This window comes from Enhydra lutris, unplaced genomic scaffold (assembly GCF_002288905.1).
Source record: "Enhydra lutris kenyoni isolate GAN:26980312 unplaced genomic scaffold, ASM228890v2 scaffoldscaffold25, whole genome shotgun sequence".
In the NCBI taxonomy this organism is placed as follows: Eukaryota; Metazoa; Chordata; class Mammalia; order Carnivora; family Mustelidae; genus Enhydra; species Enhydra lutris.
The window spans coordinates 8457830-8527017 of NW_019154109.1; the positions used below are offsets into that span (position 1 = coordinate 8457830).

At 50.7% G+C, this 69188-nt stretch overlaps 2 protein-coding genes across 2 annotated transcripts; one reads left to right on the plus strand and one right to left on the minus strand.

Annotated features, from left to right (window-relative positions):
- Positions 1–10789: 10789 nt before the first annotated feature.
- LOC111151110 (major facilitator superfamily domain containing 4A) lies at positions 10790–38613 on the plus strand. The gene is made up of 10 exons (XM_022508893.1): positions 10790–11019; positions 20784–20982; positions 21671–21931; positions 25000–25168; positions 25607–25722; positions 27005–27178; positions 31983–32130; positions 35086–35156; positions 36389–36509; positions 37641–38613. Exons 1-10 carry the CDS (start codon positions 10790–10792, stop codon positions 37694–37696), a joined length of 1545 nt encoding a protein of 514 aa, XP_022364601.1. The 3' UTR covers positions 37697–38613.
- Positions 38614–51885: 13272 nt separating this feature from the next.
- On the minus strand, positions 51886–61965 carry LOC111151167 (ELK4, ETS transcription factor). The gene is made up of 5 exons (XM_022508963.1): positions 61791–61965; positions 56372–56587; positions 54408–55280; positions 52834–52950; positions 51886–52189 (listed from the first exon to the last, which is right to left on the minus strand). Exons 2-5 carry the CDS (start codon positions 56576–56578, stop codon positions 52091–52093), a joined length of 1296 nt encoding a protein of 431 aa, XP_022364671.1. The 5' UTR covers positions 56579–56587; positions 61791–61965; the 3' UTR covers positions 51886–52090.
- Positions 61966–69188: the final 7223 nt, after the last annotated feature.

Sequence of the window (69188 nt, forward strand, 5' to 3'; positions counted from 1 at the left end):
TAGGAGTGATGGTAGGCTCAGCCTACAAGATGGCGAGTCCAGACTAGCTAGAGCTGATGAGATGAGAAATAAGATATAAATATGTTACCTGAAACAGCAAAGGTCATCAACAGGATTATTTTCATTTTATTGAGAGGAACTGAATAAAAACAGCTCTCTAACCATGTTGGGAAGAGGATGGGAAGAGGGCTGTACGGATGATGTGTGTGAACTCCATCCCTGTGCTCCCCAGTTAACAAATCAATAGAGGCTGTCTAGAAAGCAGAAATCCAGAAACAGCAGCATAAGCACATTATTTAGAGATGCGGAAGTCACTCCCAGAACAACGGAGGTAGAAGTGTTTGCCTCTGAGGAGTGAGACTGGGGAGAGAATGAGGTAGGGCTGTTCACCGTAGGCGCCTCCGTTCAGCCGTCGTTTTAACCAAGTGCAGGATGTTTTTGGATATAAACATTTATTTGTATCCCAAGGAAGACAAGAAGGCAGGCTCATGCACCTGCACATGAGGGCTGGAGGCCAGATTCCAAGGAATCAGACACCCGCGTCATGAAATCCCTTGCAGGTGAGATTGAAAAGCAACCAGGACAAACGAAGAGTCCGTTGGCGACGAGAGAATGTTCTGATTTTCGCAAAGAGACAGACGGTATTTCTGGAAAAAACGGACCAAACCACTCAATATAGAATCCTGGCAAAATTCTAGCACAGATTACTAAACAGATGGCTTGGGAGTGTTTGGGGATTTATTTATTTATTTATACTCTGCCTTGTTCCAGAAAGAAGGATTTGTAGAGGCTTACAGAGAGGCGAACAGTACAACAAGATAAAAAAAAATAATAATTTTCCGTGAGGAAAGAGTCTCAGAAAGTTAACCACGGCGTTGCTATGTGACCCAGCAAACCCGCTGTGGGTAAGCACCCGAAAGACCTGAACCTCGTTCTCGTGAAAACTCGTATGTGAGTGCTCCCAGCAGCGTTATTCGTGACGGCAGAAAAGTGGAAACCCATGTCCATCGATGGATGAATGGAAAAGCAAATTGTGGCACAGCCCTGTGATGGAATTTCTTATTCAGCCACGAAAAGGGTACTAGATGCGTGTCACAACACGGAGGAACCTCGGAAACATGCTAAATGAGGGAAGCCAGACCCAAATGCCACATATGATATGAGTCCCTTTCTATGAATTGTCCAGAGTAAGTAAATCTATAAGGAAAGATGGTAGACAGTGGTTGCCAAAGGCTGAGAAGACGGGTGAAGGGGATGTGACTGCTAATGGGGATAGAGTTTCCTTTAGGGGTGATGAAAATGTTCTGGAATTAGGTAGTGGCGATGATCACACAATCTTGCGGGTGTACTAAAAACCGCAGACTTGTACACTTTGCTTTTTTAAATTAAATTATTTGAGGAATCTTCTACACCCGACATGGGGCTCAAACTCACAACCCTGAGATCAAGAGTCGCTTGCTCTTATATCTGAGCCAGCCAGGCACCCCTGAGTCATTCACTTGAAAAGAGTGAATTTTATGGTATGCAGATTATATGTCAACTAAAAAAAAAAAGGAGGGGAATGAGGAAAGGGGAATAAAAGGACAGAAAATAAAAAAAGGAACCGAGTCAGCACACGATACATATACTATACGATTCTGTACAGGTGGTGAAGGTGGGCCATGACTTCCAGCCATGAGATTTCCAGCAGCTTCTATCAGCTTGGAAAGGGTGTTAATTAAATGATTCCCAGCATCCACAAGATAAAAAAGAACTGGATATTCAGGAGAATCGCAGTTTTTCTTGGTACGGATGCCTGGCAGGAACCTCTCCTGTGCATCTTCCTACAGGGATCCGTAGGCAGGAACATTCCCACCGTAACTGCAGTAATACATCGTAGGCTCGCTCCAGCCGGGCAGAAAGCCCCGGTAGAATTCAACAAGGACACTTTAACGCAGGCCCTAAATGGTCTGCCAGGGTATGTGAGCAATTTTCCAAGGGCGAAATGTCCATTCTCTGGAGCAGTGGTTTCCAACCTTGGCTGCACATAAGAAAACCCCCAGGAGCTTCAGCAAAATACCAGTACAGGACCCCATCAACCAGAGAAGCTGACTGTCTTTAGCTTCCAGGTGATTCTGACCCATAGCCAGGTCTGAGAATGACTAATAGATGAAATGTTCAGCCCTCACCAAACCCTCCACGAATATTATTTCTTGCCTCAGAGTTTATTCGTAAGTTCAAGCTTCTAGTAATGAAACTTGAAATTCAAGGACTCCTATTTCCTGGATGTCTGCTGGGCACCAGGCAGGTGCTGGGCCATGCACCTGAGACAGAAGGATTAATGTGTGACCCAATCTCCATCCTCGGGGCACAGACATCCGATCTGCGTTAAGGACACCCCAGCTGGTGATCACAAGGAAGGGTGGTAAGTGGAGATGGAGGGAACACGGGCAGACCCCTTGGATAACAGTAGGGGGGTGGGGAGCTCCCCACAAGATGACTAGCTCACCTGAGCTCCGAATGAACGTTTAATTAGAGGGTGGAGAACGGGGCATTGTATTCAATATTTTTCTCAATGAGTTGGATGACGGTTAGTAACCATCCATTATCACTGTGAGGGGCCATCCTTACTCTGGGACAGCTGGAGGAATGGCCCTTCTGTGGCACCGCTGAACTGGGATCCACAGTGTGCTGGCAGGGAAGAGAAACCCAAATGGAAATTACATGAGGCTCAGGGTAGGGGAAGACAACTAAAAATGTAGGCGGCACCGAACTCCGTGTTCTACCAGAGGCTCAAGTGTGCTCTCATTTCTTCCCACCGCAACACTGTAAGGATGTGCTATTTTGCAGTTTAAGAGAATTGGGCTGACAACGTTGAGGGTGGAGATGACAGTTGAGTGCGGGACCAGAACCTAGTGCTGGTCTGTCCTGCTCCCACGCCCAGATTCTTCCCATTATTCCACGTAGACCAAGTGCTATACTGCATAGGACTTCCATAAGTCAACTGCATTTCGACAACTGCAGTTCTGGGGGCGTGGGGCTCCTGGGTGGCTCAGTTGGCCTTCCACTCAGATCATGATCCCAGGGTCCTGGGATCGAGCCCCGCTTCCAGACACCTTGCTCAGTAGTGAGCCTGCTTCTCCCTATGCCTGCCGTTCCCCCCTGCTTGTACTCTCTCTCTCTGACAAATAAATAAATAAAATCTTAAAAAAAAAAAAAATAGCAGTTCCTGGGGGAAAATGTCACCAGCTCTAAGCCTGCGCACCAGTCTTGGGTGTGTAAGTGGGAGTCGAATGTGAGAGGCAGATGGCGTCATGGGGAGGGTCCAGACTTTGGAGTGGGCTCAAAATTCAGCTGCGATACTTTCTAGCTGTGTGGTTCTGGGCAAGTTACTCTGCCTTCTTCAGCCTCAGTTTCCTCATCCATAAGAAAGAGATAATAATGCCTGCCTCATAGGATCATTGTGAAGATTAAAGATAATGTAGCTATAGACGCGGAGAAGATATTTATAATATATGTAAGTGAGAGAGGACTTCTATCTAGAATATAAACAGAACTCCTCAATAATATTTCCAAGGACAGACAACTCAATGTTGAAAGTAGGCAGAAGACTTGGGGCCACGGATGGCTCAGTCGGTTAAGTGACCAACTCTTGATTTCAGCTCATGTCATGATCTCAGGGCCGTGGGATCAAGCCCCATGTGGGGCTCTGTGCTGGGCATGGAGCCTGCATAAGATTCTCTCTCTTGCCCTCTCTCTTTGCCCCACTCCCCACCCTCCTTTCTCTCTCTCTCTCTCTAAAATGAAAACATAAATCTTAAAAAAAAAAAAAGTAGGCAGAAGACTTGAAGGGGCATTTCACAAGAGAAGATGTGTAAGTGACCAAAATGTATATAAGATATTGAACGGTAACTCTTATTAGAGAAATGCAGATGAAAACCCCTAAGAGGGGCGCCTGGGTGGCTCAGTGAGTTGAGCCTCTGCCTTCAGCTCAGGTCATGATCCCAGGGTCCTGGAATCAAGCCCCACATCGGGCTCTCTGCTCAGTGGTGAGCCTGCTTCCCCTCTCTCTCTGCCTGCCTCTCTGCCTACTTGTGATCTCTCTCTCTCTCTGTGTCAAATAAATAAATAAAATCTTAAAAAAAAAAAACCTAAGAAACTAATGTCTCCCAACATGAGGGTTAAAGTGAAGGTGACTGGTGACAAGGACGTGGAGAGAAAGGAACCGCAAAGGAGTGTCTGCTGGTACAACCTCTTGGATAACTGCTTGGCCGCATCACCTACGCTATACCAAGCCCATGACCTCGCACCTCCACTTCTGAGCAAATCCTCAACAGACCGAGTGTTTCCATTCCCCAAAAGACAAGTCATGAATGTTCACAGCAGCCCTATTTATAGTAGCTCCAAACTGGAAAAACATGAATGTCCATCAATAGCAGATGGGATAAATAAATTCATGTACATAACTTTGTATGCCATCAAACTGTATGCAAATAAATTGTGTGTATGTATACGGCGGAATATGGCACAGCAACGAAGAATAACAAACTTACGCTCTCACAGACATAATACTGAGCAAGGCCATTACCGTTTCTGGGGTGGGTGCTGGAAATATTCTGTATCTTGATCTGGGTAAGTACACATATAAAAATTCAGTTTGTTTATTTAAGCCTTGCACATTTTAATCTACATAAGTTTGACCTCTATTAAAAAAAAAAAAAGTAAAGGGTTTGCCTGGCTGACTCAGTAGGCAGAACATGTGATGCTTGATCTCAGGGTTATGAGTTTGAGCCCCATGCTGGGCACAGAGCCTACTTTGAAAAATGTAAACAAAAAGTCACTGTATGTTGTATGCTTAGCACAGAGTGGCCACTCGATAAAGCCATCAAAGTTGCCAGAAAAGAGGAGGCAGCAAGTCCATTGTCCTCAGTACCCCTTAGACCACTCGGAGCAGAGTATGGTGCTGGGAGACCCCATTTTTATGAAGGTCACTAAAAATCAGAGCATGACATGATCGCAGAAAAGCATCTCAAGGGGTCTAGAATACACGGCCAGTGAGGGTTGGCTGAAGGAAGTAGAGAGGATGTTGCTGGGGACAATGAAACTTGTCAAGGGAAAACATGAAGAATGTCTTCAAATAGTGAATGGCTCTCTGTAGAGTGGGAATTTGAATTCTCCTTTGTGGCTCTAAAGCAGTCATTCGCACACTGGAGCTGCCACCAAGTCCCCTGGAGGGTTTTACTGAAACAGATTATTTCTAACTAACTGGTCTGGGGCAGGACTGAGAATCTGTTTCTTTCTCTCTCTCTTTTTATTTTTCTAAAGATTATATTTATTTATTTATTTATTTATTTATTTGACGGGAGAGACCCAGTGAAAGAGGGAACACAAGCAGGGAGAGTGGGAGGAGAGGCAGGCTTCCTGCTGAGCAGGGAGCCCGATGTGGAGCTCCATCCCAGGACCCAGGACCTGGCAGACACTTAATGACTGAGCTGCCCAGGTGTCCCTTAAGATATTGTTTTTAAATAATCTCTGCCCAACATGGGCACAAACTGACAACCTCAAGACCAAGAGTCATATGCTCTACTGACTGAGCCAACCAGGCACCCCTAGAGAATCTTCACCTCCTTCTCACTTTTTTTTTTTTTTTTTTTTTAAGAGAGAGGGTAAGTGGCTGTTGGGGGAGCAGAGCAGAGGAAGAGAGACAGAGAAAATCTTAAAGCAGTCTCCACGCCCAGTGCAAAGCCCTGATGCAGGGCTCGGTCTCACAACTCTGAGATTATGACCTGAGCCAAAATCAAGAGTTGGAGGCTTAACCACCTGAGCCAACCAGCCGCCCCAAGGATCTTCATTTCTAAGGAGTTCCCAGGACATCCTGATGCTGCTGGTCCGGGGACATACTTCACTAGCCCCTGTGCTAGCGTATAGACCAGGAGAGCGATTTGTGCTGTTGTTGGGAAGGAGGACGAGGAGGAGGAGGAGAATTCATTGAGCCTGGTACACCAGCTCCTGTATCACACCCTGTCTACACTTTCTCACAGTAAGGGAGGTATTATTCTCCCCATTTTCTTTTTCTTTTAGTAAGCTCTGTACCCAGCATGGGGCTTGAACTCACAACCCCGAGATCAAGAGTCTCCCACTCTACGGACTGAGCCAGCCAGGTGCCCTCATTCCCCCCATTTTAAGAGAGGAGGAAACCAAGGCTCAGTTTTGCACACATCTCACAGCTTGACTCCGAGCCTGGGCACACTAACGTTGAGGCCGAGTGGCTCCCTGGGCAGTGCTGTAAATGGGATTGGGTGTCTGGGTGGAAGGATAACTTCAGAGGGTCCTTCCAACCCTCAACGTGAGGCTAGCTTCAACTAGTCCCGTTAACCACTAACACATATTCAGCACCACCAGTAGTCTCTCCAGGATGCGCATGGCCACCGGTCTCATTCTTAAGAGGCTCCTGGGCCATCTCACCCACTCCTGTCTCTCCTGGTCCCTCCTGGCACCCGCAGTCACCACCCCCCACCCATACAGGCTGATAACTCGGTTCATCCAGATAGTTGGCAAAGGAGATCTTCCTATGCATACCCATCTCCGCTGTTGGCGTTCGTGTGGGGTAAGGTGGCCGGGTCATCTGGATACAGTTCTTGGCAACAAGCTGTCTGCCACTCCCCCCATCCCTCAGTGCCGAGCCCAGACCCAGCCTGCCAATCCACTCTGCACACTCTGGCCAGCAAGGAGATGATGCTGGGGCTGTGAAGATAAAATCCAGAAGTAGGGGAGAGGTGGTCTCATTCCCCAATGGCCAGAGGAACAGCAGATGTGCTTAATGACCTTAAATTGGAGACTTCTACTGCTCCTGCCTGCCCTCCTCCGAGCCTGGGAAGCAGAGACCAGAGGGTCCTGGGGACCCAAAGCGGGCCCACAGTCACTGAGAGGATCCTGCCAAATGTGAAATCAGGTCCAAGTCCAGGTGAAAGGCTCTAGGCTGTGATCATCAAAACTTTTCTTTTTATACATTCTTTTTTAAAAGATTTTATTTATTTGAGAGAGAGGGAGAGCACAAGTGGTGTGGGGGGGTTGCGAGGGAGAAAGAGAAGAAGCAGGATCCCCGCCGAGCTGGGAGCCCAGATGCAGAGCTTGATCCCAGGTGGTTGATGGATTGCTTATCAACGTCCAGGCGTAAACGGGAGTCAGGGAGTCAGGAGAGGGTGAACAGCTCTCACCAAAGAGCCAGTCCTGGCACTCAGTGAAGAGCCAAGCTCATGGCCCTTCCTTGGAGGAGAGGCACTGCATAGACGTTTAGCAATGATTTAGGATGGACCCCCAAGGAAGGACCCTAGGAAGGTTAAGGAAAGCTTCCCAGAGGAGGTGACCCTTGAGGCAAATAAACAGATTTCAGTATACAAGCACCTGAGGACCCTTCACTCCCATAGATCTTTTTTGCCACTCTAGTCCATCTTCCCTTATTTTGGGGTCTCAGATTGCTTTCCAGAGCTAGTGAGGGTCGGGGATAATTTCCTTCCAATGCACGTGGGAGGAAATCTGAGAGTGGCTAAGGGACCATCCAAGGTTTCGTCGTTAAAATTGAAGAACGACCCCAAGGTGCCCAGGGAGGGCTAGACATTCGGACAGTCGACACAGAAGAAATAGAGGACAGCTTCTGTCCTTAGGGAACTTGTTACCATTGGGAGATAAGATACATAGATGAAAAACCAAAAATAATTATAAGGGCAATGTGCAAATAATTCAGTACCCATCTACTTATCCGGGACCTGCTATCTGCAAGGCACTCTGTGAGGCACCTGGATGTGGGTGGGGTGAGTTGGCAAATAAAATATAATATGGTAAATATAGTCCCAGCCCTTATGAGCTCACCGTTTAACTGGCCGCAGGGGAGGCAGGATGGCAGGAAGAGGAAGCCGGCAGTCCCTGGGTGTAACAGCTGACCCTGAAGATTATAGGGGGCCAGGAGGGGATCAGGGGCTTGCTGGAATTCGGGGATTGGGTAGGATTTTTCCGGAGAAGTTTCTTGAAGAAGGTAGACAAGGTGATGATACCGAAAAATAGAGACAAAGAAGAATAAGAAGAGAGATTAAGCAAAACCTTTTCCCATATTCCTCCTTCCACAACAGTCTAGTAAGAAAGCCTTCCCAGGCAAGACGAGATGTTTCCCCCTGCAGGCTCTCAAAGCACCCCCATGACAGAAAGAACCTCACAGCTGCGCCAGTTTCCCTGCCTGCTTGTCCCAGCTCAGGGGCCCTGCAGGCCAAAAGGAAAGGGAAAGAAAGGAAAGGAAAGGAAGAAGAAGGCAGGAAGGCAGGCTTCAATTCTAAGGAGGCTGGATATTGTGTTCACGGAGAGTTCTCACTTCGTTTTTGTTTACTTATTTTTACTTTTCACTATTTTATCAAACCATAGCTTGCTTACAATAGAAGACACAAATCCTAAGTGTACATATGTGTGTACGTGAATGATTTTTTATGTATGTTTATATCTGTGTAACCACCATCCACATCAAGCTATAAAATGCTTCGAGCACCCCCAGACACACTGGGCTGCCTCACTGTACCAGGGTCACGGCTACTGTGGCTGGAGGAGCTGAACCAGTAGGGTGATGTATCTAGGGCTTACATCTAAGGAAATTATGAAAACATTTCAGGCGTTTGAGCTGAAAAGGCCAAGTGCTGGGGCAAGGTCATATGCATGAAGGATAACATGCCCAGAGCCATTAGCCTTGTCCTGTGGGTGGCTGGGGGGGGAGCCACAGGGAGGGGCATTTCAGTTGAGCTCCAAACCCTTCCTTGCAACTGGAGCTGACTCACAGTAGAAGCGGACCCGCAGGAAATGATAGGTAAGGCCCCGAACAGTAAGAGGGATCAGTCAAGAACAGGACTGACAAGCTCTTACCAGTAGTGATGGGGTGGAAATAGGAGACTCAAGTTGGAGATGGTTCCTTCCAGCTTTGACCATCTACGGTTCTAAAAGTCTGTGAGAATGGCAGAGAGGACCTAATCAAATGCTTGTTGTAATGATTTATTTTTGGTTTTGTTTTCCAGAGGATAACTTTTTTTAATCTTTCTTTTAATAAAGATTTTATTTATTTATTTGACAGACAGAAATCACAAGTAGGCAGAGAGGCAGGTGGGGGGGATGGGGGCAGCCCCCCTGCTGAGCAGAGAGGCCAATGCCGGGAGAGGGGGTGATGGGGGGGGGTTAGGCTCGATCCCAGGACCCAGAGATCATGACCTGAGCCAAAGGCAGAGGTTTAACCCACTGAGCCACCCAGGCGCCCCGCAGAGGATAACTTCTGATTGAATCACAAATACTGTGTAGACTCACGACCACTAAATAAATAATTCTTATTACCTCCCAAACCACCAAGCCACAGAGACCCTGAAGCTCTGCTCCCAGGCACTCAGAGTCTAGGGCGGATGGAGCAGATGCGGGAGCAAGTGTGGTTGTGAGAGACAACCAGTGCCTGCAGGAGAAGTTGGTTACCTGTCCTCGGGCCAAGTTGTCAGGAGAGCACCCACCCTCCTACCTCCTCAGCCGCTTCAGCTCTGGTCCCCCTGGAGGGCCAGTGGCCATGATGTCAAGGCTTCTGCCACCCCTAGAACACCTGAGCCGAGGTGACAGTCTGCAACTTTTTGCTCTGCCTCCAGAGGCCAATGCAGGAACCCTGGCTCCCCCAGAAGCTGGTCCAAGCAGGACTTGTCAGTTCCATGGCCACCTGGGGGGAGGCACAGGCTGTGTCAGCCACAGGCTCCTCCAAGAACTACAGGTCTGGAGACTAACATCTCTCCCCCCACAACCCCATCCGGGGTTTTCCAGCATTAAAAACAAAACAAAACAACCCAGGAATTTTCCTCAGAACTCTAGGCCCAAAACACCCAAAGAATTTTTTCGGAATTCCTCATGGGGTTCCTCCAGATCTCTGCCCTTTCCTTCCCCCCTCCTCCTCCCCACTCCCCACCAGGAAGAAGGAGAGAGACGAGGAATCCGGACAGAACATCTGCATCCTGCCACCTCCTGCACCTGTCCAGCGCCCCATGAGATGCGGCGGGCGAAGACCAGCTCTCGGGCGGAGCTTGGCATGAAGATGGGATGTTTCATAAGGTTTTCTGTCGCAAGTGCTCACCCTCTTGAGGTGCTAACGAAAGCCATGAATACTCTCCCAAGAAAAGCATGTATGTAGGTGATTGTCTTCTATTCCAGGGAAAGATGGGGGCGCTGTCAGACCCTCGGAGTCCATCTGTGAAGCCCCCGATGTGTAGGGGGCTGTGCTCCGGGGTTCCTCCACCGCAGAGCCCAAGCCAGGATGGAGTCTGGGGGGAAACTGTCGCTCCCCGAGCGGACGCGGAGCGCTGGAAGAGCCCGCCCTCCAGGCTGTGCGAGCATCCAGGACGTCTCGGGCTCAGTTCGCCCAGCTCTGCAATGGGGGCTCAGGCCCCGCCGCCCCCGGGCGGGCCGTGCAAGGACGCGGGTGGGACGGGCAGCTGGAGAGGGGGTGGGAGCGAAGAGCGGCAGGCGGTCGGTCTCCCGCAGCCCGGGAGGGTGAGCGTGGGTTCGGGAAGCAGGGAGGACGCCGGCTCCCCGGCCGCGCGAGGAGGGCGCGGACCCCGACGCGGTGCCCGCCGGCCGCACACGCGCCCCCCTCGCTCCCCCGGCCCGAGGGCGGGGCCCCTCGCCGGGCCGCCCCTCCCCGCCCCTCCCTCCCGGCCGCGGGCCTCCCGGGCCCAGCCGGCCCTCCCGCGGGCGGCGCGGCACTCGGGCACCGGCGCGCGGAGCCACAGCCGCCAGCCCGCCAGCCGGGGCCATGGGCTGCGACGGCCGCGTGTCCGGGCTGCTCCGCCGCAACCTGCAGCCCACGCTCACCTACTGGAGCGTCTTCTTCAGCTTCGGCCTGTGCATCGCCTTCCTGGGGCCCACGCTGCTGGACCTGCGCTGCCAGACGCACAGCTCGCTGCCCCAGATCTCCTGGGTCTTCTTCTCGCAGCAGCTCTGCCTCCTGCTGGGCAGCGCCCTCGGGGGCGTCTTCAAGAGGACGTGAGTGCCCGGCCCGCCCGGAGCCCCGCAGCCCCGCAGCCCTGCAGCCCCCCAGCCCTCTAGCCCCCCTCCCCCGCCGCTCCTCGGCACGGCCGCGCCGACCCTTCCCTTCCCTTCTCTTCCTTTCCTTCCCTTCCCTTCCTTTCCTTTCCTTCCCGTCCTTTCCTTTCCCTTCCCTCCCCTGCCCTTGCAGCCGCCGCGTCCCTGCCCCCTCAGGGCGGGCGACGACCACCTCTCCCCGCGCCGCCAGCCGCGCCCCGCCTTAGCTGAAGGACTGCCTCCCTCCCCCACCCCAGCTCTCCCCGGAAAAGTCTCTCCAGGGACTGAAGGTGACTTCGGGATTATTTATTTGCCTTCGCTCCCGGGGGTGAGGAGCTAAACCCGGCTCTCACCCGCCGCCCCGCCCGCGCGCCACGGGGCCAGGGGTGATGGAGTTGGCGGCGGCGGGAGAGTCTCCCTCCTGCTCCGCGGCTCCGAGCTTGGGCAGTAGCCCCTGCTGCCGGGGGCGGAATTGGAAGTGAGGTGGAAGGAGTGGGAGTGTCCCCTCAGGGGCCATGCTAGGTGCCAGAGCGGGCTGCTGCTTGACAGAGCGCCCTGGGGCGGGCTCCACGCACACCCTCGGCTCTGGTTCAGCGGACACACGCTAGTCGGCTATTCTTTCTCCCCCGGGGGGCCTCGGGGCCGCTGGGTCCTGTGTGGTCCTGCTTCCGAGAGACTGCGGGTTCCTGCACTGGCCCCTGGAGGCCAAGCCCTTCTGCCTCTGAGACACTCAGGACCTGACCATTAGGGCCATGTGGGGGAGGCGTGGGGTGTCTCAGGCACACCTTGGTAAGGCGACCCTCCATCTCTGGTGCCAGGAGACCCCTCCACTTCTCCCACCCGGCCTTACTCCTCCTCCATCTCTGTCCCAGGGCAGAACTCTAGCTTCTGCCTGCCATGGCCCCAGAGATGCCCCTTTGTATGCTTCTGCAGAGCCTTAGTCTCCGGCCTTAAATTGGACAGGGCCGCCCCCGCAGAGCCCTCTGGAAAGGCAGCAGGATTCGCTCTCCTAGTGCAGCTGGGAAAACAGACCCAAAGCAGGGAATAGATGACTTGCAAGCTGGAGACTGCTGGAGATGTCCCTAGCCCCAGCTCCTGGCTGGCTCGTTTTCTGGACTGCACGGACTCAGGCAAGCGGAGGGCCAGGAACAAAACCATAGTTAGGCTATCCCAGAGAAACATCTGGGGGGGGGGGATGCTTTCTGGGCCAGTTGCTCCCCCCCCTTGGCTCACTCCTCCACATGAGAGTGGGTTTTCCTATCCACCTTGCTTCTGGAGCTGATGGAGAGAATGCAGGTGTCACATAGATAGACCCCCACTTTTAGGCACCCAGCTGACAAATCATTACCAATTAGGGTGTGATTAGCCCCATTATCAAATTCTCTTGTAAATGGAAGAATCCTCCTCTGAAGAAGCAAGTCTTGTGTACGCTGGTTTTTCTGTGGGTTTTATATAAGATTGGATGCATGGGGGATATAGAAAATCTTCAAAAAAATCTCAAGATCCTTCCTGATTCTGCCTCGAGGTTTAATTAGAAATCTAGAAGGGTGTTTTTTCTGTTTCTCCTTCTTTCTTTTTAAAAAGTATTTTGACTTACAAAAGCTCCCTTACCTGGAATTTTTTAGGACCTAGGGTAAGTGCAAAGAACAGGAAGGGGGAATGAGGATTATTCTAAACCGCAGGTTGAAGAGCCAGGTTTTGTGAAAACAACAGAGATCCACACCCAGCTGGGCCCTGTCTCCCTCACTTGCTCCACACCTCGCTCACGGCTCCCTCCCCAACCAGGAGCTCTGAGCAGGCAGTGGAAAGGGTCCTGGGGCTCTCGGGGAAAGAAAAATGATATTGGTAACAGTCATAACTAACTTCACCGAACTGTCGCTCAAGGCCGGGCACTGTTCTCTGTACCTCACTTGTACTGACATTTGTCTTCCCCCCAGCCCTACGGATTAGTACTATTTTCTCCCTATTTTGTGCATAAGGAAGCTGAGGCACAGAGAGGGCAAGACACTTGCCCCAGGTCATACCACACCGCCGTTTAAGTCAGGATTTGAACACAGGCATTCGTCTCTAGAAGCAGATGCGTGGGAAATGGCTCTTGCTTCATCAGCAGTCAGCGTGAACTGTGTAGGGCACAAGTTACACCCTGTCCTCTCCAGACACAGACATATGGGTTGCGGATTCCTGAGCTGACACTCCTGGGAAGGAAACCCAGGGCCTCTGGGGCTTCCTGCTGGGATCTGAGGGTGGGGGTAGGGTGCGGTGGAGGGCATTACGTCCTATCAGTTCAAGTTCACATTTAAATTCGCGACCTCAGTCCTCCTGCCCCCAAAAGAAAATGTCAGGAAGAACCCTTCCCTTTGGCTAAGAGCTGAGTGGACTTCAGTGGGAATGAAAGGTGTGGCAACAGGGGTGGTTTGTGTGTCCACGGGAGTCACTACCCAGCTTGGACCTGACAGCTTGTCACAATGCCCAATTTCTCAAAACAAAGCCCCGAAATCAACCACTAAAGCTTAACTCTGTGGGCCCTCACTGCAAGTTCAGATGCTAGTACCCCCCACCCCAACCCCCATACACTTTTCAGCTTAAGTGATTACCAGCTAGTGCTAGTGCTCCAGGCTGGTACTGGTGAGACATGGGGGAGGGGTTGGTTTGACACATGGCGAGAGCCAGATGTTGTGGACGGACTCCCCGAGAGGCACGGCACGGGGCAGCTCCAAGTCAAGAGCTGACTACTGCTTGGCCCAGACTGAGGACCAGGGCTGAAGAGGGATTCTGGATGCCTCCGCAGGGACATGCATTGGAGGGTCCACATGTGAACAGCCTTGGATGTTAGAGTCGGACAGGACAGGACAGGAGCTCTCTGCTCAGGGTAGGATCAGGACCCCCTACCACCCCTCATCCCCTGCCCCCGTTAAGTCAGTTAAGCCTCTGCCTTCGGTTCAGGTCCTGAACCTGGGGTCCTGGGATCGAGCCTCACATCAGGCTCCTTGCTCAGTGGGAACCTGCTTCTTCTCCCTCTGCCTGCTGCTCCCGCTGCTTGTACTCTCTGTCAAATAAATAAATAAAAATCTAAAAAAAGAGAGAGAGAGAGAAATATCTTGCTTATCGGGAGCGAGGAGCCATTCAGAGACGAGAACACAAAGTCACCCCGTTGGCAGGGTATATAGGTATGTGCTTTGTCAGATAGGAAAGAGAAAGGGGTATTTAGATAAAAGGTTAGGGGTTTTTCTTCCTGGTTTCTTGGGGACCTGTCTAACCACCTTGGGCAGTTTGGGAGACCCCTTTATCTCAAAGGCATCAGGGTAGATAAATGGCTTTCAGACCTTCCCTGTCCTTCTCCCAGCCTCACCTTGGCCTCTCTCCCCTGCATGCACACTCTTAATTGAAGGCTAGAGTTCTTCCCCTCTGCCATACTCACGGTCTCCTTCTCTACCTCTAATTTTCCCACTCCTGCAAGTCCTGCCCTGCCCCAGACCCAGCTCTCACTCCCTCCTGCCCCTTGCATGAAATCCAGTCTTCCTTCCATGGAGGGGTTTCCCAGGCCACCGTCAAACCTGCTTCCCCAAGGCGCTGGCCCCCTGAAGCACCTGCAACACAATACAAAAGCCAGTTTCATCCTCTGAACTGTGCCCTGGGTGGTCTCTCATATAGAAAGGCTCTGCCTCTCTCTCCAGCAGCTTGTCCACATTTCAGCATGCAGCAAACCTGGACTGAGAGCCTCCTGGGGGTCTGGCCCCAGTCGTGATTCTTGCTTTAAAAAACTCATCTCAGTGGGGCACCTGGGTGTCTCAGTCATTGGGCATCTGCCTTCGGCCCAGGTCATGATCCCGGGGTCCTGGGATCGAGCCCCAAATCCAGCTCTCTGCTCAGCAGGATACCTGCTTCTCCCTCTCCCACTCTCCCTGCTTGTGTTCCCTCTCTCACTGTGTCTCTCTCTGTCAAAATGGGTAAAATCTTTAAAAAAAAAAAAAAAAGAAAGAAAAAGAAGAAGAAAGAAAGAAAGAAACTCATCTCAGCCTGGGAGTTACCATACGACCCCACAGTGCCACTCCTAGGTATATGCCTCAAAGAACTGAAAACATGTCAACACAAAACCTTGTACAGGAATAGCGGCATTATTCATTATAGCCAAAAAGTAGAAACCAACCAGATGTTCATCAGTGGATGGACGGACAAACAAAATGTAGTACACCTACACAGCGGGGTGGTATTCAGCCAGAAAAATCAACAAGGTTCTTACACACGCTACAGCATGGGGGAAACTTGAAAACAAAATGCTAAGGGGAAGGAGCCAGGCACAAAAGACCTCGTGCTGTATGGTTCCATTTCTGTGAAAGGGAAAGGGAAAATCTGAAAGGGAAAATCTATTGATACGGAGAGTAGAGTGGTAGGTTCCCAGCATATGGGAAAGGAATGGTGCAAGGGATGCCCTGTGGGTATGGGGTTTCTCTCTGAGGTGAGAGCAATGTTCTAAACTCAGATGGTAGGGACGGCTTCACAGCTCTGAATGGCTAAAAACCACAGAATCATATACTTTGAAGAGATGCATTTTGTGGTATGTAAATTATCTCAGAAAATTTTTAAGATTTATTTTTTTTAAGTAAGCTCTAAACCCTCTACACCCCATGTGGGACCCGAACCCACAGCCTTGAGATCAAGAGTTGCACACTCCACTGACAGAGCCAGCTAGGCACCCCTGTCTCCGTTTCTTTTTTCTTTTTTTTTTTAAGACTTTTATTTATTTATTTGACAGAGATTACAAGTAGGCAGAGAGGCAGGCAGAGAGAGAGAGAGGAGGAAGCAGGCTCCCCACTGAGCAGAGAGCCCGATTCAGGGCTTGATCCCAGGAGCCTGAGATCATGACCTGAGCCGAAGGCAGAGGCTTTAACCCACTGTCTCCGTTTCTTAAATAAAAAAAAGAATCTTGAAGTGCAAAGGTTTCACAACTCATCCCACCCCTTAATTCACTCATCCAACAAGTATCTTTTGAGCCAGACCCCGTTTGCAGGGGTGAACACAATGGACAAGGTCCCCGCTCCCATGGAGCTTACGCTCCGGAGCCCCCATCAGTGAACCAGAGGACGGGAAGCAGGGTGGGGCTGGAGCGTAACAGAGTTGAGAGGTTACTTTTACCAGTGGGTCAGGGAAGGCTGCTCTGAGGCTGTGACATTTGAGCTGATGCCTGAAGGCCAGGAGGGAACCATGCATTCGAGTAACTGGAGGAGAGGGTTCTGGGCATAAGGAGCTACAAGTCCATCCAAAGCCGGGAAGTGCTCCCTGCAAGGCTAGCTCCCCAGCAGACCAGGGGTGTGGTCACACACGGGGTGCAGCAGCACCAACAGGCCCTGAGTCCTGCCTTAGGTTGGGATCTCCCCAAAGACAGGCTTTCTTGCTGCTCCCTCTGAGTCTCCCGAGCCTTAACACAGGGCCCTGAGCAAGCTGGGTTGTCATTGTGGGAATGACTGGTTAGAGGGGGGGCCTTCTCCTGGTCCCCTCTGTCTGGGTCATCCCTTCCCCGTTGGGCAGCTTGAGCTCCGGTCTCCAGCCTGCCCAAGATCCCAGGAGATGCCCTGACTCCTGTTTTTTTGTCCCAAGCCCATTCTTCTCTTGGAAGCTGCCAGCTCCTTTCGGCGTGGGGAGGACCTGGGGATGCCTCTGACTCTTTCTGGCTTCCGGGCGCTTCTCCTCTTCCCTGGGTCCTCCAGGAAGAAGATTATCAGGGTGGGGATGTCCTGAGGCAAGACTGTGGGCACAGCAGTGCCCAGCCTGGGGTCCCTCACGTCGCGGTGGCAAGGGGCTGGTCCTCAGCAGCATTTCTCACCACCGGTGGGCGTGGAGAGCAGGCTGGGCTGGCTCCTGTCCTACTGCTTAAGCCCTTCCCCTGGTTGGGAGCCAAGCAGCCCCTCCTCTTATCATGGAACCGGGAGGGCCAGAGCCAACACCCTGGCAAGGCCAAGTCAAGGTGATCACGTGTATCCTCGGGGTAAAGCAGAGCACCTGGGCCAGCAGGGTCGGCAGCCTGCCCAAGGTCACACAGCAGACTGGTGGGGCAGGCGCCACGAGGCTCTCCCTCCCCCATTTCACCTTCTACATGGAGCCATCAATGAGTAACCTGGCCATTTCTCAAGCTTCCTGAGGGAGGGTTCCTTAAACTCTCTGAGCTCTTCCTGCATCTCCCCAGGCCTTAGGGAAGTGGGACCCCCTCTCTCACTGGCCTGAATTAACCTCTGAACTCAGGACCAGGGGAGGGAGGATCAAGGAACGACACAATGCTGGCCTTCACCTGGACTAGGAGTCAGAAAACCGGATCCTGACTCTTTTCCCCTGTCGGGGCTCGGCTCCTGATCTATAAAATGAGGGGTAGGTCCTTGCTGCCACTGTAGCAGTTCCTGAACTGACCTCCCACGGTCACCCCAGACCAGCAGGCTCTGCGGCCCCCGCCTGGCTGGGGAATCCGGGAGCTGCTGAGCACACTCTCCTGGCAGGGAGGAGGTGAGCACTGGGGAAGGGAGCTGCCAGTGGCCAGAGAAAGATCCCAGGGAGCAAGCAAAAAAAGACTGTAAGATCACACTGACTGCACATGCACAGCAGCTGCAGGAGACAGAGCTTACCGTCCGCATTCATAAAGGAGCTAAGTATTCACCCCTGCAAGCTCAGAGGGACTGTGTGTAAATGCTTTGCCCTGAGCCGCCGCTGGAAAGTGGAGGGTTAGGAGGACCAGTCTTTTTTTTTTTTTCTTTTAAATTTTTAATTTTCAATTGAAGTATAGTCGACATTCGTATTTTATCCGTTTCAAGTGCACGACATAGTGATTGGACATTTCTGTATGCTAGTCCAATTATACATCCTACTACATTTGTGCTGCCAAAGCCGTTTTGACGTTATTATTCCATAATTTTCAATTACCCACGTTCCTGGAAGGGGCCTTTGACCAAACCATTAAGTGACTGAGCCAATTAGTCTATTTCAGTCTGGCTCCGGGATGTATCTGGGACTTCTTTTCCCTTGCCTGCAGTACGCCGTTCTCAAGAAATGTGTTCAGGCTGGGTTTTGGGATGCCCAGGCACAGCCCTGCTGAAGCAGCTGAGGAGGGCAGGCCGTTGCTGGGGTGGAGACACAGGCTTTCCTGTGCCACAGCCGTCCCCAGGAAATGGGGCACGTCACCACAGCTGTTCCCGCTGGTTCCCAGCCGGGTCTGTGGCCCAGCACCAGCCCTTGTACGCACACACACACTCCCTCTCCCTCTCTCTGTCCTCCACGGAAGCGCAGCGTGGCCTAGGAATTACCAAGATGAAGACCTGGGTTCGAGTCCAGACCCTCGGCTGCTTTCTCACACTCTCTCAGTCCTAGTTTACGTGTGGATCCAGCAGGCACCATCGCAAAGCCGACCACCCTGGGCCTGTGAGCAAAGGTTGGCTGTCATTTTCTTTTCCCACAGCTCTCCTGGCCACGCTCACTTGCTGATCCCGACGTCCCATTCTCACAGGGCTGTTTTGTTTGTTTGTTTTTTTAAGATTCTATTTGTTTATTTGAGAGAGAGAGCACGAGCCAGCAGGGGTTGGTGGAGAGCAGAGGGGGAGGGGGAAGCAGACTCTCCACTGAGCAGGGAAACTGAAGCGGGGTCTCGACCCCAGGACCCCGGGATCGGGGCCTGAGCTGAAGGTGGACACTTAACGGATTGAGCCACCCGGGGCCCCTACAGGGCTGGTCATTAGCCACATTCGTCTGGGTCTTTCAGGGCCACAGTGATAACGTGTGACCTCTTCACGACAGTCTGCCCTTGACTTGCAGCGTCCACGCTTTACTGCAGAGTGGTGAGCGAGGTGGTGGAGAGGTCACCCCACCCCGTGTGTGCGCGCTCAATGGGGAGAATAGTGGAGGGGGAGAGGGGGACCTTCTTGCTATCCCTGAAGTCAGGCCAGCCAGGAGGCTGCCGGGTTCATCTTGTGCAGGCAAAGGAACGGGAAAGAGAGAGTGAGCAATCATGAGAAGCCTGCCACGTTCATCACCCGTGGAGACATGGGCATCCCCTCTGCGCCGGGTGCCAGGGAGCGAAGGGAGACTCGAGGCCGGTTGCAGAGGCAGAAATGCACGAAGCTCAGTGGGTCCCCCAAGCTGTCAGCAGGGGAAGGGGGGCCCGGGAGAGACCTGAGCAAGCCTCCCCACGACACCACCCTCCTGGCCCTCCTTCTAGTGGCTGGGGTGAAGTGTGGCCGGAGTCCGCATCTTCCTGCTCACACAGAGTTGGGAACAGACAGGGGTCATGATCAGTGATCTCCCCAGCAGATCAGCCTGGAAACAAGAAAAGAGGAAGTAATGAACTAGTGCTATCGGCAGAGGCCTTCTGATAAAGGAAGTAATCAAAGATGGACCAAAAGGAGAAGCAGAGAGCCAGAGGGGGCAGAGGCATGACCTTCAAGGGAAAGACATAGCTGAGAGCTCTCCCGGGGCCTCCCTCTTTTCCTTAATGTGCTGGAACCCCAGGTCTTCTTACCACGTGCCCCTACCACCTCTCCAGGTCCAGCTGCCAGAACTTTTCATAATCTGAAAATCTTCTGTTATAACCTCTTTGTTCCAGAACCACCTTCTTCTTCTTCTTTTGTTTTAAAAGTAGGCTCTATGCCCAATGTGGTGCTTGAACTCACAACTCTGAGATCAAGAGTAGTACATTCTGCGGACTGAGGCAGCCAGGCATCCCCAGAACCTTCTTCCCACCCAATGTCCTTCACCCACATTAGCCTTTAAAGAGTGTTTCCAGAAAACACTAGACATCCTTCCTTTCTCAGAGTCTGGTTATTGGGTAGGGCGTACCAACGTGATCTTGACGGAGCCCTAAGACATACCATTCACTCGCTCACTCGTGTTCCATTCACTTCCCCTCATTCCTGAGGGGAACAGGACTCAGCCTGCCTGTTGTGGGCTCTTCTGCAGGAAGGTCAACCTCCCAGATACCTCTCACTGGGGACAGCCACAGGGACTCCATTCCAGAAACTTGCAGAGCCAAGATCTCTGCCCAAGGGCCATGGGGATGGGGTGGAGGAAGGTGCCAAGTTACCCAAATACTTTGGCTGCGGGCTTTGGTTCAGGTGGTTTTAGTTGGCGCCTGTGAAGGGCCCTTTGGCCATTCCTGTGTGGGGAGAGCGCACTGCAGCCCTGCTGGGGAGGGGAGAGGTTCGGGTTCCACCCCAGGCCCCACCCCCACAGTTTCCCCGAATATGGCACAGTACCTTGGGATACTCAAATCAGATGCCCCTCACACATCCATGAGAGAGACCGAAAGACCTCTGTGTATAATAGTTTATGAGTAAACTATTCATTTATTATTTTAAAGGTTTTATTTTTAAGTCCTCTTTCCGCCCATCGTGGGGCTCAAACTCACAACCCCAAGATCAAGGGTCACACGACTCTACTGACTGAGCCAGCCAGGCACCCCTCTACCTAAGCAATTTAAAACTGCTTGTACGTGAAACAGGAGCAGTTACACTTCCTTGAGTGCGTATCCTGGGCCGCCTCTGTGCGGCAGGGACTGCAACCCGAGAAGACGGGGGACACAAGGGACATCGCATCTGCAAGCTCCAAGCTAATGACAGAGCTTCTTCCGCAGCCCCCTCCCCTCTTCTACCAGAGGCATCCCCGAGGCTGCCCGGCGGGGGGAGGACAAGGAGGGGGCTCTGTATTTGAAGAACCCAGGGCCCCTCCCCTGACTCACGCCTCTACTCCTGCAGCCTGGCCCAGTCGTTATGGGCCCTCTTCACGTCCACGCTGGCCATCTCGCTGGTGTTTGCCATCATCCCCTTATGCCGAGACGTGCAGGTGCTGGCCTCAGTCATGGCGCTGGCGGGCCTGGCCATGGGCTGCATCGACACCGTGGCCAACATGCAGCTGGTGAGGATCTACCAGAAGGACTCGGCCGTCTTCCTCCAGGTGAGTCCACTCGTGGGCATGGGGCTGGGTGGTGGGAGGCCACGGGGTGCTCCCTGGGCCCTGGCCACCTCTCCCGGGCCCCTCCCCGGGGCTAGGTGTCTTTTACTTTAGGCCAGTTGGTGATGCGGTAGGAGACCTGGGGACTCAGTGCAGTGTGGCCACTTCCAGTCATGATCTCTGGACTTGGGTCTCCTCCTCTCTCAAAGGCGGTCATGCTCCCTGTGTGCAGGGTGGTCACGGGAGTCTAGGCGCCCCCCCAGAAGAGGTTCTTCGTGAACCCGAGAGTGCTATGATGGCAAGACGAGAGGGCTTGTTGTTTTCTCGACTCCTTCCCCCTCTCTGTATTTCCCTTCCTGTCCAGCTCTGCCCTTTATCAAGCCCCCATCCTTATGGGGGTGTTAGCTGGTAGATGTTATCATGGGGCCAGCCCCCAGTTGTGGTTAAGATTTGGGAAAGAAGGAAGTGGGAGGGAGGAGAATGGCCACTGTCACCCAAGTTCTCCCAGACCAAGAAGGTCGTGGAGAGGAACATCTCTCCTCACCTCTCCTGCTTTCCTATTGCTCCCCCACTCTGGGACCAGGCAGGGGCACAAAGTGGGGGATGGGCACCAGATGGGGCACAAAGTGGGGGATGGGCTAGGAAGCTTGAGCCATCCCCCCTACCCCTGCCACTTCTCTTCGCTCCTCAGGTTCTCCATTTCTTTGTGGGCTTCGGTGCTCTGCTGAGCCCCCTGATTGCCGACCCCTTCCTGTCTGAGGCCAACTGCTTGCCTGCCAACGGCACAGCCAACAGCACCTCTGGCAGTCACCTGTTCCACGCGTCCAGGGTCCTGGGCCAGCACCATGCCGAGGTGTGGCGTTTGTCCAACCAGTCACTCTCCAAGATGCCTCCGCAGGACAGAGCCGGGACCCGTGTGTCATACGCCTTCTGGATCATGGCCCTGATCAATGTGAGTGCCACGAGGGGAGGGCTGGGTGGGGACAAGTGGACAGTCACACCTACCAGTCCATACCAGCTCCCAGGGTAGACTCTTCTGATTATGAGCAACGTGCTGACCTGTGGGAAGGCAAGGGGATGGGAAAACTGACCCCCACCGGGGAGGTATCTGAAGGCAAAGGGGGGTCACAGGAGGTCATCTCAAAGGTCCTTGCTGGGGACAATCCATGACTGTGATCTCAAGGGAGATAAAGCCGTGAGCAGGTTTAGCGCAATGGAATCAGGGTCAACTTTCAAGCCATCTGAGACTCCATGGGAAACCAGCTCTTTTCCTCCGAGGCCAGACAAAGCACATCCAGGGGCAGAGCCCTGTATGATGTCAGGCTCTTCCCCAGGGCCCTTAATCGTTGGTGGGATTCTCCTGCACCCTGGTGTGAGGTGGGCTCCTGCGGAGGCTGGGGGATGGACGAGATGACCTCTGAAGGGTCCTGCCTACACCAAGGCTGCCACAGAGCAGAATGGAGAGGCCACTCACGGTGACTGGGTCAGTTACTAAGGCCGCTCTGCTCCCCAGCTGCCGTCCTCCCCATCAGCCTGATTGTCTCTGGCTAGAAACCCCTGGTGCTCTGCAACAGCTTCTCCCAGAGGAGCCCAGGCTGTGGCCAGAGGCACCCCTACCCTCTCTCCAGCTGGGGAAGCACCGTCAGGAACACCAGCAGCAGACCAGGCCTCCTGGCTGGGGCCCGGCCTGGGCTGGGGGTGCCGATGGAGTACTCCAGGGCGCCATTTGCCTGACTGTGGGCGGAGGACCAGATGGCTTATCATGACTGAGGGCCTCCGTTGGCTTCGGGCAGACTTGTCCCCCCTCCAGGGATAGGCAGGCTCGGTTCAGGCACCCAGCTGCTGTTGGGCCTCAGAGTGACGGGGTACATGTCACACTAAATGGGGTCTCTGAGATCATCCAGTCCTGCGGAGCCGCAAAGCGGGGGTGGCACACCGTCCCTGGGACCATCGGTGGCTAGTAAGGACCGGATCATGGCTAGCAACTCTCTGGCCGGGCTGGAACCCTGGATCCCCGCACAGACCCCCTTCCTCCTGCCTCAGAGTCAGCGCTCATTTTTCCTTTCTTCTCCTTTGTAATTTTCCTTGTATCGGAATCTTCCCTCGGGGCTCTCCAAAACCCAGGCCCCATCTCTTGCTCTTTCCATGTTCTGCCCATGCCCGATCGTTGCTTTGGAAACAATACAGCGTTGGGCCTGTGGCTGCCAAAGGGGTGCCTGCGAGGGGCAGGAGCACTGTCCAAACAATGTCGAAGCTAAGACTCTGGGACCAGGAGGCCGGAAGGTCCAGCTTAAGTGGCAGTCTGTTTTCTGTTGCCCCACGAAGTGCAGACTGGAGGCGCTTAGCTGCAGGATGTCCGGACTTTTATACTCGTTTGTTTCTGAAGATAAACAGTCCAGCCCAGAAGAGAATGGGGCCGTGCACGCTTGTGGGCATGCATGTTCACACTCACACACGTACCCGCACAGCCCACCCAGCACTCTCTGACTTTGAAGGTGGAGCTCGCCTCCTCTGAATGGGCTTCTCATAAAGGCAGTGTTCCGCAGGGTCAGTCCCCCGTGTCGTCCTTCCCACCACGTGCCTCCCTGGAAAGCCCCACTTGCAGTGACCAGGCTCTTGACAGCTGTTTCCCCTTGGCCTTCACTCAGGCCTTCTGCTGCTGCAGGCCTCTGTGTGAGGGTTTCCTGTTTCCCCCATCAGACTGGAGGGAGGGCTTGTCTCCCCCATCAGACCTGGACTCCTGAGGGCGGGGGTCATCTCCTCCCCCTTGGGCCTGATGTGTGCTGTTGCCGTGGCGTGTCTGGCCTGGACGCAGCTCCGAGTATGGAGGGAGGCTCCTGCAGGGACAGCACTGCAGGGAGGGGCCAGCACTAGGCTGGTGTTCTTGGAGGGGGCACCCCTGGGAAAATGCCCCCATGCGCCAGCCTGGCTCCAGGGGCGGGGAGGCCCCCTCGGCGCCACGTGGGCCCTGCTGCCTCCCGCGTCCACAGTGGCTGCACCCATCAGGGCGGGGCGGGGGGGGGCTGGGGAGGGCCTCTGGGGAGCTTCCGCAGCCCCCCGGGGCTTCCTCTCTTTCCTGAGCGAAGGAAACTGGGAAGAAGCTGCGGCAGGAAGCAGAGGTCAGACTTGACGAAGAGCTTCCTGGAGGCGGGGGAGGGCAGGGCACCCGAGGGAGGCGGCGGAGGCTTCTCCAGGCAACCACAGAGGCGGGAGACACCTCTCATTGCTCTGGGGGTTCCCGAAACCCCAGTGGCTTAGTGGGACTAGCCGCACGCGGAACACCGGGCTTGTGTGTGCATGCTGCTCGGAGCCTGCATCAAAAGCAGCGCCTGTCTCCGCTTTCCAGTTTGGACACGAGGCCCCTGAGGACAGGCTCTGTACCTCCTCAGAATAACCTCAACCAGACAAGCCCCGAGGGGGCCTTGGCCCTGGACACAGTCAGGGCACCCAGGCTCCCCTCCCACTCTGCCCCACATTGGCCATGTGACCAGGCACTAAGGTTCTTGGGGTCTGTAGCTTCCAGTTCTGATCTCTTCCCATTGCAACAGGTCATGACTGAGTCATATTTGAGCCTCAGTCGCCCCATCTGGAAAATGGGCAAGGTAAACAAAAGCAAGCTGTCTTTGTAAAGTGTCAGTTGATGTCCCGGCATGAAGCAGTGTGGGGGCACCGTTCAGGGTAAGGATCTTAGAAACGAGTTTATCTCTGGCCCCTCTCCAGGACCAGAGCCCTGGTACGAGTCCGAGTCTGGCGTGGGACAAGGAGCTGTCTGCCAGAAAACGGATGTGGTTAAGGCTGGGCCACAATTAAACCAGTCTGCGCTGGGTAAACACACCTTGGCACCCTTGGCCTGGGACAGTGTATTTCCCAGGTGGACACCCCGGGGAAAGAGCTGTCTTCCATCAGGACTGTGCAGACGCTCGCTGTTCGACCGTGTGGTGGTGTCTGCAGTGGGCCACGCTCAGGAAGGGGCCCGCCTGCCAGGAACGGGGCTCTCCTGACCCTCTGCCCACCCCCCAGCTCCCGGTGCCCCTGGCCGTGCTGTTTCTGCTGTCCAAAGAGCGGCTGCTGGCCTGCTGCCCCCAGAGGACACCCCTGCTCCTGTCTGCCGATGAGCTGGCACTGGAGACGCAGCCTCCCGAGAAGGAAGATGCCTCCTCCCTGTCCTCAAAGTTTCAGCCACACCCAGGTGGGGGCTCTAACGACCTTTGCCGCCCACAGCCCCACACTGAGGCTGCCCTGGTGTCCCCTTCCCCCGGAGGATGAGCGTAGATCCCATCCTGGGTAATGGTGGCTGGAAACAAACCATGGCTCTGCTGGCTGGTGAGAAGGAGCTGGAGTGACCCTGCCAAAGCGTGCGGGTTCGGGTTGCCATTCAACAGCCCCAGCCTCCCCTCTGCCTAGACCGGCCTGCGTGACCTGGGCCGAGTTACTGGATCGCTCAGAGGCTTGCCTCCACCAGGACTGAGAGGGCCGTCCCTAACAGGTGGTGGAAGTTAGTAGAAGGTGGGAGGCGTACGTGGTCCCCATTCTGCCAGGCTCTCTACCTGCCAGCGGCTTCCCCGGGGCCTGCAGGGGGGGAAGGAGCAGGAGCTGAAACTCACCCTCATCCTTGTGTCTCCTCCAGGCCACAAGGACCTGTTCAGCTGCTGCCAGAGGAAGAATTTCAAAGGAGCCCCTTGTTCCTTCTTCGCCATCCACATCACAGCGGCCCTGGTCCTGTTCATGACCGACGGGCTGACGGTGAGCCTGCCCTCCTCCCGGGAGACTCCAGCTGGGGGTAGCAAGAGAAAGAGCCAAGCATCGTGGTTTACTAAAGGCCTCACCTCTAGTACAGTGGATTCAAACATTTATGCTAAATGGGGGAGACCGTCTGCAGAATTGTTCGCAGCCCCTTGGTACTATCTCTTCTGTCCCAGCCCATTGTCTTTATTTTCCTTAACTCTGTGGCTAGGGGCTTCTCTGGTTTGTTCCCAAGGGTGGGCTACCCACATTTGTTTAAAGGAGCAGAGCCCAGGGGCGCTTGGGTGTCTCAGTCGGTGAAACGTCTGCCTTCGGCTCAGGTCATGATCCCAGGGTCCTGGGACTGAGCCCTACATCGGGCTCTCTGCTCAGCAGGGAGTCTCCTTCTCCCTCTGGCCCTCTCCCTTTCCCCCCACCGCTTGTGCACATACACTCTCTCAAATAAACAAAAAAATCTTTAAAAAAATATAAGTAAAGGGGCAGAGCCCTATTTCTCCAGGTAGAGGTCACGCCGTGTAAACCCGAGGGCACTCTGCTTCCTGGAACACATTCCAAACCCCAGCTTCTCAAGCCGTGTGGTAAACAAGTGACAGGCAGGGCTGGGCCCAGCTCCGTGAGCCACAGGGGCCTCTGCTACTCTAGTTAGTGTCTGTCCTCAGAAGTCTCGTAGGATTTGGTCGGGGTCCTTCTGAACGGCTGACCGAATTAACTGACTGCCATATCAGGGTCTCTCCAAAGAGAAGGCCCCAGGAGACAGATGGCCCAGGGGGAAATACACGTGCTAGCCCTGGTTGACTTCCAACTCTCTGTGTGACCTTGGGCAGCTCACTTCTCTCTGCCCCCTCATCTGTCAAATGAGACACTCTGACACCCCTTTTGTTCAGCTGTGGTACCCTTCCTGAACTGTGGCATCCTCATAAATAAGACACGTGGTGGAAGTCTGCTCCGTTGGAGGGACGGGGAGAAGTGCCCACGTGCCCAGACCTCCCGGGGCCCCCTGTGGAGACCCAGAGACACCCCCTCCCCAACCCCGCCACTGCCTCGCTTGGCCTGCCCTTCAGGACAGGTGCAGTCTGTAAGCTGTGGCATGGCATGGGTCCTGTCCTCAGCTCAGGCCTGCATGTGTCTAGCGATCCTGGCTCCAAACCCCCCTTTGACTGAGGCTCTAGGAGCAGGACCAGTCCTTCCTCAGCCCTCAGCACACCTGCCCCCACCCTGGGTTTCCTTTTCTGAGGGTCCAGCTGCCCCGCAGGTGTGCTCAGTAGGGCCTGTCTCTCCACAGGGCGAGTATTCAGCCTTTGTGTACAGCTATGCAGTGGAGAAGCCGCTCTCTGTGGGGCACAAGGTGGCTGGTTACCTCCCCAGCCTCTTCTGGGGCTTCATCACCCTGGGTCGGCTCATCTCCATTCCCATCTCTTCCAAACTGAAGCCAGTCACCATGGTTTTCATCAATGTGGTAAGTGGCCTCCTATCACTTCCTGGAAGCACAGGAGGGCTATTTATTCCTGGCCCCCTGCTGCCCCAGGACATTTGCTCAGGACTGGACTCTGCCAGCAGAGCAGGAATGTAGTAGATGGAGGAAAGCAGAAGTGAGAGGCGCTGGTGAGGAAGGGATGGAAATCCAGAAGGTGGAGCCTCTCCGTGTGACCTTGGTAAAACCTCTTTCCCTCTCTGATTCTCTGATTTTGTACCCTTAAAAAAAGGAAGGGGCTATAAGAGGTGGTTACTGCTGTGAATGGAGCAGATCCCAGGGCACAACCTGCCAAGGGTACAACGGAAGCAGTTGCAGGCCTTGGTCCTCCTGTGTCCTCTTGGCGCCCAGCTGGTCAGAGCCCCATGTCCACCCGAATCACCATCTCTGGGCTGGAGCCTCAGAATCTGCATTTTGAAACTCTCCCAGATGATTCTTTGTAGCCAGACTAGAAGGTAGGATGGGATTCAGGGAACTGGCCTGCCTCGACGGCTGGGTGTCCGGGCGCAAGCATTCAGACCTTGGACCTGAGTGTGTCCATGTCAGCATCTATGATGAAAGGTCTAGATTACAGATTCCTGTAAGGTCATCTAGCCCAGCCTCCCTTCCAGGGCTCCAGTCACGTCTGTAACATCCCCTCTAGGGGTCCACAATCTGCTTACATACTTGCAGTGACCGGGAACTCATCCCTTTCCAGGTAGCCAAATCCACTGTCAAAAAGTACTTCCCTGCGTTGAGTTTCCAGCGGAAAGGGGGTCAGGAAATAATGCTGGGGCTACAGAGACCAGAGACCACGAGCTGCAAGAAAGGCCTTATAATTGGCCTTGTGCTGGTCGATGACCTCTAAGAAAGAAATTTCCGTTCACCGTAGATGGGAGGTAGTGTGGGCAGAAGCCAAACTCAAGAGGGAGAGGGAGACAGGAAGTGGAGGTGTGACTGTGGCAAATATTTCTGAGCTGGAGAGAGTTCTGCTTGACAGGAGTCTGTGTGTAGGCAGAGGAGAAAGGGAGGAAGCCTGGGAGGAGGGGTCTGGGCAGATGCCATTGTTAGAGAGGAAGGCCCCGGGGTGGGCATGGGGACAGACTGCAGTGGGGAAGGGAGCGTGAAGCTTAGTGAGGAGGAGGCCGAGGTGGTGCGCCAGGGAAGGAGCAGGTCCTGGGGTGGAAAAGAGTCGGGGTACATGTGCTCCAGGTGGCCAGCCTCTGCGAGACCCAAGGTCAGCTGCTTAGACAGAGGACAGTGGGGTGGGACTCTGAGTCTGGGGGGAGAAGAGCATCTGAAGCCCCCATATGACTTAGCCATTGATGATAAAAAACGCACCTGCACTACTGGTTTTTTAAAAGGAAACTCATATTCCTGGGCCCAGCCCAGGCTTCATGAACCGCAGTGTCCAGGGGAGGGAACCTAGCGATCTATATATTTAACCAACACCCCAGGGGTTTGTGTCATCACGCAAGTGTGGGAAAACACCATCCTAGAGCACTTGACTCCCAAATACATTACCGGTGCTTTTGCAAAAGACAGATTCGGCCCCTCCCCCAGAGATTCGGACTGGGGTGCAGAGAGAGGAGCCATGGCACCTGGATCGTTTTCAGGGCCTTTCCGCTGCCTTTGGTGGGCACCCCCTTAGGGTTACCATTCCACAGCCCTGAGTGAGTTTCCTGGCTCCGTACCTGCCCAGTGACTGTCCTATAGTCACTGCGACTTCTTCCGAGCGGTCCTCTCATGTTTAAATTCATGGTCACGCCTGTTCGCCTGGGTCTCCACGACCACTTCCCGGTGAATGAACAGCCATAGGGGAAGTTCGGCTAGGGAAGAAGATGGGCAGGGGAGGGTCGGGATGAGGGTGGCCGGCAGGTGGGAAGCAGGCTGCGTGGGAGGAGGGCTGCCTGGTGGAGCTGCTAGCTGGCCCTGGGCGTGCTCAAGCTTTTGTCACCCAGGCTAAAAGAAGAGAGGTGTTTTTCAAACTCCCCCAAGTCTAGGGATTTTCAGGGTGACTCTTCATGGCTTTCCTGTAAATTTCCTGCAATTTCAAATCTGATTTGAAAATGGGGTGGCCAGGGGCGCCTGGGTGGCTCAGTGGGTTAAAGCCTCTGCTTTCGGCTCGGGTCATGATCCCAGGGTCCTGGAATCGAGCCCCGCATCGGGCTCTCTGCTCGGCGGGGAGCCTGCTTCCTCCTCTCTCTCTGCCTGCCTCTCTGCCTACTTGTGATCTCTGTCTGTCAAATAAATAAAATCTTTAAAAAAAAAAAAAAAAAGAAAGAAAATGGGGTGGCCAGGCAGCAGGGGGGCCAGGAATAGCATCTTCAAAGCCCTGGTTCTGCCCCAGGCATGCAAGTTGGGAACTGACTTTCCAGAAGGGGCCAGTGCCACGGTGTCACGGAGGGGGTAATGGTCCGGGCAGAGGCCACTGCTGGTTGAAAGGCCCAAGGGTGAAGTTAACTGGGTAACTGGGAGGGAGCATGGTGGGTAGGGTCAGCGACAGGGAGCAGGGAGGACAGGTTGGGGCAGCAGACGTGGGCTAGATCCTGCAAAAGGCCTTGTAAGCCAGGTTTGGGGTTTTATTCAAAGTGGGAGTAAGGCAGGACTTCAGTAGGTGTTAGGCAGGGAGTGGACATGATCTGCTTTGTATTTCAAAAACATACTCCCCTGTCCCAGGTGAGAGTCAATCAAGGAAGGAGACGGTGAGGAGCCCATCTCGCAGTCCACACATGAGAGGCTGCGGCCGGATGAGGGTGGTCAGGATGGGTTTGGAGAGGTCCAAGAGTCTACCTTTTATTTGGGTGGAGTTGGTAGGATTTGCCCTGGCCTGAATGTAGGAGGGGAGGGAATAAGGAATTGAGGACTACCTTAGATACAGGGCCTGTCCGCTGCGCCCACATCACTGATGTTGGGGGGCAGGGGGAAGAGTCGGTTTGGGGGAGGAAAGGCCAAGTTCCGTTCGGACAATCATGTCAGCCAGCCAGTCACCCATCAAAGGGGTGGTATTTCGTGCCAGGCTGGAGCTCTGGACACAGGTCGTGGCTGGAGGAATGAGTTTAAGAGACTGGGCATAGAGATATTTGAAACCATGGCGCTGGACCAGCAGGAAATGCAGACAAAGAAGAGCCAGGGGAGTCTGGGGCCGCGCCAACGTTGAAAGATTGAGCAGAGGAGGAAGAAAGAGCAGTGAGGCTGTGGGGCCATTTTCTGTGCCAAGGAAATACATTATATTTGGAACCTTAACTATGTCTACTGCTTTCGCATTTTTACTGCATGAGAGAAGTCTTTCGCTTCGCTTCTCCGTTGTGAAGAGAGTGTGTCTCCATCAGCCGCCGTTTGCTGTGAACCCCCTCGGGGACAGGCTGACAAGGCCTCTGAGCCACAGTCTGAGACTGAGATCTTGCACAGAGACTGGGGGGCTGGTAAAGAAGGGTGAAGGCTAGGGCGCTCATGGGTGGCAGTTGCTGACTGTTCCTCCAGCTGGAGCACGTCCCTGGAAGCTGCCTGGGGAGGGTGACCATCCCTTCCCTGTGCCCAGGCTCATTTCATCTGTCAATCAGCCAGGGTCGGGGTGGGGCTGGAGGTGGTTTCTTACATATCTTCTACGCTCAAAACACAAATACTAGGAGTGAGCGTTGTCTGAAGACTCACAGTTTAAGAGCCCCAGTGCTGCTGTCATTTCTCCAGCACTCTCCAGGGGAGCTTTGGTAACCCATTCTGCAGACTAGGGGCCTAGAATCAGAGAGATCAAGAACCTCAAAGCCCCAGACTTGGTACTTACACCTGGATCTTCTGCCTCCAGACCCAAGCTGCCTGTTTCTTCCCAGCGGAATTTCCCCCCACCCCCGCCACGGGAATTTTGCATAGAAGGTATTCAGTATTGGGACGCCTGGGTGGCTCAGTTGGTTAAGCTGCTGCCTTCAGCTCAGGTCATGATCCCAGGGTCGTGGGATCAAGTACCGCATTGGGCTCCTTGCTTGGCAGGGAGCCTGGTTCTCTCGCTGCCTCTGCTGCCACTCTGCCTGCTTGTGTGTACTCTCTCTCTGACAAATAAATAAATAAAAACTTTAAAAAAGAGAAAGAAAGAAAGTATTCAATGTTGACATAAAAGCATTTTTAAGGAATTTAGAAAAAGCGTGACTTAACAAAACAATGCCCATGTGACAGAGACCCTTTCTGAACTAGAAAGACCTCTGGTCCCTGAGTCCACATCCCAGGGACCTCTAACACCAAGCAGGAATCTGGTCACAGGAGTCTGAGCCTTGGGTGAGGGGAGCAAAACTGCCACGGCCACCGACCCTCTTCCTGGGAGGTCCTCCTGGGTCCCCAGAGGGTGGGGACCCCACCACCCACCCGTACTACCACCCCCAGCCCTGCCAGCTTCTCCTGTTACTCCTGGGCTTCCTCTGCGAGCTCACGGCTTTTGGGGCAAGAGAAGCAGCTCGTCTTCGTGAGGAGTGGAGGGCAGAGAGCTGATGGCTTGGCTGGAAGTCCCCGTGCTCACAGATAAGACCTTGGGGACAGGAGGTACTGCCGCGCCAAGCGCTTCTTGAGTGTGATGGCAGCCGTCTGCCCAGCGGTCTGGACGGCTCCTTCGCCGCCCCCTCCCCCAGCCGCCGCCCTCCGTTCAGTTCCCCGGGCTTCCTCCGCGGAGCCCAGCCTGGGGAAGGTGCAGTTCCCACAGAGTCCACAGGGAGGCGTCCTGGTCACACAGCGCCGCCCTGGGGTCAGCGTGGCCCTTTCCAAGTCAGGAACCCGAGGCCCCGCTCTTCCCAATGGCTAACAGCCTCCGTCCTTGCTGTCGAAGGTCGGCGTGGTGATGACGTTCCTGGTGTTTCTCGTGTTCTCCTACAACGTCGCCTTCCTGTTCGTGGGGACAGCCAGCCTGGGCCTGTTCCTCAGCAGCACGTTCCCCAGCATGCTGGCCTACACGGAGGACATTCTGCAGTACAAAGGTGGGTGGGCAGGGGTGCAGAGCCCCGAGCGTCCTCCCTGGCTGGGTGCCACGTCCTCCCCGCCCCCTTTCCGTGGTATATTCCGGCTCCTTCGCTGCTCTACCCCCTCCCCGAAATGCAGGCCCCCCCCCCCAACCTCCGGACTGGGCTGAGAGCCGCTACACAGGTGGGCCTGCGCTGACCGACGTGGCTTCCCCCATGCAGCCTTACACCTGGGTCCCCTGACTCCGGGGCCCTGAGAAGCAGTAAGCTTCTCTTTCCTATTTTCTGTTTCCCGTGGTAATGCCTACTGACCCGCAGCTGGCGATCATGGCTGTGCTGGAAATTCCGAGTCCCAAGACCAGGGCAGTGATGGCATTGGAAAGGGGTTGATCACTGCTCAGTGACAGCACCTCCTGGCTCCACTGTGCTTCTGGGTGTTTTTGGAAGCCTAGAGGAGTGGAACAGAGGCTCTGCACTTGACTTGGGGTTGTGACGATGGGCTTCTTTGATGTCAGAAACCTCAAATTCTCTCCACTAATCTCCCTCCTCTTTCTGTAGCCTCCCAGCTGCATACAGCAAAATATCTTTTCTTAAAATGAGTTAATTAAAAATAATTATGTTTTGAACACTTAACGTTACCCGTAGAAGCCACTAGAGTGCCCTAGGGTATCGGAAAACCAACGTCAAAGAGGAGTGATTTCTTTAGGGGAGGAGTGGTGGGGTTGGGGGGTGGGGGCAGAGTCATAGAGCCAAGACCAGTTCAGCTACCCACAGTAACAAGAGATGGGTGGCCTGGGTCCTTGAAATTTAAGGATGATCTCCAAACCCCAAGTGAGTAAATGACGCAGAAAAATAACGTGGATATCCCATGTCACACGGAAGATCCCAGAGTTCTAAGTGGTCAGCTGGTGTTAGAGTCTGAGAGCTCCTGGCTGGTTCTGTCCGTACAACATGCAACTCCTGACCCCGGAGTTGTGAGTTCAAGCCCCACCTTGCTTGGGCGCAGAGCCTACTTAAAAAGAAATTAATGAATGAACTAAGCCAAATGGAATAACAGTAATAATAACACCAGTTGGTATTGGTTGATTCTGCCTGCCAATGATCTCTCAAATCCATTTTCTCCTCTCTCGCCATCCCTGCCTTAGTTCAGGCCTTTCCCAGCAGGTGCCTGCTTGGAATCCTCCACAGTGCCCAGCTTTTCCCAGTTTCTGATGGCCTGCCTCCCTGCCTTGGCAGGTCTTGGCCTGTCCCCTTCGCGTTTGCCTCCCTCAGTGGTTCTCAGTGCTGCCCCCACATTACAGTCACCTGGAGCACTTCCACAACGTTTGATCCAGAGCCGCTGGAGGCTCTGAAGTGCAGCCGGGCTGGGACCACTTGGGAGGCCATCCCCCGCACTGCTGCGGAGGGCTTCCTGCGAAAGAGAGCCGGCCACGGTCTTCCTGACTTCCTGGGGGGCTCTTTTCCTTTCTCACGCCTCTTCCCGTCCCGCTGCCTCTCAGGGCCTGCATGCTAGCCATGGTGAATGACCTGCTGTTCTCTGCCCGGAGTGCCCACCCCTTCTGGAAGCTTCTCTGAACTCCCCCTGGAAAGCTGTACCCCTCCCCTTTGTACCTGCTTCAGCTTCTGTATCTGTGTCCTCTCTTCGATGACATGCTCCCTGCGGGCCCTGGAACGTCAGTCCTGCCTGCACACTTTCGGGCTTTGTGATCTTGTACGATTCCCTTTTCTTCCCCTTTCTGAGCCTCAGTTTTCTCATCTACAAAAGGGGCGCACATACTTACCTGGAGGATTGTTTGTGCATTTGAGGAAATGTAGAACACTTGACTTAGCAGCTTAACCGCCTCTCGATCTACATGTTAACTCTAGTCCCCTGAGTCCTCTTGGTGTTCAGCTCGGCACCTGACGCACAGAAAGTACTAGAAGGTTTTCGAGTGAATGAGTAGAATAGACGTGGATGCTACTGGAATTCAGAGAAGGGAGTGACCAGTGTAGAATCCACACACAGCTTCACGGAGTTGATGGGATGGGAGCTGGCCCAGGATCCGGAAAGGCAGAAGGAGAAAGGAAAGGCATTCCAGGGAAAGGTGGGGGGCGGTGAACAGGGTGACAGCAAAGGCAGAGAGAGAAACAAATACAAGACAGTCTGCAAGAAGACCTTGATGCCCATAGTTGACAATGATGATCTCTGTTTTATTCAAAACCCACTAAGCGAGATCGTGAGCAGGGGTGAGAGGTGGCTGAGCTCTCTGCAGGGACAGGTTATAAAGGGCCCTGCAAACCCCACGAAAGCCTGGGAACTTGATCCTGAAGGCAGCGTTGAATGGGTGAGGCTGACAGCTGGTGGGGTCTCCAGGGTTCGCTGTGCACCCTCACGAGGCTAAGCACGTCCCTGTACTGCATAGGACCTCCCAGAGGGCAACCCTGTGGAGGTGTTTGTGCCCATTTTACAGAAGGAAACTGAGGCCTAGAGAAGGGAGAGAACGGGCCTAAGGTCACAAGGCTAGTAGCTGACACCGCGGGGCCCGGGGCCTGAGCCCGACTGGGAAGCTTGGACTTGGAAGGTCTGTGCCATGTTGCCGGAGGGAGCAGAGGTGGGGTCATCAGTTCGGTGTCGGGGCAGGGAGGCCATCCGTCTGCCCAGGGCAGGTCAAGAAAGCTTTCTGGAAAGGCAGGTGGCAGTCAAATTGGGAAGGACCCTTCCTAATGCCAGGCTGAGCAACTTGGAATTCGCCCCCAAGGTAAACCTGAGGACTTCAAGGTTCTAGAACCATGAAAACATCGTGACAGCAGGACCCAAGCACTCCTACAGCCAAGTTAAGGGCCAGAGTGTGAGAAATCTGAGAAATTCGAAGTAGTCTTCTCAGGCCGTCGCACCATTTCCCGGAGTCTTCCCAGAAATAACTGGGGTTATACCAGCTGACTTCTGTCTCTTTAATTTGCGTTTACTGACCCAAACCCTTCTCTTCGGGTTAGGCTGTGCGACCACGGTGCTGGTGACGGGGGCCGGAATTGGCGAGATGGTTCTCCAGATGCTGGTTGGCTCGGTATGTGGGGAAGCTCGAAGGGAAGGGGCCAGCATTTGGGGGGGCCCCTCCGAGCGGGTGGGAGGCTGCAGCCAGCCGCTGTCCCTTCCCTGAGGGTCCCACCCGGCAGGCAGGGCCCCCTCTGTGACCTGTTTGTGCCTCCGAGCCAGCTTTGAAAGCTCGAGCTTCCGAATGTGGGACTTGGAGATGGGAAGGCATGGATGGTCCGGTCCAACGCAAACACCAGGCCTGTCTGGGAGCGCGGCCAGCGGGGCCCCGTGGGAACGTTCGTTAGCTCCCAGAGCCTGGGATGGGATTGATGGAGTAGGGAGTTCGTTTCCCTCCCCTTCTCATTCCACTGTCCCCACCCCACCTCTCCTAGCCTTTGGCCACCCTCCACGGGGCCCAGCTGTCCTGCCCAAGTCCCGCCCCGATCAAGGGCCAGCCCTCCCACTTCTCTTCAGATAGACCCATGTCTCATCTGCTCACCAGGGGGACAAAAATCTGTTATTTATTAAAGAGTATAAGGCATATATATTGATATAATTGTCATTGTCCTTCTTCCAAAGGGGGTTACTGAAGGTCAGGTAAATTAGCAACTTGCCCTCGGTCAGTCCGACTTCTAATAAGTAACAGGATGCTCAAGCCTAGGTCTCTCCGTCTCCCACATGGCCTAATCACAGCCCTCCTTCTCTCTTCTGGTACCCTGCCCGGAGGGGGAAGGGCTGCGTCGAAATGACGTGATGTCTGGGGTTTGCCTCAGTGTAATCTAGGGAAGAAGTGGGGCGGGGAGGGGGAGTACAGAGGAAGTTGGTGCTAATTGTTCAAGTCAGGTGATGGGTCCCTGGGAGCTCTATAAGCTCCTTCGGCCTCTGCTTTACATTTTCCATGATAAAGGGACACCCATAAAATCCTCTGCAAAGTCTGGCTAGGCCTTGTGCATAGAGAAACCCTATGCTCAGACTTTTAAGGAAGAGATGGAGATTTCCAGAAGATCCCAGACAAGAGCCAGCAGGGACAGCAGGGGTCATGGGATCCAGCCCCTGCCTCAGAGCAGGATTTCTGCCTCCTCCAGAAACATAACCTTGAAGCGAGGCCAAGATGGCCCTCCCGCCCATGACCTGCCCATCGGGGTGGTGTGCCGGGTCTGCAGCCCGACTAAGAAGCCTGCGGGGGTTCAGGGAGACCTGCTTCCTGCTGCCCCCCTTTCATGCGATGGTGTGACGGTCTGTGTCTTTTCTCCCCTCTGGCAGATATTCCAAGCTCAGGGCAGCCATAGTTTCCTGGTCTGCGGCGTGATCTTTGGTTGCCTGGCTTTCACCTTCTATATCTTGCTCCTGTTTTTCCACAGGATGCATCCTGAACTCTCATCAGGTAAGGAAAGAATCTGTGTCTACACAAGAGGAGGAAAACCGGGGGGAGGGGGGAGCCGTGAGAGATGCCCTAGATCTTAGCTTGCCACGAATGCTATTCTGTTCCAAGTCAAATGCAAGGAAATGTTTATTTTTCTACAGCTTCCTTTCCCCCTCTTCCTGCTTTGCCGTGCAATTGTGTGCGCTGGACGCTTAGGGCAGGAGGGAATGGGATAGGCTGACTCATGCCTTCTCCAGGAGGAGAGGGGCATGGATTGTGAACTTGGCTTCCTGCGTCCCACCAAGCCAAGGGACCACGGGCCAAGAATCTCTTTCCAGCCCGTGCGGAGCCCTGAAAGGCAGAGTCTGCCTCCTCGGCTGGAACGCGGCCCAGAAGCCTAATTGGCCATCTCTTTGCAGTTTAGGATTTTGACTTTTGTCCAGATTTCTTTTCCAAAAAGAGGTCCTTCGGGCCAAGCGGCAAAGGAAAGCTCCTTCAGGGCAGAGACGCCTCCTAAGAATAGTTTCGGTTCCTGGAGACCCCAGGCAGGGGAGTCCCAAAGCTATTTTCATACCCCCGAGCCTCCCTGCCTCCCGGCCTTTCTGCCCAGAGATCTCAAGGCCCCAGCAAGCGTTTCAGCTCTGCATGGAGTCAGTTCTTAAGAGAGCATGCCCAGGCAGAGCCCTCATCCTCTCCATAGAAGAAAAAAAAAAATCACAAAAAAAGTGGAACAGGTATCTGTAGTCCTCTCTCTCGCAGGCGGCCACTCAGTTTTAAGGCCCAGAAGAGCGATGGGAGGCCCCCACTTGGCACTTGGCTGTGGCCTTGCTCCCCAGGTGGCAGGTACCGAGCCTAGCGCTAAGCAGGAGCCTTCATTCAGGTTCGAGAAATGTTTGCCGAATTTGCAAGGAGCGACACCTATGGAGTTCCCTATTCGTCGGAGACAAAAAGTAACCTCTCTTCCCCAAGCCCGCACTAGTCTCAACAAACTGCCTCCACCAATGGTTACCGGTTCTGGTTTGCCAGAACTAGGGAATCTGCCTTTGGACTTGGCTCCCTGCCAAGCCGTAGAAGGGGTAGAGAAACAAAAGCCTGGGAAAGCGTTCAGAAGTAATCGTTGCTGCCACACTACCTGTTTTTTTTCTCTCGTAGTTCCTACCCAGGACAAAGCCCTAGGGATGGAAAGCTCAGAGTGCTACCAGAGGTAAAGCTGGGTGAAGGGGCCCGGCGGAGACCGCCAGGCCCTTGGGCACCAGCACAGACCGAAGTGTTCCAGACAGCGGGGGGAGGCCATGGGGGCATCTCCCCATGCCTTGGCTCGGATCTTCTCCACTAATCCTTGGTTGGGTAGAAGAGATTAAATTGACTTCTGGTACCTGGATCCTCCTGGGGCAAATCATTAGAAGTTTATGGGATGGATATTCAAGTTCCCTTCCTCTTCCCTGGTTTGGACCTTTGGTCAGAGCTGTCCAGGACACCCAGATGGGAAGGAGGAAGACAGCCACACGCTTCACTCCGTCGGTCCCCTCTTGCATGGACCATGTCCCGCCTGGGTTTGAAGATCACTTTTAGTTGAAGTTTGGAAGGATAAGTTGAAGTTGTAAAATTCAAAGATCATGGCTAGATGTAAATATATTTTAAATTGGTCGAAGACAAACCCCAAGCTCTTCCCTGGCATGCTCAAAGGGTGTATGTGCTTTTTTGTTTTTGAGAGTCCGAGGTCCCTCGGGTTGTGGTTGCTGCTATCAGTAGTTCATTTAACATCCAAAACGTCATAAGGAAAAGTTAGATCTTGCTATCTTTGGGACACTATTTCAGTGGTATGCTGGGCTAGCTCAGACTTGCCTTGTTAAAATTTCATTTCGAGAGCCGGTTGTTACACACAGCCATTATTCAAAATGAAATTGCAGAAACTTACAACTAATTACATTAAAAACAAAGGTCGTAACCACTCAAAACTCATCACTTCCTTGAGGGTTTTTTTCTTTTTTTTAATCTGTCTTGCATCTGTATATCGGAAAGGTGTGCTTCTGAGCATCTGTTTCCGACAGCACTTTCGGGGATCACGTGTTTGGTGGCTGGAGATCGGCCACATGGGAATATTCATCCCACAGAAACCGGTAAAGGCTATGATCCTGGCTCTTCTTCTGCGCCCCGCCGCTGGCCCCCCGCGAGCCCACTGTTAAACATCCACCAGCATACCACTGCTAACAACCAATGCTAACCGCCCCGAAGTTTCTGGGAGAATGGGATGAAGATTCTGTTTTTCTGGACTGCACTTCTAGAAGGTGGAAAAACAGCACCAGAATTTCTCCAAAATACCTAATTTTAACTTTCCATCGTTTATAGAGGGAAAAAAAGCTCCTTATACCGTGTCAGCTTGTTTTCCTTTAACAAAAAGCCGGGACTGCGGAGCCGTTCAAACGGTGCGGCACACCAGAGGAGGCCTCTTGCCCTGAGCGAGTCCCCTGGTAATGCAGAGGGTGTCCCCAGCCCGCCACTGGGAAAGGGCTGAGAGCACCGAGGCGGCCATAGGCAGGGAGATGGCTGTCAGAGCAAGTGTATATTCATTTACCTGCAGGTTCTCTGTGCCGGTACAGATGTGCGGGTATGAACAGGGACAGTGCATCGAGGTTCTCGGCAGCGGGTGTAAGCAGTGCGCCCCGCACGGACAGGTGTCTCCCAGATCTGTAGCATCTGTCCTGAGAGCCAGCCCCACTGGCACCCTGTGTGCTGGTGGGACTCCAGGGGGAGCCAGCCTGGTGGGGGCGTCCGCCTCCCCCTCCAGCTGCGTACATGACCCTGGGCACACAGATCACGGATGCTCTTCCGGCCTGGCTTTTTTTTTTTTCTCTTTTTTGAAAATCTAAGTGACATTGCTAAAAGCACGTACCCTACCTCAAAGGACTTCTGTAAGAAAGTGGCTTTGTTTGAAGCAACGATGATATGGCTGACAGAGAAACTGCTTCGTCAACATGAGCAATTTTTATTCTTAAAACCTCCTCATTAGCAGCTTCAGAATTGTTCCTAGGGTTGGCACATATTTATTGTAAGTCAGATCCAAATTCATTTTGAAAGCTGAGGGTCTAGGGGTGTTGTGTTAAGAAGATCTCTAAGTACTTTGATGGCTGCCAGACTTAAATTTGCACCCGAACTGGAGGGATCACTGACCTGGACACAAAAGAAAGCAGTTGTATTTTTCTTGTGGTTTTTCAAAAACAACAACAAAATCCTTCCTTTTGATACAGGTTTAGAAGAATCACTGGCTTTATCTAAGGTGTCACGATTAATTTAAGGATATAGAAAACAAGACTGAAACAAATCTAAGTGTACCTTTCCTGAAATAAAATATTTTAAATTTAATATGTGTGGTATCCATTACGGACAATGGATTCTTTTATATGGAGCCCAGAAACAAATGACCAAATATTTCCCGAAGAGTGGCCTCCCTCAAACCATAGGTTCACATGGCTGATATTTGAGAAGAAGCAAAACTCTTAGGAGTGAGAATCACTGTTCCCTTCTATATATAATCAGAATAAGGGAAGGCAGATATGTTTTTATACCACACTTCAAAATCAGTTTCAGAGCAAGGAGGGCTTTTTACGTGGTCCTCCTTCTGTTAAGAGTGACATTTCCGAGCGCGGGAGATCATCCCGTTCTCATCCTGTTCCCAGCTGTCCCTCTGCCACTCAGAGGCGGGACTCTAATCCACCTGAGTGCTGGCGTCACTAAAGGAAGACAGAGTGGCCTAGAAGTCTTTCAGAGGATTCCTTTATTCGTTTTTAAATGATTGATGGAGAACCTGCTGTGTTCAAGGCCCTGATTAGGCGCAGAGATAAAGCAGAGCTTGAGAGAGGGGTCCCTGCCTCGGGGAGGCTACACTGCAGGGGGAGGAAGGTGGACAGCAAGAACGTGCATCGGGATAATGGAGTGCCACAGAGGAAGATAAAGCAGGGGGAAGGGAGTGGGAAGAGGGACTGTCAGATGCTCTGAAAAGCCTTCCTAAGGAGGTGTTGTTTGAGCAGTGATCTCAGTACCGGGGAAAGAGCCTGTCGCCCGGACACAGGGCCGGGGACAGGGCGAGCGCAGGGGTGTTGGCCAGCTTGGGCGTGTTGTCCCCTGAGGAGCAGCCGGCAGGTCCGCGGGGCTTAAGTGCAGTGGGGAAGGTGGGGACAGAGGCAGGAAATGGGTGGGAGTGGCAGCTAGGGGCCGGATCCTACAAGCCGCAGCGGGAGTCCGGATTCTGTGGTTTCTATGTGAGCTCACTGGGAGTTGCAAGCAGGCAGGGCACATAGTCTCATTTACACATTTTTTTAAAAAGACTTTATTTATTTGTTGGGGGCGGGGAGGGGTGGAGAGGTAGGTGGGCAGAGGAAGAAGCAGACTCCCTGATGAGCAGGACTTGATCCTAGGACCCCTGGGATCTTGACCTGAGCCCAAGGCAGACGCTTAACCAACTGAGCCACCCAGATGCCCCTCACGTATCCTTTTTTTTTTTTTAAGATTTTATTATTTGACAGAGAGAGACACAGTGAGGGGGGAACACAAACAGGGGCAGTGGGAGAGGAAGAGGTGAAGAGACGAAGGGGGAAGCAGGGAGCCCGACACGGTCTTGATCCCAGAACCCCCCTGGGATCATGACCTAAGCCGAAGGCAGATGCCTAACGACTGAGCCTCCAGACCGCCCCCCTCATTTACACTTTTTTTTTTTAAGATTTTATTTATTTATTTGACAGACAGAGATCACAGGTAGGCAGAGAGACAGGCAGGGAGAGAGGAGGAAGCAGGCTCGCTGCTGAGCAGAGGGCCCAACGTGGGGCTCGATCCCAGGACCCTGGGATCATGACCCGAGCCGAAGGCAGAGGCTTAACCCACTGAGCCACCCAGGCGCCCCTCATTTGCAATTTTAAAAAGTAATGCTCTGGTTGTTGTGTGGGGAAAACCGTGGGACTGGCACGGACACAGCCAGTCTGTGTCCAGCAAGGACACAGCTGCCTAGACTGTGTAAGATAGGATGATGGCTAGGACAGTGTTGGTAGCGTCAGAGGTAGTGAATATGACTGGGTTCAAGCTGTATTTTCAAAGTCAGGATTTGCTGATGGGTGGGGTGTGGGTGTGAGGAAGGCGGGAATCCAGGATGATGCCAAGGCATGTGACTTGAGTTACTGGCCCTATGACGAGGCCACTGACCACTGAAGAGAAAGAAAGGTAGCACTCAAGAGTTCGGTTTCAGGGGCACCTGGGTGGCTCAGTGGGTTAAAGCCTCTGCGTTCGGCTCAGGTCATGATCTCAGAGTCTGGGATTGAGCCCCGCATCGAGCCCTGCATCAGGCTCTCTGCTCAGCGGGGAGCCTGCTTCCCCCTCTCTCTCTCTGCCTGCATCTCTGCCTACTTGTGATCTCTGTCTGTCAAATAAATAAAATCTTAAAAAAAAAAAAAAAAAAGAGGGGCGCCTGGGTGGCTCAGTGAGTTAAAGCCTCTGCTTTCAGCTCGGGTCATGATCCCAGGGTCCTGGGATCGAGCCCCGAATCAGGCTCTCTGCTCAGCAGGGAGCCTGCTTCCCCTTCTCACTCTGCCTCTCTGCCTATTTGTGATCTCTGTCAAATAAATCAATAAAATATTAAAAAAAAAAAGTTCGGTTTCAGACATGTTCATTTTTTGATGCTACTTTGGGTATCAGGAAGGCTGGGGAATTTCAAAGTTAAGAGCTTAAAAGCTGGGGCACCTGGGTGGCTCAGTGGGTTAAGCCTCTGCCTTCGGCTCAGGTCATGATCTCAGGGTTCTGGGATCAAGCCCCGCATTGGGCTCTCTGCTCAGCAGGGAGCCTGCTTCCCCCTTTCTCTCTGCCTGCCTCTCTGCCTACTTGTGATCTCTGTGTTAAATAAATAAATAAAATCTTAAAAAAAAAAAAAGAGCTTAAAAGTCAAGCCCAAAGATATTAATTTCGTGACCACATACATTAATAACACGTAAAGTCCTGGGACTGGAGAAGAGACCATCGAGAGAGAGAGACTCTAGAGAGACTGGAAGCTTGAGCCCTAGGGTTCCTCAGCACCTAGAGATTTGAAGAAATAACCCGGTCCAGCAGAGCAAGTGAGAGAAGCCAGAGGAGGAAGTTCAGGAGGCACTGTGGTTTCCTAGAAGGCATCGTGAAAGGTTATCTCGAGGAGGAGGAAGTAACCGGAGCTGCCAGGAGTTCCAGTGAGGACCCAGCATCAACCACTGGCCCGGGCAACGCGGACGGTGGCCTTGACGCAGGGTTTCTGGCAATGACGACGACGACGCCACATTCAGTAAGTGGGAATCCCGACATCAGCGTGATGCTCCAGCAACCACCTCGACACCAGGGCTTTCCATCCGGTAGAAATGATGTCTCCGTTCCAGTTTTCATGCCACACCATCCTCAGAAGGTAACCGATCCCAAAGGGCGTCGCCTGCATGGACTCCCGTTACAGGGCGTATCTCAGTGCTGTGCTTTCCAGGGACAACCGGTGTGAAAGCTTCCAGCGGCTCCTGATTCTCTCCCACCTGGAAACTCGAGCTCTGGGAGATCACCCGCTGTTAGGCTAGAATTTTGTCATTAGAGGCATCTAAAAAACACAGAAAGTGCAACAAAATGGCCCTTATGCTTCTCAGGAGAATGAGTCCACAGGAAGGTTAGAAAATGGTGGACCAAACAAGCTTTTTTACTGGAGGATTTCTTAGAGCTTTCCATATTCTAACAATGCATTTTGACTCTCCAAGAGCTGGTGCCCCCATTTCCCAAACTTATTCGACCTCACAGGACTCTCATTTTAGGGAATATTTTGACCACAGTGGCTTAGGAGGACCCAGCACTCGTCAGAAGTGGTTCCCACCCAGCCGCCAGCACACGGCTACCCACCACCTGAAGGGACGCGTCACTGCTGCCCCCAAAGAACCCTCTGTGACTTTGTCGGGTCCACACCCGGGGACGGGAGACAGACCTCTGTGATGTAATGGGTGCCACTTAGTAACCCCCGCTCTCCCCCATGGATACTGTATCAACTCCGTTCTGAAAGGGCCTCATTTCATTTACTTCATGAACCCAAGTCTCCAGTTTCTTATACTGAAAACCCCATGAAGAGATAAGGTCTAGGGCAGAAATACGCAAGACATGCTTCTTGCGAGGGTTAGCACGAGTCTACATTTTTAAAATTGTAGAAACTTTAAAAATTTAAAAGCTGTATTTTTAAAATTAAAAAGTGAAATTCACAGGTAAAATGAAAAGATTTCACGTGGTGAATAATTTTTCTAGCCCACGCAGTTCTCTTAATTCTTTTTTATATCAAAGATCATTTTACGGTCTCCCCTTTCCACCACCTATATTCCAACTCAGGCTTTTAATATTTTAATGTAGATACGCATCAAGTAGTTGACAGGCAGGTTTTAATGATAACCACTAGGAAACTGAACTTATAACTGACACTTACCCATTTAGCATGGATGAACACAGAGTCCACACAGACCACCTCAACGGAGGTGAGAGGAATAATCAATTCAAAAAGTCATTTTGTTAAAAATATTTATTTAAAAAAATACAATTGTTGTCCATATCTAGTTGCACACATATCTATTAACATATCTATATAGTTTTGGACTTCAGTAAATTTGCTACAGTGCTTTCTTAAAGCTAGCTTGCCGTTATACAAAGCAAATTCCTCTGTCAGTTCCTGCATAAAAATAGTTGTTTTTAACATATCCTTCTACAAAGACACACATCATCATTACAGAATTTAACAAAATTTTTGCATAAAACTTGAAGTGATAGAAAAAAGGGTCACCTGACAGGCTACCAGCGCAACCCCTGCTGTGTCTGGACCAGGCTGAGAAGGAGCTACACTCTTCTCTTTTGAAAGCAGCATATCAGGAAGCCCTCAAAGTGCTAACCCCTTGTCCTCACCCACCTGCGCTGTGTGTGAAGATGCTTGGCCACATCCGAAGGGAATTCGGGACTCTGGCTAGTCAATCCTAGCCAACCTTAAAACACCCCCCCTCTGGTTCCCAACAGGCTAGCACAGACTGCTGAGCGAGAAGACACAGCAGCTGCTCTCCAGCTGCACCAATCATCAGTATGATTTTAATAAATGGTAGCGGTCACCATCATTTTAATTGCAGTGTTAGGAAAAAGAAGAAAAAAAGCAATTTTAATACTCTGCAGGTGTCCCTAGAGCAAATTACACTGACATTAAGACAAGTTCTTAGTGACGCGTTATCTGTCATTCGTGCCCCTGGGTAAGTGTGTGCCTGCATCACCTAGCGGTCTCTCATGTACACAGAAGCGCTGGATACTAGACATGGTGAGAGATCGATTTCAACAAACAAGGGGGACAATGAACCAGGAAGGAACGGTCTTCCCAGTCAAGCTGATCCCGGCTGGAGGAAAGACCCTGACAGGTTCTTACTACTGCACATCCCGAACTAAGAGGCGAACGTACAAGAACACTTCTCTCCGATGTCTCCAGCAGACATATGCTTGTCTTCGGCATCAGACACAGGACGGATGAAAATCAAATGTTTACTATGTAGTAACATTCAACCTTCACATGAGAGCCACACCTGAAGATCCAGTAGGGCTCAGAGAAAATTACTGGTTTATTCTTCAAAATGCAAAGTTATACACTTTTTTTTTTTAAAGCCACCTTGATTATCTGGCCAATAAAGGGTATAATTCTAAAAACCTGATTTTAGTCAAAAATTGTATTCACCTCAAACCAAGCTACCAGTAGCAGAATGACTGGACTGAGTGTTTCATATTTAATCTTCCCTACCCACAGAGGTCAGTGAAACTACATGAAGGCAAAAGTGCAGAAACCGATATGACTGTGATTAGGAAACTCAAATGGCCAGACCAAAAAACAGGCCGCGAGTGATCAAAACACTTAATTGTATTAATTTCTATCTTTACAGATATGCATATTAGTTAATTTCACTAATCATGAACACGGAAGTACATAAGACATTGCTACTTCCCACATAAGCGCTGAATGTAATGTACATATAAAGGCCTTGGTAGTACTGGCCTCAAAAACAGGAAATAAGAAATGTCTTAGAAGGGACTGCGTCCCCTAACAGACAATAAGCAACAACGAGTAAACAGAGAAGGAACAGGAAAGTGGACAGTTTACAAAGCTGAGTGTGTTCCATCAACGGTAAATCATTTAAAAAGTCATTCATTTCTACAAAGCACAATATTAAAAGCTTGCAGATGATTTTAAAACATCCTAGCCAAAAGAGCATACCTTACAGAGCCTGAAAGAATGGCTCATTAGGTAATCCATTTGTCTTTTCTCCAAAGAGTCTTAATTCCAGAAAACATAAATGAGAAATAAACATTACTTCTCTGACCCTCAGTATCCTTAGGTCGAAATTAAACAAAATAATCATTAAGTGCTTCCAGTTATTAGTAACAAAACAGTGCTAATAATGGTGCCCCGAAAAGTGCCAAGTGATTTAATACCAGTATGTGGCCTTCCCACCCCTGAACTCTATTCTAGGCAAACTTGAATGATTCTACTGGCTAGAACTCTGGCTCGGCCGCAGGGCGTGCCCACCCTTGTCCAGAAGGTCCCAGGCCTGTCCTAGAGTGGCTCATAATCCTTGGAGGGACAAGAGTCAGAATGGGCCCTTATGAGATGGGAAATAAGGCAAAGCTGAAAAGAACATTCAGCCCAAGATACTCTGAGGTTTCTGCTAATGCTGCTTCGGTACAGTTTGGATAAACGGTGCCAGAACCTCCCCAGCATTTCATCAATTCACGGTCAAATCTGTCCTTTAGAAATACTACTCTCGGTATAAAACCGCTCTATGAGAAACTTAGAACCCACCTTAATGAGGATTCTACACAAAAGCAGATGTGTAGAAATGTCAGGAAAGGGCCGTGACGCACGTGCAGGAGAGCGGGTCAACGCGGCTTTGTTCAGCACACGTCACGTGCAGCCTTCTAGTTCTAAGAGGGTGGCAAGCGGTTAGTCCTTAAGGTCTACGATTCTAGGGATTTAAAAATAAATGTGCAAGGGATTTGTTTTTTCAAAGTGGCAACTGCAAAGTGCGGCCGATTTTAAGTTTCAGTATAAAATAGCCTAGGAGCCATCCAAGAGGATGAAAACTATGTTCCCTCTGGAAGGTACATTTACACGCACGCACGCACACGCACACACACACGCTCAGTACATCAGCATATCCACACGTACACAGGTACTCAGCCAATAAGCCACAATGACTTGGAAGGAAGTGCTCTCGTCTCCCTATTGCCTCTTTAAAAATAAAATTTTAAACCTCACAAAACTTTCTGATGTGTATTATAACAAAAAAAAAAACAACTAGAGTTCAAGAGCCTTACTATGTTTGATTGTATCCCTTCTGAGTTTTATTAGGGGGTTCATTTAAAACGATGTTAACAACAGCCCGAATGTCGTGGTTTCTGCGGAAAGCCTGAAGGCCAACACCTCCCGTCACACCAGCCACTCTGGGCTTCCCGCGTTCACGACGGATGGCAGCATCCCAGCGACAGCCACGCTCTGGCAGTCTGTCAGTCTACTGCAATTTTTTTTTCCCCCAGAAAAGCCTGAAGAAACTGGCAGCTTTAAATGGAACACGTAAACCACATCAACAACTCACCTTTCAGATTACTCTGTTTACACGTCAAAACAGGACTTTTGTGCTAACAGGTTCCACCAAGTACGAGAAATGCAATCCAACTGCCTTCTTCTCTTGCTTAATACTCTACCACCCACAAGACTTCTAGATTCTAAGATTAAAACTTCAAACTGCAGTAAGCAAAATTCTGATGACCTAAGAGGGGTAACGGGGCTCCTTGTTACAGGTAAGGCCTGCCGCACTGAAACCAACAACATCTGTTGACCCAAACCCAAGAAGATAATTCACGAAATGTTTTCCACAGGCCCCATTCTCCGGTCAGGGTGCCGGCTGAAGAAAGATAATTAATGTTGACCTCCACTTCCCTACTGTGGGGTGAACAATTAACTTCTCAGCTCCATTTAGAAATAACAAGTTCTGTCCTCCCCTCAGATAACTGGTGAGTAATCTTTCTAACTTTCCCGTTGGTTTGGTAATTCACTCGGAGCTCCAGGTTTCCGCACAAAGACACCTGCACTAGTCTACAGGCTGGTCTACACGCCCAAGAGCGGCACCTGCGCACAAGTCTAGATTTCGGTTCTGGATAACTAAAATATATACGAGTTAGTGAAATGGTCAGTAGCGCTGGCCCATTAAGGAAAGTAATTCTTCAGATGCTGAAATGTTTGAGAAAATCAAAAATCAAAACTTATGAATGCAGCAAGGAAATGGAGGTGGTTATATAGTTCTGCATAAAGCAACTTAAAGTAATTGAGAATTTGTTGGTGAAATAGAACATTAATAAGGCCAAAAGTTTGTAAGCAGACTAATAAAACAAAAGTCCTACCTAATCAGGAGAGAAAAGAAACAGGCTGTCAAAAATACTATGCATGAAGCTTGGTAATGGCTTATGCAGGAAAAAAGAATTAATGTAAGATTTCAGGAAGCTGAAGACAAATTGAAGATTTCCTGAAGATTTCCAAATTGAACTTCTAGAGATTTGACATGAAAATCAAATCAAACATGTGAAGGACTTCTCTGTGTATCACACAACAAAAGCATCCACCTTTTGTTTTCAAGATCAGACTGTAAATGATACCCCGAGGCAGTGGTCTGTAAGGTGGGGACTGCGAGCTGCCAGAAGGCGCACAAGACGATCTCCTGGGGGCAAGAAGAAAGTACTAGAGCTTCCAGTCAAGATTTCCTTTTTATACCATCCTTAATTCTGACTTTTGTGTATGTCTTACGATGTACATGTGACTTTCACACAGTAGTTTACAACTTAATTTATACACACAGGATTTTGCAATAGGAAACGTGTTCAAAAACTTTTACTGAGCAAGGTGTGTGTTCGGAAAGGCAGGAGACTGCTTTTCTGAAATGCCAGGGGGTGCTTCCAGGTGCTTACCTTCCTGAAAAACCTACACAACTGCCTTTAGAACTTCGTAATCCTAACAAATATTCTGAGATCGGGATGAAACAAGGTTACCAGGCCAGACCTCACCCAACGGGGCGGGCCTGCAGTCAGAGGACCAAGAGCCTGCGTGCCGGCCGCAGCATCGCCAGCCTCTGGCTTCCGTTCCCCTCCAAGCCCAAGTGACACACAGTATGGGAAAAACTAGAAATTGGGCCAGGTGAAGAGATTCAACAGACCTGGCCTTTTTGGATCTCTAAAACTGTATGTACATTGTCAAGGAGTTCTTCCAGTTAAAAAAAAATCCAGTACCCTTTCACCGTATTTACCCATGTGTGTGTAGATACGGGCTCATGGGCTTACTTTCCCCAACAACATCTGAAGAAGAAATTTATACTCATAATTTAATCATCAAAATGTGGAAAAATTAAACCTATATTTTAATTCTAAGACCCTTATGTTGACTTTTTGAGAATTCTGGATTATTCCCATGTATTTATTTTTAAAAATCAATGGAAGTTTTCACCTTTGTTAGAACACATAAAATATGCCATGAGGAATATTACATCACAAAAGCACTGATAAGCCATTAAAAAAAAAAAAGATTACTGAAGTTAGACATATGATTTTAATTTTGTATTTTAAAAAATCAACATATGAATAAGAAAAAAAAAAAGATTTTAGAATTTATGTGAAAATCCACCCTGGGATGGAATAAATGAGGCAGCCACCGGCTGCGTGTGCGGCTCTGTGTTCATCCCTTCTCAACACTAAGGCAGTGGCTTAAAATCAGCCAAAGGGGGAGTCATTTACATCATGGAAATCAGCAAATGCTACAATTTATGGACTTTTTTCTTTCCCTTCAGAGAGCCTGGTTGTTAAACATTTCCCAGCCTACAAATGAGTAGATATGGGCCAGAGTAGATGAAAAGCTCAGATGATCCCAGATGTCTCAGAAACTCATTCGATCTGCTCCTTTACCTTAACTTGGGCTACTTTTGGGATACAGCCACAGACACCAAACAGAAGGCTGCCCAGTGAATATTGATCTTAAGTAGTAGGTCACCTTTTGATGCTAAGAACGACCCTGGATATTAAAAAAAAAAACATGAAGCTGAGACTTTTCCAGGAAGGAGGTAGTTTACAAACAGAACGGTCTGCCTCATACGCTTGAGCTCAAGTTGTAAACTTTCGTTTAGAAAAGGAAACACACACACACACACAAACACCCCACACTTTCCACATCAGTTGATCTCAAACAGAAAGCAGATCATCCGTCTCCTGAGGCCCACGCCTCTTGGAGGCTTCCAGAGTAGGTTTACAGACAGCGGACTCACTAAAACTGGTTCCCAGGAAGGTGCTGTGACTGAGTTTTAATGGTGCCCTTGGTTCCCAGGCACCCCTGTGCTGAGACAGTTAATCTTCAAAGATATTGTCTACGAAAACAACCAATGGCTTTTCTCCTTTACTTCAAAAAGATAAAATACTTTTGTGCTTTCAAAATTGAAAATATCAAGTTAAATCAAGCCATCAATACTTACACTTAAAGTACAAAATAGTCATTAGCCTAATAAAACTATTCCAAAGTGCTGCTGAGAGGTCTGCTTTCAAACAAGCGTGCAAAGTAAGTGACTCGGTGTGGGAGACAAGTCCCACCGTCTGCTCCCCAGAGCTCTGGAACCCCGCAAGAACAGATGGCAGCTGGCGACCACACGTGAACCACTAACGGGTCTCTGATGCTACAAACAGAAAGACAGCTCCCTGAATACGTCCCTCCACTACCACTAACCTAGCTCGGCTGTCTAACACTACAGCGTCTCTACATGGTACAGAAACGTATTTAAAGTGAGTATTATACATTGGGAAGATGCTGGTTTGTCTCAGCGTCATTCTGAGCTCTCCAATCCTTACTCCCTCTTTCCACTTAGTTTATGGGACTCAATGAACTGTTTCTAGAGTTAAAAGATGAGGTTAATGGGCAGTGTTGTGGTGGTAGCCGGGGCATATAATCTAATCCTAGACTCTATTTTTTTAATTATTTTTTTTTGAAGATTTTATTTATTTATTTGTCAGAGAGAGAGAGAGAGAGAGGGAGAGCACACAAGCGGGGGGGCAGCAGGCAGAGGGAGCAGCAGACACCCCGCTGTGAGCAGGGAGCCCGATGCGGGACTCGATCCCAGGACTCCGGGATCATGACCTGAGCAGAAGGCGGTAGCTTAACCAACTGAGCCACCCGGGCACCCCTAATCCTAGACTTCAAAAGCCACGGTTTTCACCGATTCCGCTGCGATGTTGGTATCGATTCAGTCTGGAGGCTCCAGAGCATCGTCCGCATCTGCACTGATCACCGTGTGGTGAAGGTTTCTCAATGTGGTAACAGAGAGAGGAAGGCCTCCGCCTCTCCCTACTGACGTGAACGATGCAATCCCTGCGTATGAGCATTTCCAAACCAATTCTGCTGCTCTCTCACTAAAAAACACTTTGCCAGAGAAATAAGCACACCTTCACCTCACCGCAGACTCGGAGGCTTCACCTTGCTTTGCGTCTTCCTCATCACATCTTTAAAACCAGCACAGCCCCTAACAACCTGAAGTTTAAAAGAAGGTAAATGTGGCAGTCGAAAATAGGGTAAGACGAACAGAAAAGAGAAAGTCTCTTTTAACCGGGACAGCCCCGCATGCTGTTTCAAGTCATCCAGCTGAACGTTTTACTCAGAGATGCCTCCGGATTTCAAAACCCGGTTTCCTCCTAAAAGCCATCACTTAACCAGGCTGTGGACCACGGGGGTGTAATCATCCCACCCGGAGAGCCGACGGCACTTCCACGCTAGAGGCGGGCCCCCTGCTCTCACCGGTTGTTGCAAACACCATCTTAAACCCCAGGTTTAAAGCACCTTCCTATGTCGCAACAGACTAGGCTCCGCGCTCTGTTCACAGGTTGAGACAAGATCACACATGCAGCTGAGAAACCCACCGCGATACAAGAGGTCTTTCCTGCGGATTGCTTACATACGTTACTCTTCAAGCCAGACAGAATCTCTCCCATAGCACTGCTCCGATTTTAGTGTGTGTGGACAGGCGTGACTGCTTTTCCTTCACTGCTTGTGCACAGCTCACTTTTTGTTTTTCCACAGAACACACTTAGTCCTGAAGATACGGCCAACTGCAGTTAACATTTCTCCAAATAATACACGCAAAGCATAACTCTTTTCCTGGCCAAAGGGTCCCAATAAGGCAGAAGGAGTAACTTTGTTCTTAACTGCTCTTGCGAACCATAGCTAGCTGCTAAACCCCACCAAAAATTTAACACAAAGCTCAAAATATTAGAAAGAAAGGAAGGAAGGAAGGAAGGAGTGAAGGAAGGAAGAGGGAGGTGGAGCTTGGACTCCAATTAAGGCATTTTTATATACAGTCCAACTTGAGTCATATTCAAAGGGAATCTTAAAAAGGCATTTCAATGGGGAATGGCAAAAATCACAATAGTCTATTATTAGCATTGTAGAACTATTAACCGCTCACTTCAAAGGTAATCATGTTGACTGTCTCTCTGTTTCTTTATTCCTCGGTTCTCTCATTCCACAAGTGCATAGGTTATGTTTTCTGTAAATCTGGGGAAAATGGGCCGGGGGTGGGTGGTCCATCCAGGCCAGACACAGTGAACGGTCCATGGCTGTTCAGCACAGAAGGAAACTGGGAAAGAAAGTAAAACACATTATCATCCTATTACTCAACCCCAAACTTCACTTTCTGTCCCTGCCAGAGTCCCTGAGGCAGAATGTGAAAGCCGCCTGCAGTGGCTCACGGGACAAAGGAAGTAACCATTTATCACGGAAGAATAGGATGTCACAGCAAAAACGTTAAAGGAAAAAGCTGTTTGTCCTTCATGTTAAATAATAACGTTCTCTGGCCTACCTTGATGGAAAGAACAAACCAGAACCTTCCCTCATAACCTAAAGTATACAGGTTTACGTTTAACTTCACATGAAGGTTTTACAATTTTCACACACACACACGTTTGTATTTTCCGTTTAAAAAAAAAAAAAAAGGATTTCTAGCACTTAAAATGACAAAGAAATTGGGTGTGTTCAAAAAATCTACACAGTGCTAAACAATTCTGGGTCTAACTGAAATGCATGGAACAGTAAAGAATGCAAAGGAAGCGTGGCTGTGCCTATCTGCCAGAGCTGTCCACCGGCTGGCATTAACCCTCGGAAAGCGTATTTATTAAACAGAAGTTTTGTAAGGACGAGACTGAGGAGTGAAGACACTGTCTTTCGCCTCTTTCTGCCTGTGCCAAGCCCCAACTGCAGGAGACGGGCTTGGCGGTGACTCACCTGGAAGAGTGTGTTAGCACCTTGCAGTCTGGCTGGACTCAGGGGAGCGACAGGGCTGAGAGTGCTCCAGAAGTGGATGCTGGAGAGCAAGGGGCTGGGAGTCAGCAAGATGGGCGTCTGCAAAACGCAAAACAAAACCAGTCACTAAGTGACTCACCAGGATGTGTTTCCACCTTATAGTAACACACCAAGAACCCTGAACCCAAATCGTTTTTTAAAGATTTATTTGAGAGCGAGAGAGAGAGAGAGAGCGTGCGCGCACACATGTGCACGAGCGGGAGGAGGGGCTGAGGGAGAGGGAGAAGCAGACTCCGGGCTGAGCACAGAGCCCAGTTCGGGGCTTGATCCCAGGACTCCAGGATCATGAACTGAGCTGAAGGCAGATCCTTAAATGACTGAGCCACCCAGGCGCCCCAACCCCGAACCCAAATATTGTCCTCTTCTCCGCTAAGTAGGTCTGAGATTTTTCATGAGGAGAAACTCAGAAACTATTTTTACAACCTAAGTAAGATAAAGGGCAAAGTATTTTCTAACGTGTTTTATAGGGTCTTTCCCAAATCGAGACCCCAATCTGGTCACATGCAGAAAAATAACGGGTAACTAAAGTCACAAACACAGTTCTCCTTAGTAATGGGGAGCCTGGGAGTCATCCATTTAAATGCTTCAGGGTTGGCGCCTCGATGGCTCAGTCAGTTAAGCATCAGACTCTTGATTTCGACTCAGGTCATGATCTCAGGGTCCTGGGATCAAGCCCCACGTTGGGCCTGTGCTCAGCACAGAGTCTGCCTGTCCTGCCCCACTCATGTTCACTCTGTCTCTAATAAAAAAATAACAGAATCTTTAAAAAAAAAGATTCTCTCTCTTCCTCTCCCTCCCTGCCCCCTCTCTCCCTCTCTTAAATAAATAAATGTTACAGGACATGAGCAAGTTAAGAAATAGCTAATGTAGGGGCGCCTGGGTGGCTCAGTGGGTTAAGCCGCTGCCTTCGGCTCGGGTCGTGGTCTCAGGGTCCTGGGATCGAGCCCCGCGTCGGGCTCTCTGCTCAGCAGGGAGCCTGCTTCCTCCTCTCTCTCTGCCTGCCTCTCTGACTGCTTGTGATCTCTCTCTGTCAAATAAATAAATTAAAAAAAAAAAAATCTTTAGAAATAGCTAATGTAACTATACAACTTTGTTTCTCAACATCACACCAATTGGTTTTCTTCAGGTTCTCAGGATTTACTGTTTTCTAGCCTTTGACGCTATCACTATTTTTGTATAAAATACCACTGAGTCTTATAAGGACTCCCCTCCAAAAAAGCGAGAGCGACAGTAGTTGCTTTAGGAGGAGCCTGACAAATATTTCTTGGCTTGCAGAGACGATGAGTCCTTTTAGAGCCCTTCTAGAGCCCCTCCAACCCTCGCCCGCAGCAGCTCAGATCAGGTGCGGAACCGGGTGACTCTCACCGGGGTCAAGCCCGCCTTTCTCGAGCAGACCTAAGCAGCGGCATGAGAACGGGCGGTTATCGATTCTGGATTTGTTTTAAAAGGGGAGTCAATGCAATCATCAGTGGCCCCAGAAAGCGAGAGGCCGTTACCTGTGAGAAAAGGGCTGGCGTCAGAGAAGCCGTGGGGAGAGACGGGCTCAATATCCCCAGCGGGCTCGGGTCGCTGCCCGTGATCACCAGGATGGGCGCCAGCTCTAACCCTTTGGGTTTCTTGGATCTTGAGGAATTACTTGTTTTGTCCTTTTCCAGCAAAGCCGAATCCTGGTCTTTAGGTTCTAGTGACAAGTTCTCTGGAAGCTCCATGGGCTGTGACGCCACTGACTCGAGGTCGGTGTCAAGGTCAGGGTGCGGACTCAGTGGTGGCGAAGGTGTCCTCGGGGGCTCCTGCACAGAAGGGGAGGCCGAGGGCCCGGGGGATGCGGAAAAGGTGGCGGGGCCGCTGGGGGCAGAGGCCGGGGCTTCCAGGGCGGGCAGTCTGGGGGAAGCCAAAGTCTCCAAGGCTCGGAGAGGGTCTTCCGAAGACGGAGAAATGCCCGGGCTGGCCGACGCGGTGGCAGCAACAGGTTCAACTGGAAGCTTCTTGGAAGGCGTTGTTACAAATCTGATGACAGACGGTGTTGGCTCCTGGGGCGGCTTCTTCTCTGCCAGCTTCTCAGCCGGACTCTCGATCTTTATAGGTCTGAAAAGCTTCTTGTTAGAGGAGTTCAAAGAGTTGAGCGTGAAGGAAGAATACAAGCCGGAGTGGATGTAGTCATTGCGGCTAGAGGCCCGGGCCCCGGGCTGCAGGGGCTTCTCTCTGACCCCGCTCTCGGCGTCCCTGGAGCCGCTGCCCACCTCGCTGCAGCTCACGACCTCACAGTCTCCCTCGGTCCTGCCCACGGTCAGGGGGTCCATTTTCAAAATCTCTGGGTAAGACACAAACTTGTACACAAACTTCTGACCATTCACTTTTTTAATGATATTCTGTAGATAAACGAGATAAGCATGCTTACACTTTCTTGTCAATGCACTTCCCACAGCTCAGAAGAAACGGACCTAATAAGGGTCTCTATGTGGCAAGTCGTTTCCTTAAGAGCTTCAAAATCACCCACATTGACCTAGCTGTACCAAACCCAGGTCCTAGCGCTATGGAGCTGAAGCGGAGTGTATTTAAAGGTTTTATGAACAACCGACATGACCTATTACGTAAGTAAAAGAGAGGTTTCGGTTGCCTGACACCCTCAAGCAAAATTATCTGTATTAAGTCAAAGATCCCTGAACTGCGGTCTCGAACAATCCCAAAGGTGCCAGCCGTTCGCATCCTGAGTGAGCACAAAGAGGACGTTCAGTCTGCTGGGCCCTCTACTTCCTTCTGCAGCTCCGGTCCTTCCTTACCCCACACCCCCATGGGGAAAACTGATAAGACCAACCACTTAAAGGTGAAAAAAATTAGGATCTCAGTTTCTCATTTTAACTCTATCCATTTAAGCTATTCATTTCACCTCAGAGCCCAAGAACGTATCCAAAATAATAAAAAATTAAACAAAAAATAAACTTTAACTAAGAAATCAAATCTGTGCATTAACAGCTATTCTTTAAAGTATTAATCTGGTTTCTCTGGGTTAAATTAAAAAGTGAAGCTACAAAACAAGCATGTATGTGACAACTTTTAAAATTATGATACACACGAGAATGTTTTATTTTGTCCTCAAGAATCTCAAATTTTCTCTTCCTTATTCCCAACCCTATACTCACTTTTTCTTTAAAGACAACTGCAACTGGGAACAACGCATGCGTGAAGAGTGGGAACTAGAGCTGAACACGGACATGTTTCCCCCACTAATCCCAAACTGCTGAAGTTATCAAATAAACTGGATCGATAAAGCCAGGACAGTGATCATTTTGCAATGTACACAAGTATCAAATCATTATGCTGTACTGCTACAACTAATATAATGTTTTCTGTCGATTACACCTCAGTTTTAAAAGGTTTCAAAGACAAACCAGGACGTTAGTCCCTTAGAACCTCATCAGAAGAGAGGAACCATTCTTGTTCTGAGGCGGATGTGTATTACCTTTACATAATAGTATCTGAGAGCTCGGCTGAGTTTGTCGTAATTCATATTAGGCTTGTTCTTACGGATCCCCCAGAGACGAGCCACCTCTTCTGCCTGCAAGAGCTTGAACTCCCCATCATTAGAGGTCCAGCTGATCATGTGCTTGTTCTGAGGCTCCTGTAGGAGCTGCAGGAGGAACTGCCACAGGGTGATCGCACTGTCCATAGCAGTGAGCTGGAAGAAGCACACAGGTAAGACACACGAGAAATTAACAGCCGGCACTGAGAGGACACCGCACGCCCGGCACTGTGCTCCAGAAGCATTACTTCCTTTCCTTCCCACAACAGCCCAATCCTACAAAACAGACAGCCTTGCAGCCTCATTTCACATTTGAAAAAACAGATTCAGAAAAGAGTTAAGTCCGAGGCCAAGGAGGTAAACGGTGGAGATGACATTTAAACCCAGGCAATCTGGACCCAGAGCCCGAACTCTTAAGCAAGGCACACTGCTTAAGAAAAGTCTTGATGTTAGATAAAGTGAGTTCCTTAAGTCACAGGAGCAGTGTGATGACAGCCGATCGCCAGAGGACCGCTCTTACTGAAGTTTTATAGAAGCTCGTGGCCCTGCCCTCTGAGACCACCATTTAAATCAAGCAACTTGGTTTATCTGCCAGAAGTATGTGTGTCTCATGGTGGCCCGAAGATGTAGGGAGTAATCTACTCTTGCTCCACTGGCATTTCTCCTCCAAATCCTTTCTGTTCTCATAAATTAATCCACATTTAAATTGGCAGCACTGAAAATTCAGAAAATGCTCCCTGATTTAATTTACAAGTTCTGTCACCTTTTTAGTTGTTTTTTTTTTTTAATTTATTTATTTGTCAGAGAGAGTGAGCATAGGCAGACAGAGTGGCAGGCAGAGGCAGAGGGAGAAGCAGGCTCCCCGCTGAGCAAGGAGCCTGATGTGGGACTCCATCCCAGGACGCTGGGATCATGACCTGAGCCGAAGGTAGCCACTTAACCAACTGAGCCACCCAGGCGTCCCACCTTTTTAGTTTTTTAAAGGAGACTCCATTCCCAATGTGGGGCCTGAACTCACAACACTGAGATCAAGAGTCGCGTGCTCTACCAACTGAGCCAGCCAGGTGCCCCTATAGATCCTCCTTCTTTGATGAGTGGCCTTTATTTGATTATCAAGACATGAAATGAAAAATCATTCAATGTCTCAGGTTTTAGGATTTCCCTGTTTAGGCCAGAGTTTCTCAATTTTGGCTCTACTGACATTTTGGGCCAGAGAATTCTTTATTCCTAAAGAAATTTTTTTTTAAAGATTTATTTATTTGGGGGTGCCTGTGTGGCTTAGTCATTAGGCATCTGCCTTCCAGCTCAGGTCGTGGTCTCGGGGTCCAGGCATCTAGCCCCATGTTGGGCTCTCTCTACCACTCCCCCTGCTTGTGTTCCCTCTCTCACTCTCTGTCAAATAAATAAATAAAATCTTTAAAAAAAAAAAAAGATTTATTTATTTGGGGCACCTGCCTTCAGCTCAGGTCATGATCTCAGGATCCTGGGGTCACACCCCACGTCAGGCTTCCATTTATATGAAATGTCCAGAATAGGCAAATGTATTCAACACAGAAAGCAGATCAGTGGTTGCTAGGGGCTGGATGGAGAGAAGAATGGGGACTGACTGTTTATGGGTTGATGTAAATATTCTGAACTTAAGATTGTGGTGGTGGTTACACAACTCTTTGAATATACTAAAACCACCGTACTGTACAACTTAAGTAGATGAATTTTATCTCAATAAAGATGTTAAAAACAAACACTATAAATATTACAAAACCGTAGGTCTTAGGAGCCTAATTCTAACAATGTGTAACTCACAAAGGATGGGATCCTTGAAGGTCAACTATGTCTGCTCCCAAAAAAGGCAGGAGATGAGAAACTACTGGAAGATAGCTGGGCTTCTAGAACTTTTCCAAGACACTCAAAATGTCCTTCGATAATCCTCAATTGCCACTTTGAAGGTGGTTACAGATACTGTCATCCAAAAGTAGAGATGGGAAAATAAAAAAGAACAGGAAACAGGAGAAGTCTCCGGTCACATAGTTAATGGAGAGGCTGAGCCCAGGAATCCAAGTCTCTCTCCTCCCAGTCACCAACTCTGCTCCTCAGGAGAACCACTCCCTAGGTGGGTAACTGCATTCACAGGGCAGTACAATTAGATACTAAGTGATAATGGCCTACAAATTGGAAGTGTGACTTTGATGCTGAGTAACCCTCCCCTGCTAACCTTTCCCATAGCCTCACTTAAAAGGAGTTAAAAGAGTAGTTTTAGGGGTTACCAGGCTGGCTCAGTCAGTAGAGCATGAGACTTCAGATCTTGGGATTGTGAGTTCAAACCTCAGGCTGAGCACAGGGCTTACTTAAATAAAAAAGAGTGATTTTATAGTCTGATCCTTCAAGTATTGGGGGGTGGCGGGAGGGGGATGCCATTTCTCTCAATTTACCAGAGACCCTTTCTTCTAATGATGTCTGTTCATGGCTAGTGACTTTTTAAATTATACATGCTTCCCATTTAAATGATTTTTTTTTTTTTTTTTTTAGTCTAAACCTGTTAAAAGTACTCCCTAGTAAATTTTAGCTTAACCAAAGAACTGTCTCCATATTTCCAGACATCATCTTCATACCAAGAATGCCTAGCGGGGCTCCTGGTGACTTATCAGTTAGGTGTCTGACTCTTGATCTCAGCTCAGGTCTTGATCTCAGGGTCCTGAGTTCAAGCCCCATACTGGGCTCCCATGGAGCCTACTTTAAAAAAAAAATGCTTATAGAGGTCGAGGTATGAATGTGTGTATGAGAGAGAGAGACGGGGAGAGAGAGAACATGAGGGGGAGAGGAAAAAGGAGAGACGGGAGGGAGGGGATAACGAGAGGGAGGGGAAAAGATGAAGGACAGGGCTAAAATCTCAGAACAATTACAAATTTGGTGCCTGTAATTCTATTTGTTCTTGGAAGAAGTGCCATACAAAATTCTATAGTCTTAATACCTACCATGTAGATAATGCTTGAGCCCCATGGGTTCATAATGGCTAAGGTAAACACGCAAAGACAGAAATAAGCATCACCATCTCCACAATGAGCACAGGAGTGCCATCCTGGGCAAAGAAGAGGGTCCCCCAAGTATGCGTGCACCCACAGGGGCTCAGGTTTCACCTTTCAATGTCTACCTTCCCTTCTGGTTATTAAGGGAGCGCAGGGACTGAATCAAATGCTGGTGAGCCGAGGCTGCTGCTGCTACTTTGGGGCAGAACCTAACTTTATTGGAAAATGCTGATGCTTTTTTAGTACTTCACAGTGCCTCTGGGATAGAAGGTTGTTTAGAATCAAAGGACATTGTGGTTTTGGAATGAAGCACTGGAAAAGAATGTTCTTTTGCAAAAAACTAACATGGATATGAAATGGACATCTTCAGTGGGTAATTTAAAAGAACATTTTACTCATTAAATTCTAATATCAGGTCATACTCTACTGAAAAGTTGTGGACCTCTGGGTATACAGTCAAGCTGAACTCTTCATTTCAGTTTCTAAAAGTGTGCTATCAGGGGTGCCTGGGTGGCTCAGTCATTAAGCCTCTGCCTTCAGCTCAGGTCATGATCTTCAGGGTCCTGGGATCGAGGCCTACATCGGGCTCTCTGCTTAGCGGGGAGCCTACTTCTCTGCCTACTTGTGATCTCTCTCTCTCTCTGTCAAATAAATAAGTAAATAATTTTTTTAAAAAGGTGTGCTATCAATGTGAAATTCAATTATTTCCTCAGGCATAAAAGAGAACTAAGGAAAAAAACTTCTAGAAGGCAGTTATTAAAAAGGTGAAATGATGAGTCGAAAAATACAAATACTTTTATTCTAACTACTTATCAATAAAAACCTTTACTTTGTCACAGAAAAGCTCGAGTTTTCTAAAATTACACTTCAAGAAGAGCTTTTCAGAAGTGTAACAAGGGAGAGAAATACTTAACTGCTGCAAATAAAAGAACATGACTGAGAGTTAAATGTTGAAACTGATTCTACATTAACACTTCAAAGACAGATCAATCCCAGAGATAAACTGAAAGAAAGCATGTTGAAATAACCTATTAGGGAAAGGAAGTCTCTAATAAATGAAACTTTTTCCACCCTAAACATGTTTATAATACACACAGCCCAGTTGCTGTGGTGACCCAGAGCCCAACTATTTTTCAGAAACAGCAGCTAAGATCCAAATACTAAAGGTCTCCAAATTCAGCGAGCTGCTTAAATAAAACCAAACCAAATTATGTATCAAGACTAGTTTTGAATTAAAATCACCATCGTTTATGAGAAGTAACCAGGAATCTCTTCACTGTTCAGTACCCTATATTACGAAAATAGTAAATGCATAGTTACATTGCCCTAAAACTTGAAAACAGTATTTCCCTAAGAATGTAATGGATTTCACTTTTGCAGTTTTAAGTAAAATCAAAGAGAAGGGAGTTCCTGACGGGGGGGTGGGGAAGGGTGGACGGAAGCCTACAACATCTTAATGAAAACACCACTGACAGTCCTAAATATTAAAGCACCAAGTTTTCCCTCGCAGTGGGGTGGTGGCTGGGAGCGCGCAAAGGGGAAGGGAGGACTTGACCCACCGCTGTGATGAGGAAGAGACTCCAGAGTGAATGCCCTAAACTTCAAATAGCAACAGCCTGGGGAAAAGGCAACTGTGTATTTTTTTTTTTTTTTTTTACTACTTCCATCAGTCAACAATACCCCTTATTTCCTGCCAGGGCCAGTTAATTAATATTCCTCCCCCAAAAGTTTCCAATTGATCGTCCCAGAAATCAAGAAGCGACCAGCCTCGCCGCGGCTGTACATTAAGCGGAAAGTCAAGGGGGGAGGGGGCTCGCGGGACAGAAGTAGAAAAAGAAATGAAACTTGACACCGGATGAAGAGCGAGCTTGGGGAGAGGAAGAAAATTCGGCGACCGTGCGCCCCAGAGCAGATCAAAGTCCGGGGAAGAGCCGCAACCTCACGCGGCCTCGGGAAGCGCTGAATTACTGTACTTTCATTTTCCAACTTCCTGTCACCACAAAGAGTCAGAATTCACCCCCCTCCCCGGCCGAAGAGCCACTGCCACCCTGTGCCCCAGGGACCTGAGGGGCCACGTGCGGCCCCGGACGCTCCGCGGTCCACCTGCGCGCCCAGCGGCTGGGGCTGCCAGCCGGGCAGGGCGGGCCGGGGGCGGGTCCCGGGGGAGCGCGCGCCCGCCCCCGCGCCCGCCGCCACGCTCACTTCCTGTTGTGCTGCCGGCCCACCCCTGCCCCCCGGCCCCGGCCCCCGCTCCCTTTTCCCCGCGGCGGGGGGCGGCGGTCGCGAGAGCCCCAAGGGGCGCGGGGTGGACGGGGCGCGCGGGGCCGGCCGCTCACCGAGGCCGGGCGCGGGGCTGCCTCTGGGTCTCCGCCTGGAGCGCGACGCTTCTCTCTGCCCGCCGCCTCCTCACGCCGGGAGCTCGAGGACGGCGCGGCACCGGCTGCGACCCCCGCGGCGGAGCCGAAGAAGGCGGCGGCGGCCGAGCGGAGCCCGCCGGGTACCCGCAGCCGCCCGCATCTCCCGCCGCCGCCGCGCCCGCCGCGGCTCCTCGCGCCCCGCCCTCCCCGCCCCCGCACGCGGCGGCGGCGGCGGCGGCGGCGCGGGTCGTGGGGCCGCTACCCGCCGGGCGCGCGCTCGGGGCGTTCCTCGCCGGGGCCCGGCCTGCCACTCGCTCCGCGGCCGCCGCCACTCTCAAACCCCCCCGGCTACGTCGGGGCCCTTCCCAGACACCGCTGCCGCGTTGCGTCACTTCCGGGGCGGGAAGGGCGGAGCCGCTGCCGTCGGCGGTACGGGGTCATGAGCGACGGCGTTTTCGCGCCCGGGTTTCGGGAGCTCCCGGGGACGGGTTTGGGCGCGGTGCGAGTGTCCCCTGGAGTCCCGCACTGGCCGCTCTGCGCCGGACTACTGAGTGGCGGCTAACGGCTCGCTGAAGCGTCCGACCGAGTCCGGCGCCCCGGAGCTGCATCTGTGTGGGGCACCCCCGGACGGGTGGGGGTTCCGCGTCTCCCGCGGCGGGGAGAAGGGTTGCCGCTCGCCGGGCGGCGGTCGGGGGATCACCTGTGTTGTAGCTAAGCGAAAGCGTGAGAACTTATCTCTTCTGGGCCACTCGTCCTGCCTTTTCCCCGGCCGAGTGGACGGAGGAGTTGGTGCTGCCGCAGCTTGCTGTCCCAAGTACCGGCTCCCGGGACACAACGAACACCCCCAGTAACTGTTAAATCAGCGCTGCAGCTCACTGGCCCGGGGTGTGACAGATGAAGTCAGCCCTGGAATCCAGTCGAGCTTTCACCCCTCACTGTCTTGGAGACCTTAATAACTTTCTTAACTTCCCAAAAGTTTCATCGTCTGTGAAACAGAGAGAGCCCAGTCTCTTAGAACTGTGACGATCAGAGGAGATCGGGCGCTCCAGTCACCCAGCAGAGTTCCTAGCACATACGTTCTCATTAAATAGAATTCTTAAGGAACCAAGTCACACTTGGTACTAAACACTACTTGAGTCAGCTGCAGAAGGGGTGCACAGTCAGTATGCTAGATTGCTGAACAAAACCCCGAAGAAATAGATTGCATATTCTTTTAAACGAGAAACCAGAAGGCTGGTGTGTGAGCTCCCTTTATGCGGCCATTTACTACCTGAAAGACCGGCAGAGAGTTGCTTAACCTCTGAACCTCAGTTCCTCATGTAAAATAAGGATGATAATGTGCAGCATTGCTGAAAAGATCGAATGAGATAAAGACTGTCATGTACTTAATGCATTTCCTGGCACATACTAGACACCCCACCAAATGGTGGTGTCATTTACTTTTGCCTCCACCTCACCCCCAGAACTGAATTCAAGGTAAAATTAATTGAACTCACTGAGTAGAGTGTGATCCTATTATCCCGGGTAGGTTTCTCGAATAGCATTGGCACGTCATTTTATTTCCAACCTCCTCCACCCTAAGACAGAGTAATTATAACACAGAGGTATTCCTGTAAAAGCAACACTGCCAAGAGATGTTACCTTTTTAAAAATAATTCTACCAGAGGATGTAAACATATTTTCATTAAGAGGAAACGTGCAATAACTGAAAAACACTAGCACTCTTGGCTTCTGATATAAAATGTTTCCTCACAGCAGTTTCCATTTTAGTATTGGGGGGGGGGGTGGGGGGAGGGGGGGGGGGGGGGGGGAATAAGAATTATTAAACTAGGCTGTTTAAGATACACCCTTGGGAACATTTGTTTATAGAAAGATTTCATTTCAAGCCTTAGACCAAGAACAGTGAAGGGTTGTGGAACTCTTCAACAGACTATCGTGCTCTGCCCAAACTAGCAGGTAGTTTGGGATTTGGATGATAGCTGGGATTCGGCCTCGGGGTCTGCAGCGGTATCAGAATTTCTTTGGATGGAGTTGACAGTCTTGTCGATTGCAGTGTATTTTTGGAAAAGAGCCTACTTTGGGTGCTCTTAAATTAGTCATAGCAAGTCTGTGTGTTTTTAAATTGACTTTTTTTTTTTTTTTTAACAGTACATGTTGACAGCAGAGAAACTAGAAGGAAAGTCAGATTTCAGATTGGTGAACTGGGAGAAAAAAGTTTATTAATGTGCCCTGTTTTCCCACTCAAGATGTTATAAATACAGACTCTCTCTCCACGGTTCCTCACACAGCAGATGGTTGTTTTTGCAAACTCCATGGTGATTATGTTGCTTTTTTGTTATCTTGTTTGGTCACTTTACCACTCAATAGATTTCCAGTTGTAGCCTTGGCCACTCAGGGTTATCTCAAATAAAATCTGCAGATTTTATTTAAGTGGTTTCCTATATGTTTTTATCCCAGGCTTGCCCTCAATTTTGTTTTTCAGTCATTTTACTTAACCCAGTCCTGCCATCCCTGTTTCCCTAACTTAATTACATTTCCTATCCCAATAACACCTAGTTATGATGATTTCTTCTTGAAGCAACTCCCCCCTTCCCTCTTTTCTGTTTTGCTGCCTCGTCATTACCCCAAGTTAACATCCCTTTTTCCTAAAGAAATATTTCCTGGACTCTGAGCAAGCATGGAACCATCCGATTGCATGCCCTGTCTTCCAGGCAATGTCTTGCAGCACATGAAGTAAAGAAGAGAGAGCTTTAAGTCAGAGGAAGCACCGGCAGCCCCAGATAGGGACAGATGTGAAGCAAACAGCAGCATGTGTGTCATGAAGGAATAAAACTCAGGGAATTCTGAGTTCTAGCCTTTCGATCTCCCTAAACTCCAAGCTTGATCCTCCTGAGAAAATCGTGACAACTTATCACTTCTGGGCCTCACTTTAAATATCTTAAAAATAAAAGCTATCGGGGCGCCTAGGTGGCTCAGTGGGTTAAAGCCTCTGCCTTCAGCTCAGGTCATGATCCCAGGGTCCTGGGATTGAGCCCAGCATCGGGCTCTCTGCTCAGCAGGGAGCCTGCTTCCTCCTCTCTCTCTGCCTGCTTCTCTGTGATCTCTGCCTGTCAAATAAATAAATAAAATCTTTAAAAAAAATAAATAAAAGCTATCTATCCATACCTTTCACTTGTAGTCTATGGTGGATGGAGGAAAAGAAAAAGACAGTCGATCAAAGTAGACTTTGAGTTCTTTTTGAATGACCCTATAGTTATTATGTTTGTGGGGCTTGAACTGTTAAAGGAAAAGTTACCTTTGAAAATAAAACAGGCTAGCTGGATCCTGCATCTGGCAGCTTTTACTAACCCCACTACCTGTCAAGGCCCTAAGATTCACCAGAGACCCACCAGTGGCTTGATGGTTGGAAATATCTCTACACGAAGACTGTCATTCTGGGCAAGGACATATCATCCGTAACAGTAAGACCTGTAATCAGAAGGTATTCCAGGTCCAGAGAAAAACCCATGAAAAAGCCTTTGAACAAGGTATTTGTGGCCTCTAGACTGTGAGGGAAGCTTATGGAAACATCTTTCAGCCCTCGCTGTAATCTTTACACAACACCCTGTTTCCCAGAGAGGACATGACGATACATGACTTTACTGCAGTTACCCGCCTGGGGCGTGGTACGGATCTACCACACTTCATGACCTATCCCAAGCACACCTCAGAAATAGCCTCATGTACTTTTCACCAGAATCTACACTTAGTCTCTTTCCTCCTCCACTAATGTGTATATTTTTTAAGATTTTATTTATTGATTGGTTGATTTAGAGAGAGAAGGCAGGAGAGGGGTAAAGGGAGAGGGAGAGAAAAAAATCTTCAAGCAGACTCCACACCTAGCACAGAGCCTGATATGGGCCTCAGTCTTGCAACCCTGAGATCATAGCCTGAGCCAGAGTCGAGTCAGATCTTAACTGACTGAAACACCAGGTGCCCTCCAATATTTTTCAACCTAAAGCAGTTTTATTGGTCTTTGATACGTGTACTTTTTCTGCTTGTGAAAACTGCTGTTGAATATGTGTATAGTAGACAAAGAGGACAGAACCGATCACTTCTTTTTCTAACTGCTCTTTGGAAAAGGTGTGACTCGATTGAAAATCTACCTTGTGGGTAACCATGTAAGATTCTGGGGGTTTGACTAAACTCATTGTAGGATACAGATTTCTCTGAATTTTAAGCCCGGAGTTGTTTCCTCTCTTGTGAATTGTATAACTGGGTGGAATTTTTTTCACTTAAAATTAATTCAGGAACAACAACAAAAAATTCAGGAACCACCACCAAAAGCCTTTCTTTTTTCTTTTCTTTTCTTTCTCTCTTTCTTTCTTTCTTTTTTTTTTTTTAGGAATTTTCAGTCGTGGACCAGAGACACTGACACCTTCAGAGACCATCACTCCTCTCCACGACTTCCGTCAACTTTACAGTTCTCTCGCATTATCTGTTATGATCCTATTGACATAGACAAAAAAAATTCAGCTGAGGATCCAGAGATCATGGAGAAGGAACAGTCAGGCTGACAAATGTAGGGGTAAGTACAGCTCTTCGAGCTTTGCAGCGCTGTGGTGAGATGGGAGAGGGAGGGAAATTACCACCTCCCACTGCATTCAGGAACATTTCCTGAAAGAGGTGGAGTTTGGAAGACTTGGTGCTAATTCAAAAATGTGTAATGCCAGCTTTTTTCCGCCTTACTTTATTTATCCAGCTGCAAAACAAAATTAGTCTTGCCATGCTAAAGAACACGGCACCAGCGAGTTGCATACTCAGTTCAGAAGGGTGACACAGCCAGCAGCTTCCCTCCTTCAGACTCTCAAGGGAAGGAAATTTAAATTCTGTCTAGGCTCACCCTGTAAAATGGGGAAATCGTTGGGTCCATAGGGCTTTTTCCCCACTTTCTTCTCTCAGCTTCTCCCTGCTGCTCTGAAGATACAACTGTGGTGCGTGGACTATGTCTAGAAATCGGCTTCCAACGGGAGAGCCCTGAAGTGGAGGGAGAAGAGGGGGTTCTCCCAGGTTGGAAAAGAATCCAACGGCAGGGTTTCCCGGCTAAGAGAGCTCTGGTTAGATCTTATTTGAAATTGTCTCCCTCCCTACTGGAAATATACTTGATCTTCGTTTTCTTTCTTCCTCCTGACCCCCCACCCCAGCCCTCTCCCTCAGCCTTATTTTTCTTTCTCTGCCTACTTTTCCTTTCCCTTTTTACCTCTATGCCTTTACTGTGCCAGTGGCCCCCTTGAGAATTTACTAAAAGTGATCATCATCCTCAGAAAATGTCAGAGCAAAAGATATATCTTGGGGAGCCCGGCTGGCTCAGTCAGTAGCACATGGGGCTCTTGATCTCAGGGTTGTGGTGTGAGCCCCATGTTGGGGGTAGTGTTTACTAAAAAAAAAAAAAAAAAAGCAATGCTTTATTTTATATATATATATATATATATATATATATATAATGTTTAAGCATTAACCACGTGCTGAGCACTGGGTACTTTCGGAGAGGCAAAGACGACAAAGATCAGTCTCTTCTCTTTACACGTTTTCTAAAAGACGAGAGGCTACAACCCATTCTGTCACAGAAGGGGGGTGTTAGTTAAGTAGAGGCGAGAGGAGTGTGCTGGGGGAGCGGCGGGAGGAAGGGGAGAGGAGCCCATCAGGCCTTAGAAGAAGCAGGAGGGGATTTGTAGGGAAGCATTCTGTCTGGGATGCTTGTCCTGTTCCCCGGCCATCGCCGCCACCGCTGACTTTAGTGCCGACTTTAGGTCTCAGCTCAGGTGTCGCCTGCCCTAGGCTGGTGACCTCCTCTGTCTCCGTGGCAGCCAGCACCGACCCTGCTTGTGGGGCTCAGCAGGCCCACTTTCTGGTCTGTTCCACCCTTCAGGCTGAGTCCTTGAGGGGAGGGCCCAGGTCTCAGGCACCCTCACAGCCCAGCACCCGGGGCCATCCTTTCGCCAGGAGCTGCTCAGTAAGTGCTCATGGGCCACCAGACCAGCAAGGCCAAGGGGGGGCACCTGGCTCAGAGATGCCAACAGCAGTGGGAGGTGTGGGGTGCCCAAAGCTTGGGCCCTCCCCCTCGCAGCCTCCAGCTCCATCCCCTTGCCTCTCTCGGGTCCGGGTCCGTAGCCTCTCACCTCTCCATCCTGCTGGTCAACCTGTTTGGCCTCACCCATCCTAAGAAAACCCCCTTCAACCATCAGCCTATCCTTTCCTTCCCTTCAGTAACAGACTTCAAAAAATAATGGTTTCTATTTGCCACCTACCCTTGCTCAGCTTCCACTTGCTTTCCAATCTCCTGAGTGTGTCTGCTGTCCCCACCGGTGGCTCTTCGAGGCCTTGTCCCTCCCACCATCCCCAAGTCCTCCTCAAGCCCAGCTTGAACAAGCCCATTTTAGGCAAACATCCCTGGCCTCCAAAGCAGGCTTAGCTGTCCCTTCCCAGTACCTTCCCCTGAAACGCTGGCTTCTCTTGGCTTCCATGAGTCTCCCTAAATCTCTCTGACCAGTTTTTGTCTCTTTCGGGGCTTCTGTTCCACCAGCTCTAAAGAAGGGGTTCTAGCCTTGCCTCGGGCTTCTGTCTCTGGGTTATGGTCCCTCAGTGCACTCCCCATGAGGGGCCTCATTCTCTCCAAGGCTTTATTCACTATCCAAATGTTCAAGACCCCAAACGTTTTTTTCTGACCCAAAATTTTCCCCTGACCTCTGGATCCCTGTCTCCAGTTTCCTACAGAACTTCTCCTCCTGGGGCACCTGGGTGGCTCAGTGTGTTAAAGCCTCTGCCTTCAGCTCAGATCATGATCCCAGAGACATGGGATTGAGTCACACATCAGGCTCTCTGCTCAGCAGGGAGCCTGCCTCCTCCTCCTCTCTCTCTCTCTCTCTCTCTCTCTGTCTCTGCCTGCCTCTCTGCCTACTTGTGATCTCTGTTAAAAAAATAAAATCCTAAAAAAAAAAAAAAAAAAAAGAACTTCTCCTCCTGGATGTGCTCAGAACCCCTCCATCTCGGAATGTACAAGTTGAACTCATTACCTATACTTGCCACCCGAGCCAAATCCTTCCCACTTCCACCTGAGGGCATCACCTCAGTCATCCCTGGCAATCCTTCCTCCCCACTCTCCAAGCACAGTGGGTCACCATGATCTGTTGTGTCGAATCTCTAGAATAGCAACCCCACCCCCTCTCCATGGCTGTCCCCAAGGCTCTCACTGTCTCTGGCCAGGACTATTGCAATGGCCTTCTACTTTCTTTCCCAGGATCCGGGCGTGCCAGCCCACCTCCACAGGGCCACAAGGAACCTTCTGAAACACTTGAGTGGGTCCCTCCTCTGTTCCAGAGTATCCAACGACTGATTTCT

What these genes read in the sequence shown, in the direction of transcription:
- LOC111151110 (XM_022508893.1), top strand. Translation starts at nt 10,790, where the DNA reads ATGGGCTGCGACGGCCGCGTGTCCGGGCTGCTCCGCCGCAACCTGCAG. An exon ending in GGGGGCGTCTTCAAGAGGAC is followed by an intron (nt 11,020 to 20,783) that starts GTGAGTGCCCGG and finishes CTACTCCTGCAG; the next exon opens with CCTGGCCCAGTCGTTATGGG. An exon ending in ACTCGGCCGTCTTCCTCCAG is followed by an intron (nt 20,983 to 21,670) that starts GTGAGTCCACTC and finishes TTCGCTCCTCAG; the next exon opens with GTTCTCCATTTCTTTGTGGG.
- LOC111151167 (XM_022508963.1), bottom strand. Translation starts at nt 56,578, where the DNA reads ATGGACAGTGCGATCACCCTGTGGCAGTTCCTCCTGCAGCTCCTACAG. An exon ending in CGCCAGCCCTTTTCTCACAG is followed by an intron (nt 52,951 to 54,407) that starts GTAACGGCCTCT and finishes TGCGTTTTGCAG; the next exon opens with ACGCCCATCTTGCTGACTCC. An exon ending in GTGCTAACACACTCTTCCAG is followed by an intron (nt 52,190 to 52,833) that starts GTGAGTCACCGC and finishes TTTCTTTCCCAG; the next exon opens with TTTCCTTCTGTGCTGAACAG.